Source organism: Salvelinus namaycush, chromosome 3 (genome assembly GCF_016432855.1).
Source record: "Salvelinus namaycush isolate Seneca chromosome 3, SaNama_1.0, whole genome shotgun sequence".
Classification (NCBI taxonomy): Eukaryota; Metazoa; Chordata; class Actinopteri; order Salmoniformes; family Salmonidae; genus Salvelinus; species Salvelinus namaycush.
The window spans coordinates 9,922,889-9,975,770 of NC_052309.1; the positions used below are offsets into that span (position 1 = coordinate 9,922,889).

General features: G+C 42.2%; 4 protein-coding genes and 1 pseudogene across 6 annotated transcripts in view; 1 reads left to right on the plus strand and 4 right to left on the minus strand.

Annotated features, from left to right (window-relative positions):
• Positions 1–2,606, minus strand: part of LOC120044916 (progestin and adipoQ receptor family member 3-like) — a 6,554-nt gene extending 3,948 nt beyond the window's left edge. The window contains exon 1 of the mRNA XM_038989650.1: positions 2,444–2,606. The gene's annotated coding sequence lies outside the window, so the exon portion shown is untranslated. The remainder of the gene's footprint in view (positions 1–2,443) is intronic.
• Positions 2,607–14,538: 11,932 nt separating this feature from the next.
• Positions 14,539–19,286, minus strand: LOC120044917 (progestin and adipoQ receptor family member 3-like). The gene is made up of 7 exons (XM_038989651.1): positions 19,100–19,286; positions 18,520–18,751; positions 18,135–18,297; positions 17,731–17,886; positions 17,277–17,474; positions 17,060–17,150; positions 14,539–16,363 (listed from the first exon to the last, which is right to left on the minus strand). The coding sequence occupies exons 2-7, from the start codon at positions 18,708–18,710 to the stop codon at positions 16,218–16,220; spliced, it is 945 nt and encodes a 314-aa protein (XP_038845579.1). The 5' UTR covers positions 18,711–18,751; positions 19,100–19,286; the 3' UTR covers positions 14,539–16,217.
• A 2,916-nt stretch (positions 19,287–22,202) lies between these two features.
• LOC120044918 (anthrax toxin receptor 2-like) lies at positions 22,203–39,406 on the minus strand. 3 transcript variants are annotated; one of them, XM_038989655.1, is made up of 17 exons: positions 39,234–39,406; positions 36,702–36,773; positions 36,046–36,117; positions 35,848–35,929; positions 35,655–35,759; positions 35,466–35,534; positions 34,702–34,782; positions 34,546–34,606; positions 34,333–34,428; positions 33,724–33,793; positions 32,712–32,790; positions 31,814–31,909; positions 31,640–31,696; positions 31,430–31,525; positions 31,049–31,228; positions 30,750–30,830; positions 22,203–22,941 (listed from the first exon to the last, which is right to left on the minus strand). In XM_038989655.1, exons 3-17 carry the CDS (start codon positions 36,108–36,110, stop codon positions 22,903–22,905), a joined length of 1,257 nt encoding a protein of 418 aa, XP_038845583.1. In that variant the 5' UTR covers positions 36,111–36,117; positions 36,702–36,773; positions 39,234–39,406; the 3' UTR covers positions 22,203–22,902. The 3 variants fall into 3 exon arrangements, with proteins under 3 accessions (XP_038845583.1, XP_038845581.1, XP_038845582.1); XM_038989653.1 differs by lacking the exon at positions 39,234–39,406 and adding an exon at positions 37,073–37,493; XM_038989654.1 differs by lacking the exons at positions 36,046–36,117; positions 39,234–39,406 and adding an exon at positions 37,073–37,494.
• LOC120044782 lies at positions 37,500–40,064 on the plus strand (annotated as a pseudogene).
• Positions 40,065–40,187: 123 nt separating this feature from the next.
• Positions 40,188–52,304, minus strand: LOC120044919 (ras-GEF domain-containing family member 1B-B-like). The gene is made up of 11 exons (XM_038989656.1): positions 52,203–52,304; positions 49,431–49,628; positions 47,326–47,448; positions 47,001–47,138; positions 42,916–43,131; positions 42,650–42,724; positions 42,218–42,310; positions 41,962–42,064; positions 41,557–41,828; positions 41,224–41,420; positions 40,188–41,100 (listed from the first exon to the last, which is right to left on the minus strand). The coding sequence occupies exons 2-11, from the start codon at positions 49,620–49,622 to the stop codon at positions 41,070–41,072; spliced, it is 1,440 nt and encodes a 479-aa protein (XP_038845584.1). The 5' UTR covers positions 49,623–49,628; positions 52,203–52,304; the 3' UTR covers positions 40,188–41,069.
• Positions 52,305–52,882: the final 578 nt, after the last annotated feature.

Below are 52,882 nucleotides of genomic sequence, written 5' to 3' on the forward strand. Positions count from 1 at the left end.
ATTGAGGTCAGGGCTTTGTGATGGCCACTCCAATACCTTGCCTTTGTTGTCCTTTAGCCATTTTGCCACAACTTTGGAAGTATGCTTGGGGTCATTGACCATTTGGAAGACCCATTTGTGACCAAGCTTTAACTTCCTGACTGATGTCTTGAGATGTTGCTTCAATATATCCACATAATTTCCCTGCCTCATGATGCCATATATTTTGTGAAGTGCACTAGTCCCTCCTGCAGCAAAGCACCCCCACAACATCATGCTGCCACCCCCGTGCTTCACGGTTGGGATGGTGTTGTTCAGCTTGCAAGCCTCCCCCTTTTTCCTCCAAACATAACGATGGTCATTATGGCCAAACAGTTCTATTTTTGTTTCATCAGACCAGAGGACATTTCTCCATGTGCAGTTGCAAACCGTAGTCTGGCTTTTTTATGGCGATTTTGGAGCAGTGGCTTCTTCCTTGCTGAACGGCCTTTCAGATTATGTCGATATAGGACTCGTTTTACTGTGGATATAGATACTTTTGTACCTGTTTCCTCCAGCATCTTCACAAGGTCCTTTGCTGTTATTCTGGGATTGATTTGCACTTTTCGCACTAAAGTACGTTCACCTCTAGCAGACAGAACGCTTCTCCTTCCTGAGCGGTTTGATGGCTGCGTGGTCCCATGGTGTTTATACTTGCGTACTATTGTTTGTACAGATGAACGTGGTACCTTCAAGCATTTGGGAATTGCTCCCAAGGATGAACAAGACTTGTGGAGGTCTACAATTGTTTTTCTGAGGTCTTGGCTGATTTCCTTTGATTTTCCCATGATGTCACGCAAAGAGGCACTGAGTTTGAAGGTAGTCCTTGAAATACATCCACAGGTACACCTACAATTGACTCAAATGATGTCAATTAGCCTATCCGAAGCTTCTAAAGCCATGACATAATTTTCTGGAATTTTCCAAGCTGTTTAAAGGCACAGTCAACTTAGTGTATGTAAACTTCTGACCAACTGGAATTGTGATACAGTGAATTATAAGTGAAATAATCTGTCTGTTAACAAATGTTGGAAAAATGACTTGTGTCATGCCAAAACTATAGTTTGTTAACAAGACATTTGTGGAGTGGTTGAAAAATGAGTTTTAATGACTCCAACCTCAGTGTATGTAAACTTCCAACTTCAACTTTATTCCTATTATTATTTATTTTTAACCTTGATTTAACTAGGCAAGTCAGTTAAGAACAAAATCTAATTTACAATGACGGCCTACCCCGGCGACGCTGGGCAAATTGTGTGCCGCCCAATCACAGCCAGATGTGATACAGCCTGGATTCAAACCAGGCACTGTAGTGATGCCGCTTGCACTGAGATGCAGTGCCTTAGACTGCTGCGCCACTCGGGAGCTTCCTCCACAATGTCTTTCTAGGAGTTCAAACTTATTTTTGTGTCTTTGAAATCCCTACATAAAGATGTATTATATTGGTGAATTTGTTCTGATAGTCTTTCGTCAAAGTTCTCCATGTTTTTTTGTGAAGTAAGCGAGTTTGTGTTTATACAGGATGAACTGCCCCCCACCTACCATCAACCAATCATGCCATTGTGGAGCTATATGCAGTGCTTGACTTGGACTGAAATAGGTGCCGGTACTCAATTTTGGTGCCGGTACGGTTTATATTTATGTGCAGCACCTCTACAATACTTTTGAGCTAATATTCTATAAGAGGAACAGGAGCTCAAGCAGTAGAACATGTGAGTTGCCAGTACTAGTGGGTAGCCTAGTGGTTAGAGCGTTGGGCCAGGAACTGTAAGGTTGCTGGATCGAATCCTTGAGCTGACAAGGTAAAAATCTGTCGTTCTGAACAAAGCAGTTAAACCAATGTTCCCCAGGTGCCGAAGACATTGATTAAGGCAGCCCCCTGCACCTCTCTGGGTTAAATGTGGAAGATACATTCAGTTGGACAACTGACTAGGTATCCCCCCTTTCCTTACTCAGCTCCTGACAGTATTAAGCACTGGCTACATGGAAATATGTTGAGCCCTATGTATTGCCATATGGAGCTAGATTTGGCATTTTCAAGCCTCCAAAGGCTCTGCAATTTTGCATCATAACCTCCACATGGAGCCTCCTGGTGGCATTGACAGATCAAGAATAAATAGGCTTTTAATGTAACCATGATTGCGTTCCGACCCCAGTGCAGCTCAGTGTAAACAAGCATAATGGTAGGAGTCAGTATATTCTGGCAAGCATAACGTTAGATCGCTTTTCTAGGAAAGACGAATAGAGGATCTGAACCTATGACTAATAAAATTGGCAAGTCAACATGCTTTTGGTAATAGATCATTTATTGGAATAAATCAGAGCTAAGCGATTGATCAAAATATATGCATTCCTCTTGCATTCCAACTTGAAATTTAGCCGGACATGCTAGCATGCGGAATTGATCTCGCAGAGAGTAAATTACCTTTTGTTGCATGCTATCGATGGCTACGTGGTGTCATCTAGCTACAATACACCTTACTTTGTGATTTAGCAAGCTATTAATACAATATTTTAAGCAGCTGGCTAGCCCAGCAGCTCATGCTGGAAAATACATAAGCACAAAACAAAAAAACTGAGTTCTAAAATTACACAATGGACATGGCTGCGCAAGTCGTGCCCGAGGACCCCCTCTCTGGACTTTATAAACTGCCTGAATACAATACGATCAAAGACAGTAACTCTGTGATACGATTTCATGAACACCAGTTTAAGTCTGGGTGGCTCCAAATATCTGATCATAAATAAAAGCTTTTTTTATGGCCCATCTGGATATTATGGAAATGACCCAAATAGCCAAATGTATATGATTTATGATACAGCTACAGCAATGATTTCATTTTACTACAATTAATAGCTATACTGGAGAGATAGAAAGATATGAACAAGTCAATTTATTGAAGAATATAGAATATTATTTGTAAAAAATTACGTGGTATTTATCCAAATACATAATCTAAATCAATTATTTGGATTTCCAATAGCCTAGTTCTCAAGTACTGAGATCAGTTTGGCCGTGTTCCTCGATTGGCTTTGATTGCCGAAAAAGGTGTCCCAACTGTCCCCCCAAAAAGTATGCAGCAGACTAGGGGAGAACATAGAGATAGATAGAGGACTCATCTGTGACAGCATGGACAGCCGCAGCGCCATTGTGACTACAACCCATAGGAAACCCCACCCAGATGACTATTTTGACTACTTTAAAATGGCGGAAGCATGGTGGATGCCCTCAATAGCGCTGCCCACGCTAAAATAGAATTTTGGCCACTAGAGGCATCTATCATTCTCTATGGAGAAGACCGCTTGCTCCCTCTTGAAGTCACGGAAGTTCAAGACCGACCGCTGTACTGCAGGCATTTGTTAGCAGAACTAGGCCCCATTATAGTGAATGGAAAAATGTATCTTTGTGTAAAATTGTTTTATTAAATTATGGTACCAATAATTGCTTGTAATACACCAGATCTATGTCCTTTTAACTATTTATTTAAATCGCTCACATAATAAGTTATAAGGATAATTTAGTTGCTAATAGCAGCCAGCAGTAGACTACCCAGGTTGGCCTTGTGCTTGAGTTACTGAGGTAGCGTGCAACATCACTTTCTGGAGTAGCCAGAAATACAGTCCTTTTGAGGAGATGGGAAACTCCATTGCAATCGTATTGTAACGACCCTGGGTTTATAAGCGCGGAAATCGACTCTGCCGCACGAGCATGCTTTTGCGGCACAGTCGATAGCGCGCCGGACCTCGGGCTAGAAGGTCGAGGGTTCGAGACCTGCTCCCTGCTGTTTCATTACAGTATTAACGCCTATTGTGTACGTTGCCCATTGTACGTCAGTGGGCCATACGGTGCAGTCTGGACGATTCTGGGACAAGGAGAGCTCTCCTTCATGGAGTGAATGGGAGTCAATTGGGCGCTAAAAACACAACATTAGCATGAATTTTGTCATCAAGAAGTACAACATTACAAATATTTTCCTAGATGTAAGAGAATTAATTTCCTATGCAATATTGTATGTCTTTGAAATCGTGACATTACGTACTTTCGAGGAAAATAGGTACGTTAGCTTAGCAACCACATGACGTAGCATGACGCGTGAACGTGAAAGCGATTGGTCGACAGTCTGCTGGGTGGGGCGTTATACTACCTCCATTCATTGCCCAATGGGATTCCTATTTCCTACTTATATCTCTAGAGTAGATCAAACTGCGCATGTTATGTCTCCATGAGACTGGAGGCGAAAGAAACGCACACCTGTTTAGGCAAGGTGCTGGCTAGCAGAATAGAACACACACAAAAATAGAAGAGAGCCGCACACTCTAGGAGCTCAGATGCAATCAGTTAATAACCTAAGCTGCTGACAGCATGCAATAATAACCAACGTATGTCGAAACGTTGGTTATTAGGTTATTAAATAATTGCATCTGAGCTCCTAAAGTGTGCGGCTCTCCTTTATTTTTCATGTCCCCATCAGACGGCGTCGTATGCAGGAACCCCTCTTTATATTTCCCTTCCATTGGTACCTTTTTTAGCTAGGACTCCGGTACACAGGCGGGAGTTGGGGGCGCTCCAGAACAGTGGGTGGTGGTAATGCACCATAACCTTGGATGACAACCGCCAATTAAACCCCTTGGAAGAAGAAGAGGCGGGAGCGATATCTAGGACAACCGTAGACTGTCGACCCCGCCTGGTGGGCAATGCATTCCCGCAGTTATGTTAACGACGGCGAGGGCAGGTGTTCGGCAGGCGGGAGCGAAGGACACTGGTGGTATAGATATCTAGCTAGCGAGCACACCGATAGTGTACCGCGTCTCCGCCTGTCGGGCACTGTTTTCCAACAGTTCTGGTAACGACTGCGAGGTCAGGTGTTCGGCAGGCATTACTAGCTAGCTAGGATGCCAATACACAGCAGGTGGGAGGCAGGTTCTGTTAAGGCCTTTGCAGACTGTACGATTTTAGCTGTCTTTTGCCATGTTTTCGACATCCCAGACAAAATGTTCATGTCTTGGACAAATTCTTAGGTTGTAAATGATTGTCGGACGTCTTGGCTTGTTCAGTGTGACAGGGTCTAGGTCTGCTGATTCTGTGTCACTGCGTCTTGGCTCGTTCAGTGTGACCAGGTCTAGGTCTGCTGATTCAGTACCACTACGTCTTGGCTCGTTCAGTGTGACAGGGTCTAGGTCTGCTGATTCAGTACCACTACGTCTTGGCTCGTTCAGTGTGACAGGGTCTAGGTCTGCTGATTCAGTACCACTACGTCTTGGCTCGTTCAGTGTGACAGGGTCTAGGTCTGCTGATTCAGTACCACTACGTCTTGGCTCGTTCAGTGTGACAGGGTCTAGGTCTGCTGATTCAGTACCACTACGTCTTGGCTCGTTCAGTGTGACTGGGTCTAAGTCTGCTGATTTAAGTACCACTACATGCAGTCGTAGGTTCCGACAAAGTTCTAGCAGTGTCCCATTTTTGTTTGACTTTATCGTGTAGTGTGGCTGGTGTTACGATCCGATCGGGTTGACTGATCAATAGGAACACCGCCGACACTGAGTATGCACAAAATAATATGATTATTGTGAATAGTCAGATTAATATGGGGCTCCCGAGTGACGCAGCGGTCTAAGGCACTACAGACCCTTGATAGATCCCAGGCTGTATCACAACCGGCCATGATTGGGAGTCCCATAGGGCGGCGCACAATTGGCCCAGCGTCGTCCGGGTTAGGGTGTCGCTGCAGTTGCTTCTCACCAGCTGCACCATGCAGCCATCACCTGGCTAGTGGGAGGCACTATTGGTCAACCAATGATTAAGCTGGCCTCAACGCTCTTCCTCTCTTCTTTAGCCTTTGCAGGTTAACAAAGATGGTGTAGCAGGACATGCAGATGATGATGATGGCACCACAACAGTGGCACCTTTGCCCATCTTCTGTCCATCTTCAACTGTTGCACCAACATGGTCTGAATACCATGTTCATCAGCAGTGAGGCCTCCCTTTACTGCTTCTCCAGACATCTTACAGTCCTTTTTCGTCCTCTCATTCTCTGGGCAATAGACAACTTCCGCCTCCATCTGACCGGAGTGGGATTGTAGGTGGTGCTGTAGTTTTACAGGTTCTTTGATAAAGGCTTATATGCAAATAAAAAAGGTATCAAGCCCAATGCATTTTACAGCCATCTTTTAGTCTTTTCCCCATAAAATGGTTAGCTCCTTCCTAGAAAATGAAAGGAGGATCTGACATTATTCTCTCTTCTGTTTGTCCTCAGGGACAGGAAACAGAAGCAGGGTTTTTATGTACAGTAAGCATTAGGTCACATACTTAAACAATGAGATTATATTATGGCATTTAGCAACATGAATGAGATTATAGGCCTACAGTCTGGGGAACAATATTAACCCATTGTAGTTTTGAGTTTAAAATGAAACCCTTTATTAGTACAAGCTTTCCGCAAACAGAAGTTAAACAGAGATTGAATAAGAAAGAGAAAGTTATTAGACGCTTCATTTTTGGATAAGAAAATACGCAAAAAGGCTCTCAAGAACACAGTTATCCTAATACATCCTAATACAGTATGCCATTTTGATCTATGGATAAACATGAATTACAATATGATTGAACAGTATGCATGTGTAACTTGTATAAAGGAGGGTTTATCAGGGAGGTAAGAGAGGTATTCTGATGCTTAACTTTTTGTATGTTTAAATTGTTTTATTTATTTAACCAGGCGAGTCAATTACAAACAAATTCTTATTTACAATGACTGCATAGCAAAAGGCCTCCTGTGGGACGGGGGCTGCTATAAAAAAATGAAATGTAGGACAATACACACATCACGACAAGAGACACTACAACACTATAGAACAGAGACCTAAGACAACGACACAACATGACAACAACTCAAGATGGCAGCAGCACAAAGATGGCACAAACATTGTTACAGTGCATTTGAAAAGTGTTCAGACCCTTTGACTTTTTCCCAAAAAAGGTATTTAACCTTTATGACGGCCTACCCCGGACAACGCTGGACCAATTGTGCACCACCCTATGGGACTCCCAATCACGGCCGGATGTGATACAGCCTGGAATCGAACCAGAGACTGTAGGCTGTAACTTCGGGCTCCTGAGTGGCGCAGTGGTCTATGGCACTTGCACTGAGATGCAGTGCCTTAGACCGAAGTTACAGCCTTATTCTAAAATTGACTTAAAAATATAAAAAAATCCCCATCAATCTACACACACACTACCTCACAACGACAAAGCGAAAACAGGTTTTTAGGTGACCAAGAACCTGATGCCTCACAGAGCTCCAGAGTTCCTCTGTGGAGATGGGAGCTCCTTCCAGAAGGACAACCATCTCTGCAGCACTCCACCAATCAGGCCTTTATGGTAGAGTTGCCAGACGGAAGCCACTCCTCAGTAAAAGCCTGCTTGCCAAAAGACACCTAAAGGACTCTCAGACCATGAGAAACAAGATTCTATAGTCTGATGAAACCAAGATGGAACTCTTTGGCCTGAATGCCAAGGAAAACTGGCACCACCATCCCTACGGTGAAGCATGGTGGTGGCAGCATCATGCTGTGGGGATGTTTTTCTGCGTCAGGGACTGGGAGACTAGTCAAGATCGAGGGAAAGATGAAAGGAGCAAAGTACAGAGAGATCCTTGATGAAAACCTGCTCCAAAGCGCTCAGGACCTCAGACTAGGGCGAAGGATCACCTTCCAACAGGACAACGACCCTAAGCACACAGCCAAGACAACGCATGTGTGGTTTCAGGCCAAGTCTCTGAATGTCCTTGAGTGTTCCAGCCAGAGCCCGGACTTGAACATCTCTGGAGAGACCTGAAAATAGCTGTGCAGCGACGCTCTCCATCCAACCTGGCAGAGCTTAAGATGATCTGCAGAGAGGATGGGAGAAACTCTCCAAATACAGGTGTGCCAAACTTGTAGCGTCATACCCAAGAAGACTCAAGGCTGTAATCGCTGACAAAGGTGCTTCAACAAAGTACTGTACTGAGTAAAGGGTCTGAATATTTTCTGAATGCACTGTAGGCACAGACAACAGCACGAAGGACAAAATGGTAAAATCAAAAACACATCACGCAGCCACAAGTGTCAGTGAGAGTGTCCATGATTGAGTCTTTGAATGTAGAGAGATGGAGATAAAACTGTCCAGTTTGAATGTTTTCTTGCAGCTCGTTCCAGTCGCTAGTTGCAACGAACTGAAAAGAGGATCGACCCAGGGATGTGTGTGCTTTGGGGACCTTTAACAGAATGTGACTGGCAGAACGGTGTTGTATGTGGAGAATGAGGGCTACAGTAGACCTCAGATAGAGGGGAGGGAGACCTAAGAGGGTTATATAAATAAGCATCAACCAGTGGGTCTTGCCCCAGGTATACAGAGATGACCATTTACAGAGGAGTATAGAGTGCAGTGATGTGTCCTATAATGAGCATTAGTTGGAAATCTGATGGCCGAATGGTAAAGAACATCTAGCCGCTTTAGAGCACCCTTTGCAGATGTTAGCGCAGGTGCAGCGAAATGCTTGTGTTTCCAGCTTCAACAGTGCAGTAATATCTAGCTAAATGCTAGTGTTTCTATCTTCAACAGTGCAGTAATACCTAGCTAAATGCTTGTGTTTCCAGCTTCAACAGTACAGTAATACCTAGCTAAATGCTAGTGTTTCTATCTTCAACAGTGCAGTAATACCTAGCTAAATGCTTGTGTTTTCAGCTTCAACAGTGCAGTAATACCTATGAACAAAAAAAAACAATACACACATAATGCAAAAAATAAAGAAATGAATAAATATCACAACAAGCAATGTGAGAGACCGGAATATACATATATATATACAGTGAGCTCCAAACATATTGGGACAGTTCACTTTGGTTTTGGCTCTGTACTTCAGACCTTTGGATTTGAAATGATGGCGCAGACTGTCAGCTTTAATTTGAGGGTATATTCATCCATATCAGGTGAAATGTTTAGAAATTACAGCACTTTTTGTATATAGTCCCCCCATTTTAGGGGACAAATTCGTAGTAGTCAAAAGTTTTGGTCCCATATTCCTAGCTCGCAATGATTACATCAGGCTTGTGATTCTACAAACTTGTTGGATGCATTTGCTGTTTGTTTTGCTGTGTCTCAGATTTTGTGGCCAATAGAAATTAATGGTAAATTATGTATTGTGTCCTTTTGGAGTAACTTTTATTGTATACTAAACAAATCTAAACGCAACATGCAACAATTTCAAATATTTTTCATATAAGGAAATCAGTCAATTGAAATAAATTCATTATGCCCTAATCTATGGATTTCACATGATCTGGGAATACAGATATGCATCTGTTGGTCACAGATACCTTTAAAAAAAGATAGGGGCATGGTTCAGCAAACCAGTCAGTATTTGGTGTGACCACCTTTTGTCTCATGCAGCGGAACACATCTCTAATCAAATCAAAGTTTATTTGTCACGTGCGCCGAATACAATAGGTAAGTAAAAAAAATAAAACAGTAAAAAGACAGGCTATATACAGTAGCGAGGCTATAAAAGTAGCGAGGCTACATACAGACACCGGTTTGTCAGGCTGATTAAGGTGGTATGTACATGTTGATATGGTTAAAGTGACTATGCATATATGATGAACAGAGAGTAGCAGTAGCATAAAAGAGGGGTTGGCAGGTGGTGGGTGGCGGGACACAATGCAGATAGCCCGGTTAGCCAATGTGCGGGAGCACTGGTTGGTCGGCCCAATTGAGGTAGCATGTACATGAATGTATAGTTAAAGTGACTATGCATAGAGTTGATCAGGCTGTTGATTGTGGCCCACACAGCCACTCTTCAATGGCTGTGCGAAGTTGCTGGATATTGCCAGGAACTGGAACACGCTGTTGTATACATCAATCCAGAGGATCCCAAACATGCTCAATGGGTGACATGTCTGGAGAGTATGCAGACCATGGAAGAACTGGAACATTTTCTGCTTCCAGGAATTGTGTACAGATCATTGCGACATGGGGCTGTGCATTATCATGCTGAAACACGGTGATGGCGGCGGACAACAATGGGCCTCAGGATCTCATCATGGTATCTCTGTATTCAAACTGCCATTGATAAAATGCAATTGTGTTCGTTGTCCGTAGCTTATGCCTTAATCCCACCGCCACTATGGGGCACTCTGTTTACAACATTGACATCAGCGAACCACTCGCCCACACGACACGATACACATGGTCTGTGTTTGTGAGGCCGGTTGGATGTACTGCCAAACTCTCTAAAACGACATTGGAAGCGGCTTATGGTAGAGAAATGAATTCAATTCTCTGGCAACAGCTCTGGTGGATATTACTGCATTCAGCATGCCAATTGCACGCTCCCTCAATCTTAAACAGCTGTGGCATGTAACGTTCGTCGTCGGAATGAGACCAAAGCGCAGCGTGGAAAGTGGTCATAATTTAATGTTCACAAAAACACTCAACCAAAATGACAAAAGGAGAAAACGAAAGCGCACAGTTCTGTCAGGGAAACAACCTAAACAGAAAACACCCCACAAAACCCAAATGGAAAATTACAATTTATATATGATCCCCAATCAGAGCTGCCTCTGATTGGGAACCACACACCGCAAAACAACAAAGAAATAGAAAACATAGATTTTCCCACCCGAGTCACACCCTGACCTAACCAAACGTAGAGAATAAATAAGGATCTCTAAGGTCAGGGCGTGACAGTACCGCCCCCCAAAGGTGCGGACTCCGGCCGCAAACCTGAATCTATAGGGGAGGGTCCGGGTGGGCATCTACTCTCAGTGGAAGCTCCGGTGCGGGACGCAGACCCCGCTCCGCTTTAGGCTCCCCCCACTTCGGTGGCGCCTTCGGTGCAGGGATTGTCGCCGGGACCTCCAGACCGTAGATCGTCGCTGCAAGCTCTTGACTGGGCACCCTCGTTGCGAGCCCCGGACTGGAGAACGTCGCTGGAGGCTCCGGACTGGAGAACCCTCGCTGATTGGAGGAGACGTATAGACAGCCTGGTGCGTGGGGCTGCCACAGGGCCCACCAGGCTGGGGAGACATACAGGAGGCCTGGTCCTTAGAGGCACAGGATGAACCGGGCTGTGGGGGAGTATTGGCGATCTGGTGCGTAGCCTTGGCACCACTCCTCCAGGCTGAATGCCCACTTTAGCCCGGCACCTCCCGAGCGCAGGCACAGGTCGAACCGGGCTGTGGGGGAGTACTGGAGATCTGGTGCTTAACACGGGCACCTCTCCTTGTTGCTGCATGCCCACTTTAGCCCGGCACGTGCGGGAAGCTGGAACAGGCCGCACTGGGTTCTCCTGGCGAACTGAGGATACCGTGCGAAGAGCTGGCGCAGGAAAAACCGGGCCGAGGAGGCGCACTGGAGACCAGGAGCGCTGAGCCGGCACCACCCTACCTGGCTGGATACCCCTCTTTACACGGCAGGTACGGAGAGCATGTAATGCACGCACCGGGCTGTGACTTCGCACTGAAGGCACGGTGCGTAAAACCGGAAAACATGGCACTGGAACCGTGACCAATTCTGCTCGCCAACCCGTGTCCCCCCCCCAAAATTGGGGGTTGCCTCTCGTGCTCCCGTCTCTGCCGTAACTCCTGATCTCTCTGCTCCTCTCTATCTGCCTCCGCCTGTTTCCATGGCAGGCTTTTGTCGCCTGCCATGATCTCCTCCCATGTCCACGATGTCCTAAACACCCTTCTCTCCCGTGCCCAGGATCTCTTCTCCTCCTGTCCACGCTGCTTGGTCCTTCTTTGGTGGGGTGTTCTGTAACGTTCGTTGTCGGAATGAGACCAAAGCGCAGCGTGGAAAGTGTTCATAATTTAATGTTCACAAAACCACTCAAACAAAAGGAGAACACGAAAGCGCACAGTTCTGTCAGGGAAACAACCTAAACAGAAAAACAACACCCCACAAAACCCAAACGGAAAATGACAACTTATATATGATCCCCAATCAGAGACAACGATAGACAGCTGCCTCTGATTGGGAACCACACACGGAAAAACAACAAAGAAATAGAAAACATAGATTTTCCCACCCGAATCACACCTTGACCTAACCAAACATAGAGAATAAATAAGGATCTCTAAGGTCAGGGCGTGACATGGCATTGTGTTGTGTGACAAAACTTCACAATTTTTGTGGCCTTTTATTGTCCCAGCACAAGGTGTACCTGTGTAATGATCATGCTGTTTAATCAGCTTCTTAATATGCCACACCTGTCAGGTGGATGGATTATCTTGGCAAGGACTAAATGCGCACGAAACAAATTTGGGCACAACATTTGGGAGAAATAAGCTTTTTGTGAGTATGGAACATTTCTGGGATCTTTTATTTCAGCTCATGAAACATGGGTCCAACACTTTACATGTTGTGTTTATATTTTGGTTAAGTAAATAAGAATAGAATATGTTTCTAAACACTTTTACATTCATTTAGATACTACCATGATTACGGATAGTCCTGAATGAATCGGGAATAATGAGTGAGAAAGTTAGACACACAAATATCATACCCCTGAGACATGCGAACCTGTCACGCCCTGACCATAGTTTGCTTTGTATGTTTCTATGTTTTGTTTGGTCAGGGTGTGATCTGTGTGGGCATTCTATGTTTTATGTCTAGTTTGTGTGTTTCTATGTGTTTGGCCTGATATGGTTCTCAATCAGAGGCAGGTGTTTCTCGTTGTCTCTGATTGGGAACCATATTTAGGTAGCCTGTTTTGTGTTGTGGGTGATTGTTCCTGTTTCTGTGTCTTTGTGTATGTTACTATACGGGACTGTTGCGTTTTCGTCCGTTTATTGTTTTGTAAGTTTATTCAGTGTTCTTCGTTAATTAAAAGTAACGATGTATTCATAAGACGCTGCGCATTGGTCCTCCGATCCTTCTTACTACTCCTCCTCAGATGAGGAGGACGACGAACGTGACAGAACCTCTCACCATTACAATAACAGGGGAAGTTAGCATCTTTTGGACGATATGATATTTGTGCGTCTAACTTTCTCTTTGTTCTGTCATGTTTTGCCAACTGACTCATGGAAAGAGATGATTTGAAAATGTGATCATATTACTCCAGTGCTAGCCTCTCTACACTGGCTTCCTGTTACGGCAAGGGCTGATTTCAAGGTTTTACTGCTAACCTACAAAGCATTACATGGGCTTGCTCCTACTTATCTTTCCGATTTGGTCCTGCCGTACATACCTACACATACGTTACGGTCACAAGATGCAGACCTCCTTACTGTCCCTAGAATTTTTAAGCAAACAGCTGGAGGCAGGGCTTTCTCCTATAGAGCTCCATTTTTATATCTGGACTATTTCTCCTGTCTTATCCAGTGTCCTGTGTGAATTTAGGTATGCTCTCTCTAATTCTCTCTCTTTCTCTTTCTTTCTTTCTTTCTTTCTTTCTTTCTTTCTTTCTCTCTCTCGGGACCTGAGTCCTAGGACCATGCCTCAAGACTACCTGGCCTGATGACTCCTTGCTGTCCTCAGTCCACCTGGTCGTGCTGCTGCTCCAGTTTCAACTGTTCTGCCTGCGGCTATGGAACCCTGACCTGTTCACCGGATGTGCTACCTGTCCCAGACCTGCTGTTTTCAACTCTCTAAAGACAGCAGGAGTGGTAGAGATACTCTGAATGATCGGCTATGAAAAGCCAACTGACATTTACTCCTGAGGTACTGACCTGTTGCCACCGTGATTATTATTATTTGACCCTGCTGGTCATCTATGAACATTTGAACATCTTGTCCATGTTCTGTTATAATCTCCACCCGGCACAGCCAGAAGAGGACTGGCCACCCCTCATAGCCTGGTTCCTCTCTAGGTTACTTCCTAGGTTCTGGCCTTTCTAGGGAGTTTTTCCTATCCACCGTGCTTCTACACCTGCATTGCTTGCTGTTTGGGGTTATAGGCTGGGTTTCTGTACAGCACTTTGTGACATCAGCTGATGCAAGAAGGGCTTTATAAATACATTTGATTTATGATCTCTGTCATGATCTCTGTCATCCAGGCTGCATCACATCCGGCCATGATTGGGAGTCCGATAGGGTGGCGCACAATTAGCCCAGCGTCATCCGGGGTAGGCCGTCATTGTAAATTAGAATTTGTTCTTAACTGACTCGCCTGGTTAAATAAATCAAATAAAAAAATGTAATTGTCAACTCAGGCAAGGCTGTAATCTGGAGATTTGTAATCTAGGTTGGGAGTATCTGACAACTCAAACTCTTACAAAATTCTAATTAGTGGCTGCAAGAAAAGAACAATGGCTGTAGATTATAATCCCTCAATTTACGCTGGGAGGTTATATTGTAGAATGGGTTTAGAGAAAATATAATCCTCATATGCCAAAATTAGCCTATGCTCTGGAAGACGTTTGATTGCATGGAGAAGACGAGGATATAGTCAACTTTGAGGATGAGGGCACTTTCTGAAAACTGTAGCTACAAGTAAATGTCATTGCAAATTATATAATATTGTCATTACATAAGTTCAACAATGATATTGCTTGAGGCATTCTTTATTTATTGATAGTAAGCAAAGAGAAACATGTCATATTACAGATAGATTCAAATAATGTGCCCCTTTAGTCAGTGCATTCAAAAGTAAAGGTCCATCAACCATGCCAAAATAAATTAAAAACAAATGTTGAACAACGTAACAAACAAGACAGACAGGTAAAATAATACAGTAATTACACAGTAAAATAATGAAAGTCATACTTAAAAACAAAAGTGAATTTACAAGGCAAACAAACAGTCTGCTGCGTTTCCAGTCATTACAGGCTGTGATATGTTCTGAGCATCCTTATCTGACTAGAGGCTAAGTATGTCAGCTGGAGACAATCTAAAAACCTGTGATCAAAATGTCATTGCAGTGCTGGATACATTTCCTTTAATTAAATGACCGGGAACTGGATTAAAATGGCAGGAGATGTACAGTATATGCATGGAGAGAGACCGGGTAGTAATTTGACGTAACCTGAATTCAAGTGTACTACACTATTGTGGAGTACAATCGATAATACTGGCCATTAGGGCTTTTGTTCTTATGCAGTTGTTCACACACCAGTGAGTGACAAAAGGGACACTAACAAATTAAGGCGAGGGGAATTTACTCCCAATCTATTTCATTGGGTTTATGTTTAGTTGGTTACATTTCTCTAAACAGTTCTTGAATCAGCCCTTAGATTCAAGTGGATTGTGAGAGGAAGGGGGTCAGTTGACCACTAATACTAAAAGTAACCCCACCATTAATGAAATACAGTAAGATAACTACTCAGCCCCACCATTAATGAAATACAGTAAGATAACTACTCAATCCCACCATTAATGAAATACAGTAAGATAACTACTCAATCCCACCATTAATGAAATACAGTAAGATAACTACTCAATCCCACCATTAATGAAATACAGTAAGATAACTACTCAATCCCACCATTAATGAAATACAGTAAGATAACTACTCAACCCCACCATAGAACCCAATGAAGTTTGTGCCAGAGGCAATAATACAACACACAAACAATTCAAGTATTGATTAATACAGATAAAACTACTCAAACAAAAATAACTTTTTTGTTTTTGTTCCATTTCCATAGGATAGCAGGCAGGTAGATTGCACATAACCCTTTGTAAGGTCCCATTTGCTCAAGGCAGCAGAGAAGTATTTCACAGCGTGTAACATTCAAACAGTAGCTTACATGCAAATTAATAGATACAAATCAGGTTAACAAAATCTTGAATATGAAAAGATAATTGGAGAATCACAGAAAATGTTCAGCTGTAGCGGTATATGTATTGTGTACAGTGTGTCTAGTGACTTACCCTGTCTGGTCCCAGATCTGTTTGTGCCATCTTGCTTCCCAGACCTGCGACCAGGCTATGATTGACCTGTCTTTCCATCTCTTATAACCTGGCATTACAGAAGTCTCAGCAGAAAGCAGACATGATTGCATAACACCAATAGAAACCTTAAAACCAGAGATGGTTTCAAGCTTTCTACAGACACCTGTAAGGTTTAACAGTACTATCATGGGTGTTCTTGGATATGGGTCTTGACTGGGCATCTGTAGAATAAGCTTATATAGGCGGTCTGTAGTCTGGTTTGATTGCATTGAGTGGCTACAGTACAGGCTGTGGTTGCTTGGTGGCTGGATGCTAGTCTGTGTGGCTCCAGCTAGCCACTATTGGTGTAGAGAGGAGGGCATGGCTGGTTGTGTCTGAAGTTCATTATATACACAGCAGTCTGGTGCCACCAGTAGAACATAAACACTACCAGGACATGCCACACCTGGTGGCTGGCTCCCAGATAGTTCAGCTGACCTGTGGAGGTCAAAGGGCATCACACGGTCATCAAAAGGTCACTTCAAATTTTAAGTGTTCAAAGATTGGAATAAGGAAATGGAAGACAGAGGCTATTTGGCCAATCAAAAGTTGGCAAAAAAAAGGTGACTGAAATATACAGTGTACAAAACATTAGGAACACCCTAATATTGCGTTTCACCCCCTTCTGCATTCAGAACAGCCTACATTTTTCGGGGAATGGATTCTACAAGGTGTCGAAAGCGTTTCACAGTGATGCTGGCCCATGTTGACTTCAATGTTTCCCGCAGTTGTGTCAAGTTGGCTGGATGTCCTTTGGGTGGTGGACAGTTCTTGATACACACGGGAAACTGTTGAGTGTGAAAACCCCAGCCGCTTTGCAGTTCTTGATACACTCAAACCGGTGCACCTGGCACCTACTACCATACCCCATTCAAGGGATCATAGCTTTCACCTGGTCACTCTGTCATGGAAAGAGCAGGTGTTCCTAATATCTTGTACACTCAGTGTACAGTAACAAATGGAAAGAGTATTATGTTATACATGTCTTATAAATGGGTCAAAAGCATGAAGTCATGAAGGCTCACCTGGGAAGGCAAGGTGCACAATTACTCATCTTAATCACACTAATGGTTATTTGCTATACAAGGTAATTTGTAATATTGTGGAATAGATGTGTCAAGCATGAAGGCTCACCTGGGAAGCAGCGTTCTGGGATTTTAGAGATGTAGAAGAGGAACGCAGCTCCAGCTATCAAATACATCACAATCACACGAGGGAGGAACAACTGCAATACAGTAAGAAATACTTCACTCCTGTGCAGAATATTTTCTGGCATTGTAATATTTGTATTTATAAATCTTTGTATGCATTTCATCTTTGTAATAATTGTATAACAATTCTGCAGTTTCACCTGGACGACAGCGGAGCTAAAGCCTCCATTGAGCCAGACCCAGTGGACAGCGGGGATGACCCCGTAGCCAGCCACAGAGCAGAAGATGGCGGTCCGCAGGTGTTGCCACTCCTTAGAGAGGTAGTGAGGGTGGATCTGAGCCGAGAATATGGCCAATATCAACGCTAGAACAATCACCAAGTACACCTGTCTCCAGAACTGGGGTGGAGGGGGGAGTTGGAAAACAAGAATAAAGGGCAGGAGAAGAGATTACATTTCAGAGCTAGTTTATGTAGGTATATCTTCACAGTGAGTTTAACATGTTATCTTTATCAGCCTTGTTAAACCAGACAGATCAGTCTGGTTTCACAAGACTATATTTATATATTTTATGGGTGAAATATTTTTTTATATATACCACTATGGGTGAAATAAAAGCAATGGGCTGAAATGTCTATTATATTGTCCAACATACAATGTTGCAGTAGAAGGCATAGAAGACCCCTGGAATGTAACAGCCCAGGATTCCCACAGAGATTCCAGCATAGTCCAGCGCCAACCAGCGGTGACACGTCTTCTCTGAGCGGTGGCAGGAAAAGAGGTGATACCCCACTGAACACAGCATACACACCTAGAAAAACAACAGGTAACAATCCTACAACAGTACTAAATGCAGAGCTGCAGAATATAACATTACAGGTGTGTAGGCACAAAAGCAAAGTAGCTAAAGATTTTCATGGACATAAGACAGATCGCTGTGACCTCTGTCACATGCACCCATACACCCATACACCCACACACACACACACACACACACACACACACACACACACACACACACACACACACACACACACACACACACACACACACACACACCTGAAAGCAGAAAAGTCCTATGCAGTAGATGACATAGTCTTCTCTGTTGGCACCTGAAGCCGGCAGGACTGTAGACATGTCATTCACCCCCAGTAGGAAGAACAGGAGGAAGCCCAACAGATGAGTCCATATGTTGACTGTTTCATTGGACAGCACAAAGATGCTAGAGGGGTGGAAAACAATACACAACACACTCAACAACTAGCCTGGTTCCAGATCTGTTTGTGCTGTTTTGCCAACTGCTATGGTCATTTTGTTTGGTGTGACGAGGACCATATGAGTTGGCAAGACAGTACAGATCCGGGACCAGGCTACACAACAACTATCTATATATTACTAAAACTGAAGCTACAACAACTAGGCTTATTCTCTTGATTTCACATACCTTTTTAAACATAGTTTTGATGTCAAGTGTGCTCTGTATCCATCTGTAATGTAAGGGTTTTCTTTCAAGAACAACGGGATCTGTTCAAATGTGTACAGGCGTATTCCCCGAGGCACCAGAACTGGCCAGTACTGGTAACTCCCCAGCTCAATGTAGTGACTACTCTTGTGTAACTTGAGTTTTTGAGGCATTTTGGACCATCAGATTTCAGAGTTCTGGCACCGTTTTAAGGCTGGAAAGATGAAAGGGGCACACAACAGGGTAATGTTATAGCATGGCACTACGGTTTCATTGCAATCTAACATTGACATAGATGGAGCGCTTTTGTAGTTCAACAACAAGGTACTATTCTGCTGATAGCAGACTTAAGAGAGGATCTGAAGATATGACTAATAAAATCAGAGAGTCAACATGCTTTTGGCAATAGCTAAGTTAGTTTCTAGGAATAAATCAGAGCTAAGCGATTGATCGAAATATATGCATTCCTCTCATAACATGAAGTTCAACTGAAAATTTACCCGGGCATGCTAGCTAGCGAACTAGCTATAGCTTTCATGCTGGCACGCAGAGATAAAATTACCTTTTGTTGCATGCTATCGATGTCTACGTGGTGTCATTTAGCTACAGTACACTTTACTTTGTGATCTAGCAAGCTTTTAATTCATAGACTATAGCTAAATCAATGACACACTACACTATGCTAAGCAGCTGGCTAGCCCAGCAGCTCATGCTAGCTAGTCCATAAACGAAACCAAAAATCGGCGTTCTGAAGTTACACAATAGCCCTGCGACAGACGTGCCCATGGACCCCCCTCTGTACTTTATAAACTGCTTGAATAAAATACGATTTCATGAACCGCAGTTGAAGAAGTATGTGCCCAGAAATGAAATATATTTTTATTGCCCATCTGGATATGATCATCTGGACATGATGGAAATGACCTACAGTACCAGTCAAAAGTTTGGACACACCTACTCATTCAAGGATTTTTCTTTATTTTACTATTTTCTACATCGTAGAATAATAGTTAATAAATCAAAACTATGAAATAACACATATGGAATCAGGTAGTAACCAAAAAAGTGTTAAACATTTGAGATTCTTCAAAGTTGCCACCCTTTGCCTTGGACTAGTAACCAAAAGGTTGCAAGGTCGAATCCCTGAGCTGACCAGGTAAAAAAAAATCTGTCCTCCTACCCCTGAACAAGGCAGTTAACCCACTGTTCCTAGGTGTCATTAAAAATAAGAATTTGTTCTTAACTGACTTGCCTAGGTAAATAATGACAGCTTTGCACACTTGGCATTCTCTCAACCAGCTTCATGAGGTAGTAACAAGTGTGCCTTGTTAAAAGTTAATTTGTGGAATTTCTTTCCTTCTTAATGTGTTAGAGACAATCAGTTGTGTTGTGACAAGGTAGGGTTGCCATACATAAGATGGCCCTATTTGGTAAAAGAGCAAGTCCATATTATGGCAAGAACAGCTCAAATAAGCAAAGAGAAATAACAGTCCATCATTACTTTAAGACATGAAGGTCAGTCAATACGGAAAATGAAAAGAACTTTGAAAGTTTCTTCAAGTGCAGTCGCAAAAACCATCAAGCACAATGATGAAACTGGCTCTCATGAGGACCTCCACAGGAAAGGAAGACCCAGAGTTACCTCTGCTGCAGAGGATAAGTTCATTAGAGTTACCAGCCTCAGAAATCGTCAATTAACTGCACCTCAGATTGCTGCCCTAGTAAATGTTTCAGAGTTCAAGTAACAGACACATCAAAACAAATCAAATCAAATTGTATTTGTCACATGCGCCGAATACAACAGGTGTAGACCTTAGAGTGAAATGCTTACTTACAAGCCCTTAACCAACAATGCAGTTTGAAGAAAAATACCTGTTAAGTAAAAAAATAAGAAATAAAAGTAACAAATAATTAATGAGCAGCAGTAAAATAACAGTAGTGAGGGTATATACAGGGGGTACCAGTACAGAGTCAATGTGCGGGGGCACTGGTTAGTCGAGATAATTGAGGTAATATGTACATGTAGGTAGAGTTAAAGTGACTATGCATAGATAATAAACAGAATAGCAGCAGCGTAAAATAGTAGGAGAGGGAGGGGGGGGGGGGGGGGGGGGCCAATGCAAATAGTCTGGGTAGCCATTTGATTAGATGTTCAGGAGTCTTATGGCTTGGGGGTAGAATCTGTTGAGAAGCCTTTTGGACCTAGACTTGGCGCTCCGGGACCGCTTGCCATGCGGTAGCAGAGAGAACAGTTTATGACTAGGGTGGCTGGAGTCTGACAATTTTTAGGGCCTTCCTCTGAGCATCAACTGTTCAGAGGAGACTGCGTGAATCAGGCCTTCATGGTCGATTTGCTTCAAAGAAACCACTACTAAAGGACACCAATAATAAGAAGTGACTTGCTTGGGCCAAGAAACACGAGCAATGGACATTAGACCGGTGGACATCTGTCCTTTGGTCTGATGAGTCCAAATTGGAGATTTTTGGTTCCAACCGCTGTGTCTTTGTGAGATGCAGAGTAGGTGAACGGATGATCTCTGCATGTGTGGTTCCCACCGTGAAGCATGGAGGAGGAGTTGTGCTGGTGTGGGGGTGCTTTGCTGGTGCCACTGTCAGTGATTTATTTAGAATTCAAGGCACACTTAACCAGCATGGCTCCCACAGCATTCTGCAGCGATACGCCATCCCTTCTGGTTTGCACTTAGTGGGTCTATCATTTGTTTTTCAACACGACAATGACCCAACACACCTCCAGGCTGTGTAAGGGCTATTTGACCAAGAAGTAGAGTGATGGAGTGCTGCATCAGATGACCTGGCGTCCACAATCACCCGACCTCAACCCAATTGAGATGGTTTGGGATGAGTTGGACCGCAGAGTGAAGGAAAATCAGCCATCAGGTGCTCAGCATATGTGGGAACTCCTTCAAGACTATTGGAAAAGCATTCCTCATGAAGCTGGTTGAGAGAATGCCAAGAGTGTTCAAAGCTGTCATCAAGGCAAAGGGTGGCTACTTTGAAAAATCTAACATTTTAAATATATTTAGATTTTTGTTGGACACTTTTTTGGGTTACTACATGATTCCATATGTGTTATTTCATAGTTTTGATGTATTCGCTATTCTTCTACAATGTAGAAAATAGTAAAAATAAAGAAAAACCCTTGAGGTGTGTCCAAACTTTTGACTGGTACTGTAGATAAGGAAATTCACCAGATTTTATGATCACATCATAGGCAGCTACAATGATGGGAAAATAAGTAGCCACATAGACTGATGAAAATGTAGGAGTAGGGGTACTGTTTATTTTTGTACATTTTTATAATGTAAATCAATTATTTTGGGATTCCCATTGGATTTTATATGCAAATTATGTGTATCAAGCCCATTGCGTTCTACAATTATAATAGTCTTTTCCCTAAATACCTCCTCTAGAAAATAAAACGCGGATATGACATTATTCTCTCTTGTTCTGTTTGTCCTCGGGGACTGGAAACCGAAGCAGGGTTTTTATGTACAATAAGCATTAGGTCAAAGGGATTAGATAAACAATGTGATTTGTATTATGGCATTTAGCAACATGAATGAGATTAGGCCTGCACCTTGGGAAAAATATGACCCCGTTGTAGTTTTACTTGAAAGTGAAACCCTTACAATCTTTCCACAGAATGTTGAAAAATATCTTTATTTAGAAAACCACATTTGAAACAGCAGAGCTTGAATAAAAAATAAGAGAAATACACTGTGTACAAAAAATGTCAACATTTGTATCCAATTTTTTTAATTCACTCAGCTTTATTTTTAGTACTCTTTTATTCACTTAATTTCTTACGATTGTTGTTTTAATGTCAAGAAGTGAACCTGTCTATCCATGTATATCATGTTTATATGACCAATAAACAGACTTGAACTTGAATGACTCCTGACAATAAATGAAACGGTGACATGAGGATTTTATAGCAAGTAAGCAAGCTAACATTGTTGAATGCTACTGAACAGCCTTGTTTTATCCCAGATAAATACATGTTAAATAATAAGTCCTAGGAGAGGCACATATACAGTTGGATGTTTAGGTATGTTGTCCATAGGCTCCTACATAGCCGCAGGAAGTAGGTTGAGGGTGGGGGTGCTGATACAGACATCTATATCGGTCTGCAAATACAGGACTAGTAAAGCCCCAGTGTACTACTTTTGTGAAGTATTTTTTTGATATATATATACATATAAATAAAATATGTATTAATAAATGTTTTATATATATATATTTTGTTCAGGGGGCCTAAAGCACCCTCAGCACCCATTCTTCCCACGGCTATGGGCTCCTGTTCGCTCCATAGCCTCATAGTCCAAAGATTATGGTGTGTTTGACCTAATGATTGGGAACTCGGGTGAAATTCATACAGCGCCCCTGAAACGAAAACAAAATGCAGATTATTTATTCCATTTAAACCTTTCACTTTACCAGGTAAGTTATTAAGAACACATTTTTTACAATAGAGAGCAGTTAGGCTTAAATGTACCTATTGTATTCTACACTTATTAGAAAATGTACAGCAGTACTTCCTTAGCATACACTATATTTCATTACAGTAGTAACACCTCCCCACCCCCACCTCCATATCAGCCTAATCCTCATGAACAGTAGTGCATGGCTGTATCTACTCATTCTCCCCAACATGTATGGACTTGTTTATCTCAGATAAACAAGGTACATCAGTTACAAAATGAGCTCCTAATGGGAGTCGCTCTATACGTGGCATATCATGGACATTTTTGGACAATGCAGAGTTGGTATTTACAATAATTGATCATAATTAAACTCAATTGAGGCAGCCTGTAATGGGTAAGGAGGAGATGGCGAATGGGCCGGCTCATTGACACATCATCAATTTTAGCCAATCAAGCACGAGAGCATAACTGGCTGAACAGACAGCCACTCCCATTCTGTCAAAAAGGGAGCCCCCATCATTATCCCAGGCGAGTATAGAGCAGGTACAGTGCCATGCAAAAGTATTCATCCCCCTTGGTGTTTTTCCTATTTTGTTGCATTACAACCTGTAATTTAAATTGATTTTTATTTGGATTTCATGTAATGGACATACACAAAATAGTCCAAATTGGTGAAGTGAAATGAAAAAGAATCCCTTGTTTCAAAAAATTCTCAAAAATATAAAACAGAAAAGTGATGCGTGCATATGTATTCAACCCCTTTGCTACGAAGCCCCTAAATAAGATCTGTTGCAACCAATTACCTTCAAAAATCACATAATTAGTTAAATAAAGTCCACCTGTGTGCAATCTAAGTGTCACATGATCTGTTACATGATCTCAGTATATATACACCTGTATATATACACCTATATACATCTCAGTATATATACACTGAAAGGCCCCAAAGTCTGCAACACCACTAAGCAAGGGGCACCACCAAGCAAGCGGCACCATAAAGACCAAGGAGACTTTGAACATCCCACAGAGCACCATTAAATCGATTATTAACAAATGGAAAGAATATGGCACCACAACAAACCTGCCAAAACTCATGGACCAGGCAAGGAGGGCATTAATCAGAGGCAACAAAGAGACCAAAGATAACCGCGAAGGAGCTGCAAAGCTCCACAGCGGAGATTGGAGTATCTGTCCATAGGACCACGTTAAGCCGGTACACTCCACAGAGCCGGGCTTTACGGAAGAGTGTCCAGAAAAAAGCCATTGCTTAAAGGAAAAAATAAGCAAACACGTTTGGTGTTCGCCATAAGGCATGTGGGAGACTCCCCAAACATATGGAAGAAGGGACTCTGATCAGATATCAGATGAGACTAAAATTGAGCTTTTTGGCCATCAAGGAAAACACTATATCTGGCGCAAACCCAACACCTCTCATCAAATCAAATCAAAGGTTATTTGTCAAGTGCGCCGAATATAACAGGTGTAGACCTTACAGTGAAATGCTTACTTATAGGCTCTAACCAATAGTGCAAAAAAGGTGTTAGGTGAACAATAGGTAAGTAAAGAAATAAAACAACAGTAAAAAGACAGGCTATATACAGTAGCGAGGCTATAAAAGTAGCGACGCTACATACAGACACCGGTTAGTCAGGCTGATTGAGGTAGTATGTACATGTAGATATGGTTAAAGTGACTATGCATATATGATGAACAGAGAGTAACAGTAGCGTAAAAGAGGGGTTGGCGGGTGGTGGGTGGCGGGACACAATGCAGATAGCCTGGTTAGCCAAAGTGCGGGAGCACTGGTTGGTCGGCCCAATTGAGGTAATATGTACATGAATGTATAGTTAAAGTGACTATGCTGGGCCTCCCGGGTGGCGCAGTGGTCTAGGGCACTGCATCGCAGTGCTAACTGCGCCACCAGAGTCTCAGGGTTCTCGCCCAGGCTCTGTCGCAGCCGGCCGCGACCGGGAGGTCCGTGGGGCGACGCACAATTGGCATAGCGTCGTCCGGGTTAGGGAGGGTTTGGCCGGTAGGGATATCCTTGTCTCATCGCGCTCCAGCGACTCCTGTGGCGGGCCGGGCGCAGTGCGCGCTAACCAAGGGGGCCAGGTACACGGTGTTTCCTCCGACACATTGGTGCGGCTGGCTTCCGGGTTGGAGGCGCGCTGTGTTAAGAAGCAGTGCGGCTTGGTTGGGTTGTGCTTCGGAGGACGCATGACTTTCGACCTTCGTCTCTCCCGAGCCCATACGGGAGTTGTAGCGATGAGACAAGATAGTAATTACTAGCGATTGGATACCACGAAAATTGGGGAGAAAATGGGATAAAATTATAAAAAAATTAAAAAAAAAAAAAAAAAAAGTGACTATGCATATATGATAAACAGAGAGTAGCAGCAGCACCCCGAGAACACCATCCCCACAGTGAAGCATGGTGGTGGCAGCATCATTCTGTGGGGATGTTTTCATCGGCAGGGACTGGGAAACTGGTCAGAATTGAAGGAATGATGGATGGTGCTAAATAAAGGGAAATTCTTGAGGGAAACCTGTTTCAGTCTTCCAGAGATATGAGACTGGGACGGAGGTTCACCTTCCAGCAGGACAATGACCCTAAGCATACTGCTAAAGCAACACTTGAGTGGTTTAAGGTGAAACGTTTAAATGTCTTGGAATGGCCTAGTCAAAGCCCAGACCTCAATCCAATTGAGAATCTGTGGTATGATTTAAAGACTGCTGTACACCAGCGGAACCCATCCAACTTGAAGGAGCTGGAGCAGTTTTGCCTTGAAGAATGGGCAAAAATCCCAGTGGCTAGATGTGCCAAGCTTATAGAGACATACCCAAGAGACTTGCAGCTGTAATTGCTGCAAAAGGTGGCTCTACAAAGTATTGACTTTGGGGGGGTGAATATTTATGCACGCTCAAGTTTTCTGTTTTTCTGTCTTATTTCTTGTTTGTTTCACGATCAAAAATATTTTGCATCATCAAAGTGGTAGGCATGTTGTGGAAATCAAATGTTACAAACCCCCCCAAAATCCATTTTAATTCCAGGTTGTAAGGCAACAAAATAGGAAAAATGCCAAGCGGGTTGAATACTTACGCAAGCCACTGTAGGTACCAGCCCTCTTATAGCCACACACCAGGAAGAGGAATTGGTGCATGGCTAAACGCATGCTTACAGCTAGTATGGCTGTTCAGTGTTCACATTTATCAATTACTTATTGAAGCCAAGATGTTTTACGGAGTTTTGCTTGAAATAGTACATTTTGGTTGCAGTTTTAAGTTGAAACCGAAATCTGGCACCATAATAATAAGATACATTTCACCTCAACTGACCTGTAACTTACAAAACCATAACCAAGAAATAAAACATTTACATCAAAAGGTTGTTATAGTAAATGTAGTGTAGTAATTCAGATCAAATTCAGTATAGTATTATCACATGAACTGACACCCCAGACAGACCCCACCTCCCTTATTAATGGAAAGACGATGACCAGCATCCTGCACTTACCTAGAGTGTCTGGTCTATAATGACAGGACAATAGTATGAATGACCAGTGTCTTAATTAACACGTACTACAGTACACGAACACAACGTGACAGAGACATGAACACAACGTGACAGAGTACACGAACACAGCGTGACAGAGTACACGAACATAACGTGACAGAGTATAAGAACACAGTATGACATCCCCCCATCCTCGTTTACTAACTGTGACAGGGCAGAGGCCTCATATAACGGTGCTAATAAAATGCCAGAGCCCTGCAAAATGACCTCCAGCAGGCCACAAATGTGCATGTGTCTGCTCAAACGGTCAGAAACAGACTCCATGAGGGTGGTATGAGGGCCCGACGTCCACAGGTGGGGGTTGTGCTTACAGCCCAACACCGTGCAGGACGTTTGGCATTTGCCAGAGAACACCTAGATTGGCAAATTCGCCACTGGTGCCCTGTGCTATTCACAGATGAAAGCAGGTTCACACTGAGCACATGAGCACATGTGACAGACGTGACAGAGTCTGGAGACGCCGTGGAGAACGTTCTGCTGCCTGCAACATCCTCCAGCATGACCGGTTTGGCGGTGGGTCAGTCATGGTGTGGGGTGGCATTTCTTTGTGGGGCCGCACAGCCCTCCATGTGCTCACCAGAGGTAGCCTGACTGCCATTAGGTACAGAGATGAGATCCTCAGACCCCTTGTGAGACCATATGCTGACACATGCACATTTGTGGCCTGCTGGAGGTCATTTTGCAGGGCTCTGGCAGTGCTCCTCCTTGCACAAAGGCGGAGGTAGCGGTCCTGCTGCTGGGTTGTTGCCCTCCTACGGCCTCCTCCACGTCTCCTGATGTACTGGCCTGTCTCCTGGTAGCGCCTCCATGCTCTGGACACTACGCTGACAGACACAGCAAACCTTCTTGCCACAGCTCGCATTGATGTGCCATCCTGGATGAGCTGCACTACCTGAGCCACTTGTGTGGGTTATAGACTCCGTCTCATGCTACCACTAGAGTGAAAGGACCGCCAGCATTCAAAAGTGACCAAAACATCAGCCAGGAAGCATAGGAACTGAGAAGTGGTCTGTGGTCACCACCTGCAGAACCACTCCTTTATTGGGGGTGTCTTGCTAATTGCCTATAATTTCCACCTTTTGTCTATTCCATTTGCACAACAGCATGTGAAATTTATTGTCAATCAGTGTTGCTTCCTAAGTGGACAGTTTGATTTCACAGAAGTGTGATTGACTTGGAGTTACATTGTGTTGTTTAAGTGTTCCCTTTATTTTTTTGAGCAGTGTATAATGTCCCACAGTTGACAGTGTCAGAACAAAACCCAAGCCATGAGGTCGAAGGAATTGTCCGTAGAGCTCCGAGACAGGATTTTGTCGAGGCACAGATCTGGGGAAGGGTAACAAAAAATGTCTGCAGCATTGAAGGATTCCAACAACACAGTGGCCTCCATCATTCTTAAAAATGAAGAAGTTTGGAACCACCAAGACTCTTCTGAGAGCTGGTCGCTTGGCCAAACTGAGTAATCGGGGGAGTGGACATCAGAAGCCACTCCTCAGTAAAAGGCACATGACAGCCCGCTTGGAGTTTGCCAAAACGCACCTAAAGGACTCTCAGACCATGACAAACAAGATTCTCTGGTCAGATGAAACCAAGACTGAACTCTTTGAACTGAATGCCAAGCGTCACATCCGGAGGAAACCTGGCACGGTGGTGGTGGTAGCATCATGCTGTGGGGATGTTTTTCAGAGTCAGGGACTGGGAGACTAGTCAGGATCGAGGGAAAGATTAATGGAGCAAAGTACAGAGAGATCCTTGATGAAAATCTGCTCCAGAGCACTCAGGACCTCAGACTGGGGCAAAGGTTCACCTTCCAACAGGACAACAACCCTAAGCACACAACCTAGACAATGCAGGAGTGGCTTCGGGACAAGTCTCTGAATGTCCTTGAGTGGCTGAGCCAAAGCCCGGACTTGAACCCGATCTAACATCTCTGGAGAGACCTGAAAATAGCTATGCAGCGACACTCCCCATCCAGCCTGACAGAGCTTGAGAGGATCTGCAGAGAAGAATGGGAGAAACTCCCCAAATACAGTCTGTAACGTGTGCTCCCTCTCCGGCCTTTAGGTCACCAGGCTGCTCGTTAGGGTGCACACCTGTCACCAGAGTTACGTGCATAATGACACTCACCTGGACTCCATCACCTCCTTGATTACCTGCCCTTTATACAGTTGAAGTCGGAAGTTTACATACACTTAGGTTGGAGTCATTAAAACTTGTTTTTCAACCACTCCACACATTTATTGTTAACAAACTATAGTTTTGGCAAGTCGGTTAGGACATCTACTTTGTGCATGACACAAGTAATTTTTCCAACAATTGTTTACAGACAGATTATTTCACTTATAATTCACTGTATCACAATTCCAGTGGGTCAGAAGTTTACATACACTAAGTTGACTGTGCCTTTAAACAGCTTGGAAAATTCCAGAAAATTAGCTTTAGAAGCTTCTGGTAGGCAAATTGACATCATTTGAGTTAATTGGAGGTGTACCTATGGATGTATTTCAAGGCCTACCTTCAAACTCAGTGCCTCTTTGCTTGACATCATGGGAAAATTAAAAAAAATCAGCCAAGTCATCAGAAAAAAAATTGTGGACCTCCACAAGTCTGGTTCATCCTTGGGAGCAATTTCCAAACGCCTGAAGGTACCACGTTCATCTGTACAAACAATAGTACGCAAGTATAAACACCATGGGACCGCGCAACTGTCATACGGCTCAGGAAGGAGACGCGTTCTGTCTCCTAGAGATGAACGTACTTTGGTGCAAAAAGTGAAAATCAATCCCAGAACAACAGCAAAGGACCTTTTGAAGATGCTTGGTCGCAAATGGGTCTCCCAAATGGACAATGACCCCAAGCATACTTCCAAAGTTGTGGCAAAATGGCTTTAAGGACAACAAAGTCAAGCTATTGGAGTGGCCATCACAAAGCCCTGAAATCAATCCTACAGAAAATGTGTGGGCAGAACTGAAAAAGTGTGTGCGAGCAAGGAGGGCTACAAACCTGACTCAGTTACACCAGCTCTGTCAAGAGGAATGGGACAAAATTCACCCAACTTATTGTGGGAAGCTTGTGGAAGGCTACCCGAAACGTTTGACCCAAGTTAAACAATTTATAGGCAATGCTACCAAATACTAATTGAGTGTATGTAAACTTCTGACCCACTGGGAATGTGATGAAAGAGATAAAAGCTGAAATAAATCATTCTCTCTACTATTATTCTGACATTTCACATTCTTAAAATAAAGTGGTGATCCTAACTGACCTAAGACAGGGAATTTTTACTCTGATTAAATGTCAGGAATTGTGAAAAACTGAGTTTAAATGTATTTGGCTGAGGTGTATGTAAACTTCCGACTTCAACTGTATGTCACTCCCTTTGGTTTCTTCCCCAGTCATCATTGTTCCTGTTTCATGTCGTTGCGCTGTTTGTGTTTCTTGTTTTGTTCATTTATTTATTATATGTATTCACTCCCTGAACTTGCTTCCCGCCTCTCAGCGTACATTGTCACACAGTCGTGCCAAGCTTGTAGCGTCATACCCAAGAAGACTTGAGGCTGTGCTTCAACAAAGTACTGAGTAAAGTGTCTGAATACTTATTTAAATGTGATATTTACGTTTCTTTTATATATAAATGTGCTAATATTTCTAAAAACCTGTTTTTGCTTTGTCATTATGGGGTATTATGTGTAGATTAGAGGGGGGGGAAAACATTTTAATCCATTTTAGAACAAGGCTGTAACGTAACAATGTGGAAAAAGTCAAGTGGTCCAAATACTTTCCGAATGCACTGTAGACATTAAGGGTCAGGGTGGCCAGTCACACCAACATGGACATCCATCCTCTTCTCTCAGTGGAGAGTCATAACTAACCTTCTAGGTTTTCTTTCTCTCCCTTACTACCTCTCACCACTGATGAGCTAGACAAGGTTACTAACGTGTGAAAACTGGATGACAATGACCAAACACAGAGCTCGGTCTTCTTTTCTCTCTTTCTCTTTTCTCTCTCTTTCGCTTTCTCTCGTTCACTTTCTCTTATTTTCTCTCTTTCTCTCTTTCTCTTCTTTTCTCTCTCTTTCTTTCTCTCTCTTCCTTTCTCTTTCTTTTGTTGCAATCAGGGTTTGGTCAATACCATTAAAAATTCAGTCAATTCAGGAAGTAATCTGAAAACATTTACAGAAGGGGGTACTTTACCCTATCCTGTGCTGTTGGTCTCATGACAGCAACTCGATCATACTGGCGCCTGAGTAATGCTACTAGAGCATCAAAACGCCCCTGAGAGAAAGAAACAATGAGAATTGTGGTGATGAAACGAGTTTAAACAAAGATATGATGAAACCAGTTTAAACAAAGATATTATGAAACCAGTTTAAACAAAGATATGATGAAATCAGTTTAAACAAAGATATGATGAAACCAGTAAAAAATATTAAAGATATCAAATCAGTTACTGACTGCCATTGTCAACTGGGTTTGAAAGCATCCGAACTAACCTTGATGGGCGTGTACCATCTGGACTGTTCTGGGATGGGATAGGTAGGGCATGGGCTCTGAGGCATTGGTTTTCTTCCAATGGTTTCTTCCACCTCCTCTTCCACCATTGTGACCACTGCGTTCTTAGCTTTCTCTAGCCGTGCACCTTCCTCCGTGGAACCTTTCTCTCCCCATCGAACCTAATACACACTTTACATTAGGTTATTTTATACAGTTCATCTTTCATTTTATACCGTTTATATATTTTTTTGTAGCACAAAATAACCATTCAGACCTTCAGAGTTACTAACATCACTCAAAATAAAGTAACAACTCACTGTCAAGATATAGTGCAGCCCAAATAGATGGGGTTGAATGGGGTAATACGCATTCTGACATACCTCCATGCGTTTCATTCCTCCGATACCTCTTCCCCCATAATAGGATGCATCCACCATGGGCCATTTCCTCTTGGGCAGAGGGTCCTCCTCAGGCTCCTAATGGAGGAGACACAGCGAAACCACTGTATTAACCCTGTGAAGAGCTGAATGAACTGACATTCATGTTGATTTAAACAACAGTCTTAAGGATCTAAGCGACAGTCCACTCACAGGTACTGGTGGAGGAGGGGGAGGAGGGGTGCGACGGGGAGGGGGGTCCTTGATCACCTGTAAAATAGAAGCCTTCTTCCATTACTATATACTATCAACCAACAACCATTTGAACTGATTCACTCATACTGTTTCTATTTTTCAAGGGGAAAAGTGCTGTGTTGAACCACTCACAATAGTGCAGCAGAGCGGCCAGAACCACCACAGCAGAACCAGAGCCAGTAGCAGGAGGAGGACCAAGACCAGCACCAGCACCACTGTCCCATCAGACTGCATCAGGAGACACTGTCACTTTAAATGTGTAGCTATAGCACTCTGAATGAATTCTATTGTGTAGTTTCTGTGTTTTCATGTTTTATGTACCATCTTTTAAAGCACATGACCAAATTAATTTCTCTCTTGTGGAATCTGAGTCTGAATGGTAAACAAAGCAGCCTGGTACGCAACACAGACTTGAACAGATTTCTTTATGCCAAACATAAATATAATATACTTGATAAACTGGGTGTTTCGAGCCCTGAATGCTGATTGGCTGAAAGCTGTGGTTTATCAGACCGTAAACCATGGGTGTGATAAAACATGTATTATTTACTGTTCTAATTACATTGGTAACCAGTTTATAATAGCAATAACGCACTTCAGGGGTTTGTGATATGTGGCCAATATACCACGGCTAAGGGCTGTTCTTAAGCACGACGCTATGTGGAGTGCCTAGATACAGCCCTTAGCCGTGGTATATTGGCCACATATCACAAACCCCTGAAGTGCGTTATTGCTATTATAAACTGGTTACCAATGTAATTAGAACAGTAAATAATACATGTTTTATCACACCCATGGTATACGGTCTGATAAACTACAACTTTCAGCCAATCAGCATTCAGGGCTCGAAACACCCAGTTTATCAAGTATATTATATTGATGTTGGTCATATACCACACATCCTCTGGCTCATTGCTTCAGTATTTAATGGACTTTATCAGACTAGACTTTGGTGAACTAAGACTGACCAAACTGAATGTCAGTGGAGTGAGGCTGTTTGTTTTGAGTTGTCTGTAATACTGATACTCACACATCCTGTAGCGTAGATAGTGAATGGACTTGAGATGTAGGACTGACCCTTGTTCAAGCTGATCAGCACATCTATCGATCTATTGAGAGAGAAAGAAAATCCAGACCATTTCTATGTTATTGCTGAGAGAGAAAGAGACTAACAAAGTAGGTCAGGTCGAACTTAATTGATGTATCGGCCTGGCAGACCAAACGTTGAAATGCCAGGGCACTGTGCTATAGCAAACAGGCATGCTGGTGGCAGGGTAAACACTATTACATGGTCAACGGTGGGTACCCACTGGGCACAGACGTCAGTTCAACGTCTAGTTTTGATTAACATTTGGTTGAGTTGTCAACTAACGTGAATTCAAAGTGAAATCAACAACAAATGTGACCATGTCATTGGATTTAGGGTAAAAGTTGGGAGAAAAAAATTGCCCTTACGTTGATTACTTTTCTGTCCTTTTCCAATCAGTTTGACATGTTGATTCAACGTTATCACATAGATTTTTGGGGTTGAAATGACGTGGAAACAAAGTTGATTCGATGCGTTTTTGCCCAGTGGGTAAACACTAACAGGGTCACAAAGTCTCACAAAAACATCCTCCTGTACTAAACTGTTTAAATGACAGTATGCCAAACCATTTTGGTGTGTCTCACCACTACACATCGGTTCAACCTATTCGTTTTATATTCTATAAAGAAACCAGGTAACTGTAATGGAATAGGACTGAACCGCATTTATTCTCCAATCACAAAACTTCTATTTTATTTTTATACTTGAATGATTTTATTTTGTTGCTTTTATAAAGCAATCGATCCGTTACCCGTCGAACCAACTGCCCACCATGAATGAAAGTGTGTGTACTCTTACACAGTGGAGCTTGGGTTGCAGCATGGTTCTTCTCTCACGGAAACCAACAGACAACATGCCATTCCTTTGATCTGGCCATCTGAACGCGCTCAGTAGCTCACTGGCCATTTATGGCTACAGGAAGTTCCACGAGGAGAGAATCAAGTGCAGCACTTACTGTCCGGCTTCATGCAGCACTGGTGCTGGACACAACAGATAGCCATCCTGCACCACACTAGGCTTCTCATCTAAGAGAGAGGGAAAGAGAGAGAGAGCGAGAGGGAGGGGTTGTGGGGAGCGAGAGAAAGTGTGAAAGGGAGGGGTGTGTGAGCTCTATGCCCTCTCAGTGAAGAGACATTGTTTGTTATGTTCTATATTAAGCAATGAGACAGAGACCAGCTCCATGCACTCAGCTGGCTACAAAATGACGTCTCTGTTCTCTAGCTACTAAATAAGACACTGTTCTGTTCTCTCTGGTTTGGGAAAATACTGAGCCCCAACATTCACTCCATGGTCTCATTACTCTATTAGTATGGCTACAGAATGAACAGGGTGACCAACATCTTTCCATGATGAAATTGATTGAATCCTGAGGAATGGCATTGAGTGCATTGTTTGGTGTACAACTACAAAGGACTGTGGCATCTGGTAATATACATGAATGAATGTGGTGTAACAAGCGGCTAGGGGGAGTTATTTTCAATTTGCACTCTTACAGTAGGTCGGTGTGTCAATATTGGAATGCAGAATGTGATGCATTATGGAGCTTGTGGTGGGGTATACTAACTGTAGGTCTTCTGGTTGACTGTGAGAACACAGATCACTCCCTCCTGGCTCCTCCCACGGGTGAAATCATATCCTCTCAGCACAATGTTAAAAGATTCTGGAATGTTATGGAGGGTCACAATGTTAGGATTTTCGGGCACAAACTAATAATAATGTTAACCAATATTGATCACATTTAATCAGTATAACGACAAACTAAATCTTTGCAGCATACCGTTCACACAAACATTAGTGGGCTCTATACTGAATATTTCTGTGCAGGATTTCTTCAAAATCTGTGAAAAATATAAATAACGCTGATGTAAATTACATGGTATGTGTCTTAAAGTTTATTCTGACATATTGCTCTATGTAATTATTCTGACCTCACCGAATTCACAATGGTTTTGAGTGCATGAAATCCAGCCAGCACTGGGAATACTTGGTCTTTGCTGTCTGCAATGTCAACAAGCTGTAGGGATAAGAAAGCAAGCATACTCTATAATGTTACACAACATCTGAGAGATTGCCTTTCCACATCTAACATACGACATAGCACTCTCTCCCTCATTGTCTGTACATTACTCTGTCTCTCTCTCCCTCATTGTCTGTACATTACTCTGTCTCTATCTCCCTAATTGTCTGTACATTACTCTGTCTCTCTCTCCCTCATTGTCTGTACATTACTCTGTCTCTCTCTCCCTCATTGTCTGTACATTACTCTGTCTCTCTCTCCCTCATTGTCTGTACATTACTCTGTCTCTCTCTCCCTCATTGTCTGTACATTACTCTGTCTCTCTGTTGATGCTTTCCTGCCTGGTTTCCAAGGCTTTCCTCTAATGTAATGAAACTATAACAGGAAGCAGGGCTGGCACGATCGTGATCTTATTAGATGATTACAGTACAACGGACTTCCTGTCCAGACTGCTAACGCTCGCTGAGAGGGACAGTCGATCAAATCATTAAACTGGTACTCTCATTTTCCTTTCACTATGTTATCAATATCAATCAGCTGTTACATCATTGTGCATGCTTATCCAACAGATTTCAATGTAAACAAATATTTCAGCAGGGATACTGTTTGTGCATGGCTGTGTGCAGTTTGTGAGTGCTTCTCCAGCCTACAATTGATAAAGTGAGACTTCAAAATCATACCTGTCTCTCATCAAAGTCCTTCACACCGACACAGTACACTCTAGCACCAAACTCCCTGGCCGCGTTAGCCTGAAACAAAAAGAGAGGACCAATAGATGAATTTAGGGAAAATAGCTGTGTACTAGTAAGAGCTCAAAGCAAAGTATGTACTATGTTATTGCTCATCACAGTCTATTATAATGGCATTACCTCCTCTACTGTCAGTTCATAGGGATAGACCTCCAGTTTCCCATCAGTCAAAGCGATGATGATGCTGGATGACCGTGTGACCTGGGCCTTTATCTGCTCTGAAGCCTACATGTAGGAAGCCATGTTTTAATGGACAACACATACAGTACAACTACAAAAATATATATAACTGCTATGAATCAAAACTTCATACCACTTTCATTCCTTCGTGCATGTATGTTTCACCAGCTGGTCTGATTTCACGTAACTTTTTCAAGCCTTCCTCTATTTCATACCTACAAAGGAACAAGAAATATGCATTTTAGGTCCTATATTATCTGAGAGATGATGTGTACTGCGAGAGAGTGTGTGTGCTGTCTCGTTAGGTGAAATATGTTTACTGTAGTAGTACCTGTCTCCAGTTAGTGGTAGAATCACCTCCGCTCTAGATGAGAAAACTATATAGGAAACTCTCATCTTTGGACTAGAACAAACACAGGGATACACAAGGGGATAAACGGGATTAAACACCCAAGAAGATTCAGAAGCAGATTAACTCCAGCAATGACTGGTCATTTTGTATTTAAAAGACTACACTAACAGTAGCTCTACTTAGCCCTATTCCCCACACCCTTTGGGGCTAACTATTTTTTTCTACATTAGCCTACAATTATACACCAGTTGCCACCACAGCCAGATGTGCCGAATGTTTTGTGGAGTTAAATTTAGTACCCCATTATTAAGTTTAAAAATAATCCCAGGCATGCAGTATCCTAGTGTTTGGTGGACCTACTTTTTGTTAAATGCCTAGGCTTCTGCTCGATAAAGATATGCCCCACTTTCACAGGACCGTGTTTACTACAGTTTATCTATTGATTCCAGCTGTGAAAACATGCCCTTGGTAAATCATTGATAAAAGGGGCTCATTCAGTCAATATACTGAAAACTTGTATCATGAGAGAAAGAGAGAGAGAGAGAGTTGTGTGGGTTTTGTCCTGATGGATAGTGACATGTTCAAGGCAAAGTTAACCTCATAGAGAGCTTGACCTGAGAGCATAGACAGTTTACCTCACAAAGCGGTTGGTGAGCTGCTCCACAAACTCATAGATCTCTCCCCAGTTATCATACACACTACCAGACCTGTAGAGCACACAATGAAACTCTCTGAACCAAACAAACCCATACAACGACTATACAGACTGAAATAGAACATTAGTCATTTTAATACTATTTACATTAGCATTTTGACTACTTGTTACACATTTGTTTTTTTCACACACATAACTTTGATAATAAAATGCTTCATACGTGCACTCTGACACATGATGGATGCTATTGAATCATGTTGATACAAGACATTTCAACATAAAAAAATAGAACAAGAAGTCACGTTCATATCAACTACATCTTGCATTTAGTTTATAGGCTAGGCTACTTACCTATCTAAAACGAAATAAATATCAAAAGCTCCATGGCAAGATGCCTCTTCGCTTTGACAATATAATGTGTTTATTAGAACGGAAAGAAGAAATACAATCCCTTGTCCGTTGAGGATCATTGCCTTGATAAAAATCATATTTTCTCAACTATATTTTGCACATTGCACTGTCTACCTTACATGCGCTTTCTTGTATGTAAAACAAGATAAATCAAGGCTCAAGACTGACTGATTTTCCAACGAAAAAATTGACAAGAAACTGACATTACTTTTACGCGACATGTTACTAGCATATGTCTTTGTAAATACCGATGATCGTCCTTGCCACTCGCATAGTTGTTAACTATACATTGTCTGAATTGAGAGAATAAAATGATTTGGCTGGTCGCATCACGGCTGATACTGTACCATCCCATCTGAAGTGGGCATGCGCAAGATATCCGGACACTTCGAACCCTATCGCTCCCTCACCAGCGTTGGGGAGACAGCAGGTGACAAAATGTTTTGTTAAATAAACAATTTAGGTAACTATTTCAGTTCAACAACCAAACTTTATTGGAGCTTGATACGCAATTAATTATAGCCAGAACCATAGAAAGACGTGAATATTACTTTTCATTTCGTTCCACACACTGAAACAAAAACATTGTTTCGTTTGAAAACTTCAATTCGACTGATTTGTATTTATTTGTATTGTTTTGGATTTAGAGTGGTTTACGCACGGTTTCTTTGGCGTTTGCCAAACTCATTTTAAAATGATTTATTCTCAATTGTTAGCCTAATGATATGAATTATATGTTCATCAGGAGACCCTGGAGGCAGATATTCTGTCGAAACTATTTTGGAACGCAGAGGCGAGAGCTCAGCAACGATGGATAACTGACATTTTTTCGCGCGTCCGCATCTCCTACGACGTTCCCGAGAACGCCGTTTTTGGACCGTATGAGCTGAAACACACCTCCGTTTATGACAGCATCGCCTTCACTGCTCTCAAGTCTATGGACCGAAGAACGGCACCATACATTTTGAGGGTGAGAACACGTACCAAATCCGTGCGTCTTAAAATAATGTGTTCCAAACCAATGGTTGGCAAGTTTCTCATGCCCGCATAATTGTTTGAAATGCATCGAACCTTTCACGTAGTAAAATTGTGTATTTTTCTTGTTTTTGTATGACAAAGACCCGTTTCTATTTGGCTACACAGGTGGACGCCTCAGCGCACTGATGGTCCCATGTGGCTGCGGCTGGTCCAGTCAGCCTGGAGCGCTGAAGAACAGAACCTGGAGGACTATGTGAAGAACGGACACCTATTCTTTAGAGCCCTCAGGACGATCCAGAAGGAAGAGGAGCGGTTGGTGTGGTACGGGAAAGACCTGGCCAAGCTTCTTCTCCTAAACCCACTGCAGATACAAAGCAAAGGTATGTCTACATACTCTATGAATGTGTTATTACATAGTAATAAAATATGATGTATTACATTATAGATACACATTGTTCATATAAATGTTCATGATTTTAATACTGACTGCAATTATACATAAATAAGGACATCAAACTATATTTATTCATTACATTTGTACAATTTAAACAGTATTGGCAAAGGTTTATGTCAAGCAATATTGGCAGAATAAAGTGATATTAATCCATATCCATCTCTATAACCAGGTACGGGTCCGTACACATGTGCCAACTGTAACCAATGCTTTGAGACTGAGTTCCCCTTTCTGGAACATCAGAGATTCCTCTGCCCACAGAGACGACCAAACAGCCACAGCACCAGACCTGGTCAAGGCAACACCGACCATGTGAAACCTGACTCCTTCCTGTTCCTGCCTTCAAACAGAGCCGTCCAGAAACAAGTAAACAGGATAGCAAACCTGCAACAGACTTCCATAACTTAGCCCGGGATATGGAGAATATTAAGACAGGGTCTTCCAGCACCAGGGACTCTGAGACTAGAGTTTCCCTCCAAGGGAAACACACAGAGGTAGAGGAGGACAGGTGTAGTGAGCCACAGCATCGAGTGATAAAGCAGGATCCACTGGAGACAGGATACTGTACTTTGACCATGAAAAGACAACCCAGCCCAGTCTCCTGTCACCTGTCCAGTAACATCAACAAGAACAACATCACCAAAGACAGAGCAACCCAACTATACTTACAACAAGGTTCTGGGCCTGAAGACCTCAGATCTTCATCCAGCCTAAGGAACCAGAGCATTCAGCCCGGTAGTGGCCTAGTAGAGCCTCAGAGAGACCCAAAGAAAACAAAGACAGAAACACTACGGTCTCCATCTCACTCAGAGGAGTTGTCTTCTTTCACTGACTCTGCTACTGTCACCTCTGCCTTCAGCCAGGTCTCTGTCTCTGAGAACAGGAGGAGTGCCTTCTCCCAGCCCCCACGCTCTGTTTCCTTTCCCCAGACTACCCCCCTGCTTGGGAGGGCTAAAACCTCAATCACTCCCTTTACTACTGATCTCCACCGACCGGTGCTGGTCCAGGGTGTTTTGAAACAGAGGCACCCTCTATACAGCCCAGCAGCTCTCTGGACCAGGACCACAGGCAAATCCCCCCTCCAGGTCCAGATTTCCCTATCCCCGGTGCTCCTGTCCCCATCCGTCTCACGGCTCTCGCCCCTCTGCCTGACGGCTCAGAACTGGTGTGCCAAATGCAACGCCTCCTTCCGCCTGACCTCAGACTTGGTGCAGCAATATGAGGTCCCACCACAAGAGGGCGGTGGACGCCACAGAGTCAGGGTATGGGGTGAAACAACAGCAGCGCAGGGCGAGAGACGAGAGGCTCAAGTCTTGCATCTACAACGAGGTCTTCAGACAACGCCATCACCTTGCGGGACACTTGACCTCTCACACATGAGTTCAGTTCAATTATTTCTTATCATTGGTAAGATCTTGATATTTTAATGTTTGATGTGTCATCATATTGATGAAGATACTAATTGGAGAACTAATAAAACACAAACTATTATGTTAATTATTATAATGTAAATTATCAATGCGATTACATTTTATAGTTACATTTTTTCGCTGAATTCTGTAAAATGTGTCATTTTTGAATGCCATATATTTTTATATTCTTTTACATCAAATGCTTGTTTTCCACACAAATTACAACAGTTTAGGTGTTATGACTTGATTGTAAGGTCAGTTGCGAACACTAGATGGTGCCAGAGAGCTATTTACAGGGACAGAAAAAAACTCGCTTCAATTTTTCTATTTTATTTTGAAAGAAAAATATACCTATTATTTCATAAGAACTTCATGTAGAGTACCCTGATAAGTAACACATTGGGGGGGAGCAAACAATAAAATATACACGATACAAAACCAAATAGTAAAAAAAGATGAGAATACATAAAAATAAAATATTTTATAAAATATATCTGTAAGGTAAACAAACACATATGATGATACAAAAACATTTAAAAACAGAGTTAACTATTCACAGGCTATTGGGTCATATTCGTATACCTTTCACCAAAGATGAGATGAGAATATTTTTATGTTCAGCACAAATATTTAAGTAATTTATGACATATACAAATCACACAATTTACTAAGAACAAAAACGTAAAAGAAAAATAGATGACATTTTAAGAACACTGAGCAAGCCAACCAGCAACAAGCTCATGCCACTTCAGAAATACTACTTCAGAAAAGCTTAGAAAATCATCAGTAACCATTTCGACCCATTGGTATAAAAAATAACTGTCATACTGTGTGGGTAGACATGTTACAAATGAATCATCTGTAAAAGAACTAATACTGTGTGGGTAGACAAGTTACAAATGAATCATCTGTTAATGTACAGTGCGAGAGGCAAGATTTTCAGTTCTCCAGCCATAGAAGGAGGCATCCTTAATCTGAGTGCTTGAAAAGGGTTATTTTCCCCATCCTTTGTGAAAATGTTAATCTTCCAGACCCTGTCAACCGTGAGCCTCTTGTTGCGAGGATCGCCCAGTGTCCCACTCATGACCGTCACTCACCGATGCTCTCTATGCAGTAGGGATGTCCTGAAACACAGGACACATAACACAATGGTATTATTTAAATAAACACTGTGCCGTGTATGAGTGCAAAACCTTGAGTGAAGTTGACATTAAGTTAGTAAAGTGAACTAAAGTAAAGTTACACACCTGAGAGACCTCCGACTGTCTTTTTCCAGGTGGTTCTCTGGACCCTCGGTCTCATAGGAGGCCAAGTGCAGCTCATCCTCGGTGAAGACAGGTGTAGTGACCAGGTATTGGAGGATCTTCCTGTCTCTCTCAAAGGGACACATCACCTGACGCCACACCAGGAACTCACTGACCTGCTTCGCCAGGTCCCACAGTTTCTATAGAGAAACAGGAAATGAACAATATTGACAACAATGCCCTTTTGCCCACTACTAAAAGCGTAGTAGAAGATGAGTATTGTCATTATCAATAACCCCAACAATAATGCATCCCGTACATTTCAGTAAGACTCACCTCAAAGTTCACATGACCGTTGGGTAGTCGGCTGGCACATCCCTCATTGAGGAAGTAGATGTCCTTGATGAGAAGGCTGAAGAATGGAATGACTATCTTCTCCTGGTTGCTGTGGGCTGTAATAGACCTCTGGGTGGCTCCTCGCAGGGCAGTACGGTAGTTGCTGAAGTTACTGGACGGGTCCATTTGGTGCTCCAGTATGTCAAATTTGTCTGTGTTGACTTTGTTCCAGGTCTTCTTCAGTCGGGACACAGGACTCATGTTCATTCCGGCTATGGGGAGAAGAGACCAGGGTTTGGAATTCCATTTAAATTCAGTGAATTCAGGAAGTAAACTGAAATTCCAATTCTAAGCATACTATTGCAGAATATAGAAATCCTTCTAGAGCCCTGTATTGTAACTTACTGATGATGGCCATGAGTGAGTTGAAGTTGCCGATGTTATAGCATTCTCTAGCCACGTCTATGAAGAACTCCAAGGCCCGGGCTCTATGCTTCTTCTTTACAGGCTGGAAGGAAGAAAAACACAAAACCATGGGAACAGAGTCAGAAAGAAAGGATGACAGAAAGAGAATGGTTGTGGGGAGAGAGACAGAGATAGAGAGAGCTAAAGAGCGAGAGCAAGAGACAGAAAGTAAGTAAGAAAGACAGAGAGCACTCACCATGCAAATTTCAGTAGCCACCAGGTAGCTGAGTCTGTTAAACCAAGCTACATAGGCCTCCAGGTTAGTAGTCTTGCGTTTTCGGAAGAAACTCTGAGGGGGAAAGAAAGTTCATGGTTACTTTTCAACTTATTATCTAGCTGAATTACAACATTGAACTGCTGTTGGAGCAATCCAGTGAATTCTGTTTATTTTCTTGTAAAATTAATGTGGTCTAGAGTTGTTTCTCTGTCAGTTCTTGGCTACTTGTTGTGATGTACTCTGTTGATGATTGTTAACAGGCTAACACAATGATAGTCAGCCACAACCCATTCAATAACCTCCCCCTAATGACTGACATATGGTCTCTTATGTAACCAGTGGAAGGTAGTGGACAATGTTATGTACACGGTAGTGGACAATGTTATGTACACGGTAGTGGACCAGGCCTACTTTATGGTTGTCATGGGGATCTTTCACACCAAAGGCTTGGATGAACTCCTCTGGTCCAATAAAACTCAGTCTGTCCTGGAATTGGAAAAATCATAAGGTATAAACTCAATATTCTTACATTCACGTTACTTGATGGATCAAGTTTATGTATAAGAGAAACTTTAAGTTAACAATAACTTCTATTTCAAACAGAAATGCCATTCAGTTTCAACTTCTCTGAACACCACATGTCTAGAAGGTACATATACAATATAATCTCTCCTCACCAGTTCAATGTGTGTGAGCTGCTGGGCTAGTATAAAGGCATTATCACAGACACTGAGGACATCATTGCGCTGTCCGTTCTGCTGCTTGGCCTTCAGAGCGGTGGGTCTCTCTGCTGCGGAGGCGTTGAGCGTGGCGATCGCCTCCTCATACTGACCCAGAGCCGCCAATCTCCGGATCAACCGCTGAGTCATCTGCTGCATGGCCCGCCATGAGTACTGATATAAAACAACATCAAATGAGTACTGATATAAAACAACATCAAGAGATATGAGTACTGATATAAAACAACATCAAGAGATATGAGTACTGATATAAAACAACATCAATAGATATGAGTACTGATATAAAACAACATCAAGAGATATGGGTACTGATATAAAACAACATCAAGAGATATAAGTACTGATATAAAACAACATCAAGAGATATAAGTACTGATATAAAACAACATCAAGAGATATAAGTACTGATATAAAACAACATCAAGAGATATAAGTACTGATATAAAACAACATCAAGAGATATAAGTACTGATATAAAACAACATCAAGAGATATGAGTACTGATATAAAACAACATCAAATGAGTACTGATATAAAACAACATCAAGAGATATGAGTACTGATATAAAACAACATAGAGAGAGAAATCAAATCAAATGTTATTAGTCACATGCGCCGAATACAACTGTTGTAGACCTTACAGTGAAATGCTTACTTACGAGCCCCTAACCAACAATGCAGTTTCAATAAAATATGGATAAGAATAAGAGATAAAAGTAACAAGTAATTAAAGAGCAGCAGTAAAAAAATAACAATATATACTGGGGGGTGCTGGTACAGAGTCAATGTGCGGGGGCACCAGTTAGTTGTGGTAGTATGTACATGTAGGTAGAGTTAATCTACCTACACTCAGTGGCCAGCTTATTAGTTACACCCCCCAGATCGTGAAAATGGTTTGCTCCTACAGACAGTAAGTCACATGGCCGTGGCTTGCTATATAAAGCAGGCAGACAGGCATCAAGGCATTCAGTTACTGTTCGATTGAATGTTAAAATGGGCAAAACGACTGACCTAAGCGGCTTTGAGGTTCTAGTATCTCAGAAACAGCCGGCTTCCTGGGCTTTTCACACACAAAAGTGTCTACTGTTTACCGAGAATGGTGCAACAAACAAAAAACATCCAGTCAGCGGCAGTCCTGTGGGTGAAAACAGCTCATTGATGAGAAGTCTAAAGAGAATGGCAAGAATCATGCAAGCTAACAGGCCTGCCACAAACAGGCAAATAACGGTGCAGTACAACAGTGGTGTGCAGAATAGAATCTTGGAACACACAACTCGTCGGTCCTTATCACAGATGGGATATTGCAGAAGACGACCACACCGGGTTCCACTCCTATCAGCTAAAAACAAGAAGAAGCGGCTCCAGTGGGCACGCAATCACCAACACTGGACAATTGAGGAGTGGAAAAACATAGCCTGGTCCAATGAATCCCGGTCCCTGTTGCGTCATGCTGATGGCAGAGTCAGAATTTGGCGTAAGCAGCATGAGTCCTTGGCCCCATCCTGCCTGGTATCAACGGTACAGGCTGGTGGCGGTGGTGTAATGGTGTGGGGAATGTTTTCCGGGCACACGTTACGGCCCTTGATACCAATTGAGCAACGTTTGAACGCCACCCCTTATAGAATCCATGCCCCAAATAATTCAGGCTGTTTTGGAGGCAAAGGGGGGTCTGACCCAGTACTAGATGGGTGTACCTAATAAACTGCCCATTGAGAATGTACTTTATACACATTCTGATATAACAACGTAAAGAGGAGCTCAATTTATGTACTGAACACAACGGAAAGAGAATATGAAATTTAATATATGTACCGTATATTTCTACATAGTCTAGTTCAGCACAAACAACAGGAAGGAAAATCAATATCTATAGATATATCATATACTTACAGATGTAAGATCTTAATTTGATTACCCTGTTGCAGGACATTTAAAACTTGTAGTGTATTTGAGGTTTTAAAAGGCTTCTGAAGTTTGTAATTTCCACTTTGAAATTTCAGACTTGATTTTCCCGTGTGAAAAATGTATCAACCCCTACAAAAATGTCCATTAATTATCCACATAATAATTTACATTTCCTGTTGTTGCAGGATTATTTTCCTGCTGTAGCAAACAGGCTCCAATTACGATCCTACATCTGTACATCAATGTATACTTGTATAGCCACAAGAGAGAGAAATCAATATCCAGGTATATATTTATTTGTGCTGATATAATGACGAGGGCACTGAGTTCATTATCTGGCTCTGGAATTTGTGAACTTGTTATGGGTGTGTATTCTCACCTCCTATGCTACAAATGTAGGATCTTAATTTGATCACTCTTTTGTTGCTGACAATTTTCCTGCACAGCAGGAAATTAAACTTGTAGTCTATTCAAGGTTTAAAAAGGCTTCTAAAGTTTGTAATTTCCACTTAATATCAGACTTGACTTACCCTAACGAAAAATGTATAAAACTCTACAAAAAATGTCCATTAAAAATCCACATAATAATTCACATTTCCTGTTGCTGCAGGATAATTTTCCTGCTGTAGCAAACGGGCTCAAATTAAGATCTGACATCTGTATCTATACTGATATAACACATGGAACCCATGGAACACACAGAACACATATAATGACATACAGTAACACATGAGTGACACATACAGTACCAGTCAAAAGTTTGGACACACCTACTCATTCAAGGGTTTTTCTTTATTTTTCCTATTTTCTACATTGTAGAATAATAGTGAAGACATCAAAACTATGAAATAACACATATGGAATCATGTAGTAACCAAAAAAGTATTAAACAAATCAAAATATATTTTATTGGTGTCACCAGCAAAGTACCCCCACACCATCACACCTCCTCCTCCATTCTTCATGGTGGAACCACACATGCAGAGATCATCCGTTCACCTACTCTGCGTCTCACAAAGACATGGCGGTTGGAACCAAAAATCTCAAATTTGGACTCATCAGACCAAAGGACATATTTCCACCGGTCTAATGTCCATTGCTCGTGTTTCTTGGCCCAAGCAAGTCTCTTTTTCTTATTTTTTTATTTCACCTTTATTTAACCAGGTAGGCCAGTTGAGAACAAGTTCTCATTTACAACTGCGACCTGGCAGTTGTAAATTATTGGCGTCCTTTAGTAGTGGTTTCTTTGCAGCAATTCGACCATGAAGGCCTGATTCACATAGTCTCCACTGAACAGTTGATGTTGAGATGTGTCTGTTACTTGAACTCCGTGAAGCATTTATTTGGGCTGCAATTTCTGAGGTGCAGTTAACTAATGAACTTATCCTCTGCAACAGAGGTAACTCTGGGTCTTCCTTTCCTGTGGCGGTCCTCATGAGAGCCAGTTTCATCATAGCGCCTGATGGTTTTTGTGACTGACTGACCTTCATCTCTTAAAGTAATGATGGACTGTCAATTCTCTTTGCTTATTTGAGCTGTTGGTCTTTTACCAAATAGGGCTATCTTCAATAAACCACCCCTGTATACCACCCCTACCTTAATGCTCAAAAGCATTAAGAAGGAAAGAAATTCCACAAATTATTTAATAATTAATTGAAATGCATTCCAGGTGACTACCTCATGAAGCTGGTTGAGAGAATGCCAAGAGTATGCAAAGTTCTCATCAAGGCAAAGGGTGGCTACTTTGAAGAATAGCAAATATAAAATATATTTTGATTTGTTTAACACTATTTTGGTTACTACATGATTCCATATGTGTTATTTTATAGTTTTGATGTCTTCACTACTATTCTATAATGTAGAAAATTGTAAAAAGAAAAAGAAAAACCCTGAAATGAGTAGGTGTGTCTAAACTTTTGACTGGTACTGTATTTGTAATGATATAACACTATCAACACAAAGCAGCAGTTCAGTTCATCCCTTATCAAGCTGAATTTGTGATAAATAAGGTGTCTGATGTCAAACTCAACTGTAACTGGTCAAATTAGATGTCTGATGTCACGTCTATTGTCATCTCTAATGAGTCAGTCAGTTAAAGGTTATGTCAGGGTGCTGACCTCATCTCCTCTGGCCAGATGATGGCTCATCTCTTTCAGGCAGAGCATCATCCTCTCATCTCTGAAGTCATAGGGAAACGTCTCTGTCCACTCAGTCAGCAGCTGCACAATCTTTGGAGCAACGTCCCGTATTCTGATCTGAGGACAACAAGGAGAAAGACATGCTAGTGTGAGACCGACTGTAAGGAGGTGGTGTCCACTCCTGGTTGTTAAGAACAACTCTGTGTGTGTGTGTGTCTGCGCTGTGTGTTTGTGTGTGCGCTCCTGCAGGGTTGTGTCTGCGTGTTTGTCTGTGTATGCATGCGTGTGTGTGTCTGTTAGCTACCTTATCAAGCAGCAGGTCTCCAGATCGATGCTGCTCCACACACAGGTGACAAAGCCGAGACATGAGCTCGTAGGGGTGGAAGAAAAGACGGGAACTCAGCAGGAAGGTGAAGACGTACGATCTCTGATGGAGAACAAGAAAAAAGATCATCAACAACAACTCATGTTGTCATCAACCCAGTATCAACCCAGTATCAACCCAGCATAAACCCAGTATCAACCCAGCATAAACCCAGTATCAACCCAGCATAAACCCAGTATCAACCCAGCATAAACCCAGTATCAACCCAGCATAAAGCCAGTATCAACCCAGTATCAACCCAGCATAAAGCCAGTATCAACCCAACATAAACCCAGTATCAACCCAGCATAAAGCCAGTATCAACCCAGCATCAACCCAGTATCAACCCAGCATAAAGCCAGTATCAACCCAGCATAAAGCCAGTATCAACCCAGCATAAACCCAGTATCAACCCAGCATAAACCCAGTATCAACCCAGCATAAAGCCAGTATCAACCCAGCATCAACCCAGTATCAACCCAGCATAAACCCAGTATCAACCCAGCATAAACCCAGTATCAACCCAGCATAAAGCCAGTATCAACCCAGCATCAACCCAGTATCAACCCAGCATAAAGCCAGTATCAACCCAACATAAACCCAGTATCAACACAGCATAAAGCCAGTATCAACCCAGCATAAAGCCAGTATCAACCCAGCATAAACCCAGTATCAACCCAGCATAAAGCCAGTATCAACCCAGCATAAACCCAGTATCAACCCAGCATAAACCCAGTATCAACCCAGCATAAACCCAGTATCAACCCAACATAAACCCAGTATCAACCCAGCATAAACCCAGTATCAACCCAACATAAACCCAGTATCAACCCAGTATCAACCCAGCATCAACCCAGTATCAACCCAGCATCAACCCAGTATCAACCCAGTATCAACCCAGCATCAACCCAGTATCAACCCAGCATCAACCCAGTATCAACCCAGCATAAAGCCAGTATCAACCCAGCATCAACCCAGCATAAAGCCAGTATCAACCCAGCATAAACCCAGCATCAACCCAGTATCAACCCAGCATCAACCCAGCATAAACCCAGTATCAACCCAGCATAAACCCAGTATCAACCCAGCATAAACCCAGTATCAATCCAGCATAAACCCAGCATCAACCCAGTATCAACCCAGTATCAACCCAGCATAAACCCAGTATCAACCCAGCATAAAGCCAGTATCAACCCAGTATCAACCCAGCATAAACCCAGTATCAACCCAACATAAACCCAGCATAAAGCCAGTATCAACCCAGCATAAACCCAGTATCAACCCAGCATAAACCCAGTATCAACCCAGCATAAACCCAGTATCAACCCAGCATAAAGCCAGTATCAACCCACCATAAACCCAGTATCAACCCAGCATCAACCCAGCATAAACCCAGCATCACCCAGTATCAACCCAGCATAAACCCAGTATCAACCCAACATAAACCCAGTATCAACCCAGCATAAACCCAGTATCAACCCAGCATAAAGCCAGTATCAACCCAGCATAAACCCAGTATCAACCCAGCATAAAGCCAGTATCAACCCAGCATAAACCCAGTATCAACCCAGCATAAACCCAGTATCAACCCAGCATAAACCCAGTATCAACCCAGCATAAAGCCAGTATCAACCCAGCATAAAGCCAGTATCAACCCAGCACATACTGACACATTTCCTGCTATTCAGTTGTGAAATCAGCTAATAATATACTGTACATAGTCTACCCTTTCGTTCTTGAAGGATAGAACTTATGAATGCTTTATGGACTTCGTTAGTACACACAACACAAAACATAGCTGTATTCTATTTGGCATAACAACAGTTTGTAAAAGTCCATTATTTATGTTTTTGTTGTTGTCATTAGAGTCCCCCTGAGAGATCGTATTGGACCAGAGATAACAGCACTACCATCATGTTCTTTAAGAATGGAACTTCTAATGCATTGAGCCTGTTTTTACCTTATCATAACCCCAAATATGTTTGTATGATTCCATTGTTCATGTTTTATGTTGTTGTTGTTCTTGGACCAGAGATAGCACTCACGTCAGGGTAGTAGTCCACTGTGGGAACTAAATGTTGTATTAGGGCCTCCAGGGAGCCAGAAACAAGACTGTTGTCATGGTAGCACATGTCCCCGTAGCTCACTTCCATGGGCTGGTGGTATTTGTGGAGATGAATGTTGTTGTTATAAGTGCTGGTACTGAACTTGCCAGCATACGGTGTCGTGGGAGGCATGTTGTCCTGTTGAAGAGATGTGAAAATATAAAAACAATGTTCAATCTTTGTTTTTCTTCTCTTAAACTCCTAACTGATCACTTTATTTTTCATGCTTTCAATTCAATGTTATTTCCCTAAGAAAGATATTGTGTGTGTGTGTGTGTGTGTGTGTGTGTGTGTGCGTGTGTAAGAGAGAGAGAAAAGCTGAACTGTAACAACTTATGTAATAAGTACTAGCAGTGTGTGTGAAGTTACTATAATGTTACCCTATTACTGTATGTCGACACCATGCTGGTATAAGCCTGACTGTGTCACTGTCTCATATCCCTTCTACTGCTTAGTCTACACCATGCTGGTATAAGCCTGTTTATGCCACTGTCTCATTCAACCGACATCCTGGCACATTCTAACCCTGATCTCGTTCTCCCTGCTGGCTTCCTTAACACTGTTAAGAGATTAAAGGTGCTTTCTTCTTTACTCTGTTCAAACAGGGCTAAAGGACCCTACGCGAACAGAGCCACGGAGCGTTGTATACAGTACATTCTAATATTTGAGCCGCACTAAAGTACGTAGAACGACGTAGAAAACGACGCTCCGTCGCTGCGTTTGCGTAGTTTGCAACGTGGCCTTTAAGGCGACCTGCTACAACAGGAGCTGACGATCTGAAACACAAGAGCTATCATACTGTAAATTATGATGCATTGTGGGAAAATGTTGTGGACGGGGAAATAATTGCTGTATTTTGAAAGGTACTGTAATTCCACGCCACACAATACAACACAATACAGTGACCATTAGTGGGTGCATGGTATTGTTGTTTCTGGCTCATTGACATATTTTGAGGTGTGCCTTGTAAGAGGCTATATTTGTTGCACCAGTGAGTGAAAATGCTGTACCAATTTAAAGCATATGTGGTTATAGCGCCCCATCAATTTGTATAGGGGACAGATTGGAATGGCAGCACGTCTTAAACAGTATTGGTTGAGCATTTTTCCATGTCCTTTTGGTCTATTTTGCCCTGTAGTCGCTGCAGTTTGGAAGCCGTTCTTAAGGCCTCTAGAAGTGCAAGTGAAAATATTAAATAATATACTGTTATGTGTAAAAACACTTTACCTAGGAGCCAACCTGCTTGCACCAATCCCTTGTATTGACAGTAAATTACTGTGAAATGCAAACCCCTCCCCTCAATGAATTTCATTCATCCAATCCGATTACGGTAGCATTTACTTTTTTTTTACCATATAATACAGTCAATTTTACGGTATTGTACTTGTGTCATTACGTAGTACTTGCTTTGATACCGTCTTTATATTAAAGTAGGAGTACTGTAATATGAAATATAGAATTTTACTTGCCCCCGAGCTGCCTGTAAGCTACTATCAAATTCACAGTAACCCCTTTACAGTGTACTAGATAGACCTACTACATTTGAATGAAAGTGACATTCTCTGACTGATGCAACAGGCTTACACTAAACTAGCCTGGCTGGGGTTGACTGGGTTTAAAGGTTTATGTGGAAACAGATAAGAACTCAATCTATCTGATAAAGGAGCCAATAAAATAACAGTCAGAAAATAAGACTGATATACAGTACATTATACTGTATCCATTTTGGATATAACGTCCAATAAGATGGATACTGTTTATAAAATGGAGGGAATAAAATATCTCATTCCCACATGTCCCACCTTGTTTTGGCTGTTCCCTAGTCTAGAAAAAGATAAGAACTCAAATCTGATAGAGAAGCAAATGTAGAGTAATAAAATAAGATAGATATACTATATCCCTCTTGGACATAGTATATAATAAGATGGATATTGTTTTTAAGAAATCTCATGTCCCACCCAGTTATGTTTATTCTCAGCCCAGTATCCAGCTAACTGTAGCAAGCTAACTAACCAATGTACTGTACTGTAGCACAGACAGGATAATCACAACCCACTCAGCCCACTCCCCGGGTACTGTTAATTACTCTTGACTCGCGCGGTCTTATTATGTGGAAAGCAGTCTTCCATAGAACCTTCCTCCTGGGCTGAACCACACTCAGCCACAACACTAGTGAGTAACGTAGGCTAATGCATGCCAGGCAAGTAATTACACAGGCAGGCATTATGCTGCAGACTAAAGCAAAACAATAACACAATTGAAGTACAAAACAACTGAAATTAGCTGTAATTATATCATATATAAGTGACTGGGATTTGTAAGTGATTTTGCAAAGCATTTTTATTTGTAAAAGTCAACATCTGCCATCATAAGCCGTTTTTGGCTTCATTCAAAGTGCAACCTTCAAACCCATTGAAAGCACTGTAATTAGAAATCTATTGGGAATGCATAGCATAGCCTAACACTTTTGTCTGGAAAGTTCCCAGCATGTTTCCTTGTTACAAATAATAAGACTTTCATTGTGGACATATTGTGATCAATTTACCCCGACTAGAAAAAACTAACAATTGTAACAATATAAAACGGATGTAGCCTATGTGTATCAAATACAGCTATTCCAAGTCTTTGCAAAATAATATCATATGTAAGAAATTAATCTTCAAAGATATTCCACGGAAATATGTGCACAAAAAGCATACGAATACTACCGACCAGTGTTTTCAGAGCGTGAAATTCCTATTCGTATGGTCCATCCATTGTGTCCATGCAGTCCTTCGAATCACAAGTCATTTGAAACTGTGACCACGACCATCCGTATTCAAATGCCTTACAGAAAGCGGTGAAACAGCCTATAATAGGCTTAGAGGCGGATCGTTCTGCATGGCAGTAAGCCAATCACAGTGAAGGATCAGAAAAATCGAAACGTTAGCGCACTCTCATTGGTCAGTTTGCCAGCCATCGATTCTCTTTGAACGACATAGGACCATAATGTTACATATAATGTTTTGTGAGAATGAAAAAGTGAAAAGGACATTTGCTAGAGAGATAGAGGGAGTGTGTGAAGGCATATGGCATGGCAAGTTTTTTTGCGCTATCCAACAGCTTTGGTACACCATATGGAGTGTAAAATACAGTACCAGTGAAAAGTTTGGACACACCTACTCATTCAAATGTTTTTCTTTATTTTTACTCTTTTCTACAAAATATAATAATAGTGAATACATCAACACTATGAAATAACACATATGGAATCATGTAGTAACCAAAACAAATCAAAATATATTTGAGATTCTTCAAAGTAGATTAGTCAATACAGAAAATTTCAAGAACTTTGAAAGTTTCTCCAAGTGCAGTCGCAAAAACCATCAAGCGCTATGATGAAACTGGCTCTC

Coding starts and splice junctions, on each gene's coding strand:
- LOC120044919 (XM_038989656.1), bottom strand. CDS start 49,622: ATGCCTCCCACGACACCGTATGCTGGCAAGTTCAGTACCAGCACTTAT. Junction 47,449..49,430: donor CAGTGGACTACTACCCTGAC/GTGAGTGCTATC, acceptor GTTCTCCATCAG/AGATCGTACGTCTTCACCTT. Junction 42,725..42,915: donor AGCTCACACACATTGAACTG/GTGAGGAGAGAT, acceptor TTCCAATTCCAG/GACAGACTGAGTTTTATTGG.
- LOC120044918 (XM_038989653.1), bottom strand. CDS start 37,209: ATGATTTTTATCAAGGCAATGATCCTCAACGGACAAGGGATTGTATTT. Junction 35,760..35,847: donor TGCACGAAGGAATGAAAGTG/GTATGAAGTTTT, acceptor TCCTACATGTAG/GCTTCAGAGCAGATAAAGGC. Junction 32,791..33,723: donor GTGCTGCATGAAGCCGGACA/GTAAGTGCTGCA, acceptor CTCTCTCAATAG/ATCGATAGATGTGCTGATCA.
- LOC120044917 (XM_038989651.1), bottom strand. CDS start 18,710: ATGCCTCAAAAACTCAAGTTACACAAGAGTAGTCACTACATTGAGCTG. Junction 17,887..18,134: donor TAGGACTTTTCTGCTTTCAG/GTGTGTGTGTGT, acceptor TTGTTTTTCTAG/GTGTGTATGCTGTGTTCAGT. Junction 16,364..17,059: donor CCCAGAACGCTGCTTCCCAG/GTGAGCCTTCAT, acceptor TGACCTCCACAG/GTCAGCTGAACTATCTGGGA.